Source organism: Carya illinoinensis, chromosome 1 (genome assembly GCF_018687715.1).
Source record: "Carya illinoinensis cultivar Pawnee chromosome 1, C.illinoinensisPawnee_v1, whole genome shotgun sequence".
Taxonomy (NCBI): domain Eukaryota; kingdom Viridiplantae; phylum Streptophyta; class Magnoliopsida; order Fagales; family Juglandaceae; genus Carya; species Carya illinoinensis.
The window spans coordinates 41182127-41254066 of NC_056752.1; the positions used below are offsets into that span (position 1 = coordinate 41182127).

The window sequence follows — 71940 nt, forward strand, 5'->3', positions numbered from 1 at the left end:
GTGTTTGATTACCGAACTAAAGGCTTTTGAAAAATCAATACCTTCCTGTTGGTGAAAACTTTTGGCAACTAGTCGAGCTTTGTGACGCTCTATAGTCCCATCAGCTTTTCTTTTGATTCGGTAAACCCAGCGACAACCAACAATATTTGCATTTGGAGATTTTGGAACCAAGGACCAAGTTCCATGTTGAAGCAATGCATTGAATTATTTATTCATGGCTTCTCTCCAATAATTTGATTTGGATGCTTCTGTAAAGCAGGTTGGTTCTTTGGCTGTGGAGCTTTCGGCCAGCAGTGCTCTAGGTACATGATGTCGAATATAGTCATCAGAGTGCTTGCAAAGTTTGTGAATATTGTTCTTGGATATTGTTGTCATCCGATGGTGATTGAGATAGTAGACACATCAGATGGTGAAAATGTTCTATTTTGGGCCAGATCCGAGAGCAAGTATGTATGTTGTGGTGAAACCGTGGCATCATGATTGGTGATTGCTTCAGCTGAACCTGTAGGAAGAGACAAACAAGGTACAGAGACATTTCTAATTGGACAATGGTTAGATTGCAAATCAGTAGAATTGAGAGAATGGGAGATATTGATGTTATGAGGCATTGGAATAGAATAGTGTTGAGAAGGTGGAGAAACATTTTCTTTGGTGTAAGGGAAGAGATTCTCATAAAAAATTACATGCCTTGAGACATACATTTTACCAGTAGATAAATCATAGCATTTGTAACCTTGATGACCAAGACTATAGCCAATGAAGAGACATGTTTTGGAGTGAAAGTTTGGATTATTTGAATTGTAATAGCGTAGATTAGGCTAACATGCACAACCAAAAACACGCATAAAGGAAAAATCTGATATGCGATTATAAATGCTGAATTAAAATTACACACAGGTGCATTTTTTTATTGTTGATTATTCTGGATTAAACATTGCTGAATATTTATTTAGTTAATAAATTTATATACAATAGTCAATTGTTAGAAATAAATTTAAAAAAAAAATTCTTACTATAAATTTGTTTGGGATTAATGGATGAAAAAAACTCGAAAGGAAAGAACAACAATAAAAAGTAACATGAATATTTAGATTTAGAAAACTAAATTTAGTTGAGAAAGAGGACTGAATCTGATCAGGTTTTCCATTTCTGATTGTAGTGCTGTTTTTGGTTTCTTTATCTTCCATTTTGTATTTGCTTTGGCATGGGTGTAAACGGTTTTTGCTAAGCTGACATCTGAATGAGAAAAATAGTAGTTATTTATTCCAATATTTGAAGAATTTTTAAACTATGAATAAAAGATACATAACAATCATACATGTAACTAAAAAAATCCTAGACAGAATAAAACAATCATATCGAGTAATATAAAGCATAAGAGCAGATGTACATGTAACTAAAAAAATAATAAAATCTAATATATATATATAGAAAATTAATTACAATAAATAAGAACTTAACATTTCATTCGTCTACACGACAAAAAATAATTTAAAAAACCAAATGATAATATATAGATCCATTAAAAAAAGGATATCAAAGGACAACAAAATTATTTAAAAAATAAAAAATAAAGCACAGTGAAAAAACAAAAAACAAAATTGTTCACGTCTAGAGATTACCTGTTCAGATCTATGAATATCTGTTAAGTTCTCTTAAGAAAAATAAATAAATGAAGAAGAGCTATACGACAAATAACAAAAAAAAAAATATTCACATCTATGAAAAATAAAGAACGTGGTAGGAAAACGCAACAAAAATAATGAAAGGAAGATAAAAATAAAAATCAACCGAAAAACTAAAAAAAAAAAAAAAAAAATCTACAAGAAAATAATAAGATTTATTGTTTACTGCACACGAAAAAAAATATCTATTAGAAGAGTTATATACCCAATAACAAAATTAGTAAAAGAAAAAAAAATAAACATGAATCGAAAAGATTAAAAAGACTAAGAAGGCAGATTTGAACATGGTCTGTTTAGGTGTATGCAGACCTGTTCGCATTTATAGGGAAATAAAAACAATAGAAATAAAAAATGTACATCAACTCAGACGTGTAACAAATAAATAAATGGCAGTAGAAACAGATGTTAATTTGAATACTACAGAGAGTTTAATACCAATCATGAAATTTCTATTCTAATTAGATGATTAAATAATTTAATTCTTTAAAAAGTATTTTATAATTTTTAAATTAATGCATTATTTATTTATTTTGGTGATAATAAATATATGACATATTAATAACGTGTTTCGTACACATTTAGGTCGGGCTCTCAGTGGTTTGAGTTTTCTACTTACAGAAACTATAACAAAGAAAAGGGAATCGGGAAGAGTTGGGGTGGCCTATATAGCCTCTGATACCTAAGTCAATAATGACATAGTAGAAAGTAAAAGGAGCCAAAGTGAATGTAGAACTTTGCGGGGAGATTCAATAAGAGAGAAAGGTGATTCCTTTACTTGAAAATTGAGGGACATTATATACCTAGCCTAGGGGGTCAGATGACCATATATCCTATGGCCTGGGGGGAAGGGAAATCTTCTTGGAGCTCCCTCCGCCATACTATCTTTAATGTGACGTGATTGTTTGGTTAACCCATTTAATGCATCGTGATCTTCTGGTGCTGTTTTGAGTCCCGTCACTTCCTCTTGGCGTGTTTTCTTTCCCTTCCTCTGACTTGGCTTCCTGTGCTTCTTCTAGGACATCCCATATTGACTCGGACACTTATACCTGATTTATATGGGTTGTGGGTCTGCTCGACCCTTTGGGAGGAGATGGGATTATGTGGGTTTGGGCCAATCTCTCTCGGGTTAGCTAGCATAGGGGGGACTTGCCTGATGTTGGGCTTGAGTGGGTCTCATGGGCCGCAGGCCCTGATAAAAATACCCCCAACACGGCATATATAATTAACTATAATTTTTAGAATTAGTAATGATAGTTTTATTAATATGAACATAATTCTTTTAAAAGAATGAAATATATTTTATTAATAATTTCAAGATATCTACATCTTTATTGAATTGATTAATATATTTAATATATCGCTATTTGGTAGAACATATTAATACTATTAATACTATTATCAATAATATCAATAGAATCTTTTTCCCCGTGTGCATAAAATTGTAGACAAAATTGAAATAATATTTCCGTACGAAAATGCAGAGATGAAATTTGTTTTTTATTCTTACCTTTTGAAGTTTCAAATGTGGAAAATAAAAAATTTTAAAAATGACTTCAAATTCAACTACTATGTTATAGTTTTTAAAGACCTAGCGTAATTAATATGTTAATCGTTCATAAATTCATAGTAAAGAAGTAAAATATTAAAAAAAACACTTCAAATTTATTTGAAGGTTCTATTTTTTAAAATTTAAACTATAATAAGATGTACGAAATTAATTGTTTGTTGAGTTGAATTGATGTGCTAATATTAAATCTTGTTTGATGTATTTAATTGTTCCGTTTTAACCAGCTATTGATATTTTTTATTAGAAGAAGATTTAGAATGGTTGATTTATATCAATCATTCTATTACATGTCATGCGGAAGTTGCAATAAAGCAACTGGATACAACCGAGACGAGAACTTTGTATATATATTATAGTTGCAAAAAGATGACAACTGCACAACCAAGGTAAACATTTTTTTTCATATTTTGAAGTTAAAAGTTTTAACATTATAATTAGAACATTTTAACTGCTAACATTAACGGATAATAATTTATTCACTATTGTTAAGTGTCAAGTTTATTTAGATGCATATGATGACATTGCATCAACACCTGTAGTCGTTTTTGGATCCATAGTAGAACAAATTTTAGAATGTGCAATGATAAATCTCATAGAACATAAAATCTATACATGTAAATACGTTTAAAAAATTTAATACATTACATCTTTATATGTTTTCATCATTATAAGAACATCTACCATATCTTGAGGATGTTGCAAATAAAATCTAAGATAACGAATGGTGATAGTTTTGGACGTACACATGAATGAATCTAGAAGATGGCACCAAAATAAGCTTAATATATTGTTTGTCAATAACATGCCGGAAAGAGTAGGATGACTTTTCAGATTTTTTTTTTTTTTTTAACTTTCAATTATTGTAATGTATAAGTATAAAGTATTTATATGTAGTTGTAAATATATTTGTGAAAATTCTATGACGTTATAGTTATGAATATTTTACAGATAACATGTATAATGTTTATTGTGAGCAGAAAAAAAGTGTTAAATATAGATAAAATTCTGTCCATTTAAAGTTAAACTTGGAAATTTTGGAGTTATGTAACATAGAAATATTAACTAGGCACATGTGCTGCTGTACTAATATATATAGATATGAATGAGTATGATCTAAATACCCAGATTGTTCAATCCCGATTGGAATGTGGTCTACTTGCCAACAGGTAACAAACAATAATAGCTTAGCCTTTGATTTTCTAATGATCTGCAGGCATGTTTGTTCGGTTGAGGTGTCGATCTATATGATGTTTGGATCAATGAATCCAAAGTCCAGTTTTTAGTTAAAAATCATGGAATCTCGAAAGCTTTTCATTGACATGATACAAATTTTGATTCTTCAATGGCAGTAAGTGGTTCGCAAGTCTCATCCATATCATTACGGGATATGATTTAGGTTGCGTTTATGTAGTAAAATGATATCAGATAATTTATAAATAGTAATAAATAGTAAAAAATAATAAATATTTTGCATTAAAATATCATCTATGGTTTTAAATACAAGAACATGTTAAAGCTGACGTCACTGAGGGGTACGGTCCACGCCACCATAATCAAATCTGAAAAAAGGAGGCGGGAGAATAAACGTGTGCAGCCCAGATAGAAGAGCGCAGAAGGCTTCACACGTGGACATTGTACACAATAGTTGTCTGGCTTTGAAGGGTCACTTTCCTCGAGATTGGATTCTAAACTCACGAGGTAATTTTTCTTGATTGTGTTACCTCTTTGTCGGTCTTCATGTTAACAACCGAAACCGGGTACTGTACTTTAACCCTTTGTTTTGTTTTGTTTTACACGTGTATTCTCCGTGTGAGTATCCCATTTCCAACTTTCTTGATTCACACTTTAATCATATCTAAATATAAACATTTTTACGAACTACTAGATTTGCTAAATCTTCATCATTACTAGGATTTACTAAACATGAGTTATTTTACCACCTATATACATATATATTTATGTTGTGTGTTGGTATTTTTTAATAAATAGTATTTATTAATAACGTTTTGTTTAAGAGATCATTACCTCTCTTCCTTCGGTTTTATTTTCTCTTGAATTTGGATGCATGTATGTATTTTTAAAATATTTTCAAATAAAAAAGATGTATTTTTTGAGTGGACCTTTAGACTCAACTATTTGTACAAAGTGTATTTGAGTTATATGACGACCAATTTAATTGTTATATCTTGGAGGAGATAAGTCAAGTAAAGATTTACTATATTAGTTCATTTGAAACTTTGTATACTGTAGAGGGCTGGAATTTCTTTAAAAAGAACGAGAGTTCCGTGCCTCAATCCAAATTAGTTTCATTTGAAATTAATTTCATTGTAATTGTTATTGTATTATATATTGTGCATTTCACTAAAAAACTATGTTAAAGGGTTTATATATATAAAAAATACAGATCACCAGCTTTTTTTTCTTAAATAAAATATATACATAGTGAAATATTTTAAGAATTATATGGATCTTGTAATTAGTAATTATTTTAATATCTATTGTTGCCCAGATGACTAACACAAGAGGGGAGGTGAATTGAGTTGTATTAAAAAAATAACAATTATAAATCAAATATAAAATATAAAATATAAACAAAATATGAAATAATAATAAATATAAAGAGTAAGGGTAAGAGAGAAGCAAACTCAGTATGTTAACGAGGTTCGGCCCCACTGCCTACGTCCTTGCCTCAAGCTACCCCTTGAGGATTCCCAAATTCACTATTCAACATCCTTCAGGTGGAGATAAAAACCTATTACACCTTTGAACAACACCGCTACAAAGGATCCGTGTAGAACACCCTCTACACTTGCAATCACCTTACACGTGGTGATTCAACTATTCTCCGTGTAGAATACTTTCTACATGCACAAGGGTTATACACACCATTTTTCTGATACAAGAGCTGATAGTGGGTAGGTTATAAAAAAAAACTCCTCAATGAGTGAAATAAGAACAATACAGCGCAAACTATATCTCTCAAAATGAACAAGGATTAAGGCCCAATGCTTAGAGAAGAGAGAATGAAAGCTTTGAATGAATGTTATATGCTCTTGGTGTTGTGAATGTGAAGCTCTCAAATGATCTATTTATAGGCATATGAGACTTAATATTCAAATTAAAAAAGATTCACATGTCAAAAACAACATCATTTACTTTTTCAAAAAATTCAAATAAAAGGTTCTTCTTTTTCAATTGTCAAAGACAACATCATTCACTTTTTCAAAAAAATCAAACCTAATATTTTACTTTTGGCATATGACAAAAGGAGCACACTTTCATTTTCAAAAAATTCAAACCTAATCTTTTACTTTTTGCATATGACAAAAAGAGCACACTTTCATTTTCAAAAAATTCAAACTTAATCTTTTACTTTTTGTATATGACAAAAGGAGCATACTTTACTTTTCAAATTTTTCAAACAAAATCATCTACTTTTTGTATAAGTATAAAAAAACATCAATCACTTTTGAAAATATTTAAATAAAGCATGCACATGTGAAAGATGACAATCAATCATCTTTAATATTTTCAAAATTCAACCCTTTAATCAAGGCATGCACATGTAAAAGATGACAATCAATCATCTTTAATATTTTCAAAGTTCAATCCTTTAATCAAGGCATGCACATGTAAAAGATGACAATCAATCATCTCTCAAAATTTTCAAATTTAATTTTCAAAAATATTCATGCACATGTGGAAAATGTATTTTAATGCTTTATGATAAAATATTAATTTTGAGCATTAATCCTAATTTCAAATTTTAAGAGATTTACAACATTACTCTATAACTTTAATATGAACTTGTTTCCTTCTTGCTTATGCTTGGTTCTTTGATGTGCTTGATTCCATTGTGTGGACAGTGGACAACTTGAGTTTGAAACTCCTTTATTCTTTGAATTCATTTGTTATCATCAAAATCAATGTGTAGATTTATAATTACATGAAACTTGAAACCTTGGGTTTAACACCTATTTTGGAAAAATAACTTATAAAAAGGGAAAAAAAATGTGCAGGGCACTTTTATTATATATGTTGTTGTAGAAGGCCAATGTTTTTTGGGAGTGATTGTGCGGATCATGGCCATTATTCCATGAATTAAATGTTCAAACTGTATGAAGACCCTAGCTGTTATCACAAGAACCAGGCCAGAAGATGTTGATCTCAAATCAGTTGTTTAGCAAATATACTAGTATATATAATCAAATGGGAAATACTTTAGACATAAATAAATTATACAAAAATAAATTTATAATCTGATATAGTACGTTAGGTTAATGTAAAGTTATTTTTATTGTAAAAATTCTATTTCTAAAAAAGAGTAACAATCACCAGAAAGAGTAATATTACCTTTGGAATATTGTTAGAGCTACAGTAATTGATATAGAGTTCATTGGGATTTCAGTCGCTGACTGATCGCTGTCAATACCAACTTCCTCGATCTCTCTCAATATCTCAATTAAACACGAATAAAATGCAATAATGATGAGGAGTTGGATAAATTCATGCATTTGTATGATATCTCATTCATGCATTTTATGTATGAGCCTATGAGGTCTCTGTACAGATGATCATTTCTTAAGTACGGCTACACGTTTATGGAAAAATCAGTCCTTCCTGACCATTTCCTTTCCCTTTGTAATGGAGAGTTTGAGTAGGATTCGTAGGATTACGTTGTATACATATCTTTTAACCTGATCATACTGGTTTGGTTGCTTACAACCTCGTGTGTATACTTGTTTGAGCCGTTTACATTTAATTTTCATTACAAGGTCGCATATATTGCTGTTTATGCATTCAAATCAATAAAAGCTGGTGAAAGTTCACAAAAATATTGTTAGCAGTGATATAAATAAGGAGAAGAAAAAAAAAAAGGAAAGACAAATCATATATAAAGGATTAGTGATTACTCTCTCTCTCTCTCTCTCTCTCTCTACCATATATATATATATATATGCTCTCTCAAAAGACGAAAGTCAAAGAATCTTTCTGGTACTGGTGATGAACACGTAAACTTCGGCATCGCTTTTGTCTTCTCACCCCTAACCGGCGGTTCTTGCCCTTCGTCACGTGCTGTTGATGTGGTTGTCCTCGCCATCTCAACCTGTCCTTACACACTTCTAGCTCTTCGTCTCCCTGTCCAACCACCTCTGTAACTTCCCACACCTTTTCTACTTTTTCATGCTTTCGTGTTTGGTGATATGTTGTATGTTTTTTGTTACTCTTTGCTTTGTGTTTGTGATCGAGGAGTGAGGAGCAGCATTTGATACTCTTGCAATTTAGAGGAATCAGGATTAATCATGGCTGTGATTATTGAAACCAGGAGAATGTTGCCGCAGAGGAATTTGTGGGTTGCAGTATTATTGATTACGGGACTTATTGGAGCTAATCTCTACACTTTGGAGGGTCGCCCGCGACGAGTTCTCTTGGATACAGATGTTGATACCGATGATATCTTCGCTCTCTTGTACCTCTTGAAGCAAAACAGGTCAGAGTTAGAGGTGGAGGTGAGTTCATAACGTGTCCTATTTTTATGTCTATCATCACTTGGCTGACTTTTTGCTACTTCAAATGGTGCTCCAAAACGATTTTAATATTAAAACTTTGGCATTTTAGTAGTTTATTCTTCACCTGAGCAATACAAGCGATTTCATAGCAAAATGATAACATGTACAATAGACAAGAATCTTGCGTGTATCAGTTGTTGAAGACGCAGGATTTTCTTGTTATAGATGGCTTTGGTGGAAGTTGCAGCTCATACTTCCCTTTACTTGTTGATCAGCGATGACTCGTTCGAATTATTAACGTAATATCGATCTGACTTGTCATGTCACTGAAGCATTTCTAAGGCAAGGCGCAAAATGCCTTGATGGTTTAGAGTTTAAATAATAGCTGCAGGAGATTAGATGTCTATCGTAAAATGACTAAAGTAAAGATAGTGAATCTGATCAGTAAAACTTGATGCAGGCAGTCACTATCAACGCAAATGCATGGACTGATGCGGGACATTCTGTGAATCAAATCTACGACATTCTTTACATGATGGGCCGTGGTGACATTGCTGTTGGAGTAGGAGGTGATGGCGGGATACTAGAAGATGGTACAATTCTCCCAAATGTTGGAGGGTTTCTTCCTATTATTGAACAGGTGTGAAAAAGAATCTGTGATCATTGTGAATGTATGATTTATTAGAAAGATCATAATGTGTAACTTAACCTTACCACTTATATATGTTACCGTTGTTATTGTGTCTTATGGTTCTAATATTACTATCAATATATCAGGGGATTTCAACTGTAGGATATTGTAGATATAGACAAGCTATTCCTATAGGTTCAAGAGGGCGATTGGATCTTGATGCCAACTATGGAATCAGAAAAGCTTTCCTCCCGCAGGTATGGATCTGTACAGTAATCTTGTTCTAGGATGAGATCTTCTTTTTGCTAGTACTTATAGTTGGTCTGAATACCCATGAGTTACAGCACATTGATGCACTTTTATAATGATACTCTTTATGGACTTCTTGCATCTATAAGTTGAGAATGGTATATAGAAAAGAGGTACATTTGACCATTATTTTCTGAATTTTATAACAGCTAGAGTTGATTGTCCTCGCAAATCTTTACTAATAACTTATTTTTCCTTGTTTATTTATTTGAAACATGTTGGCTGATAGCCCTTCATTTTGCAGACAAGGCTTTATTTATTTATTTATTTATTTCCTTTTTTGGGTCTTGGCTGGGGAAGTTTGTATCGGGTCGTGCCTTACCTTTTAATGTTCACCCTCTCAATTGCTATGCTAGAATTCATTCTGTATATACGTCCTACTTCGGCTGGTTCTGTTAGGATTCAGGAGTCTTTTCAGCTTGCACTCGAGCTATGCTGTTGGCCAGGCCATTCCATTTTAGTTAAAAACTAGTTTATATATGCAAAGTCAGCCAGAGCTGGATGCTTTGAGCTTAAAAAATTATCAAGTTCATAAGGTTTGATTCTTTGTTTTCCTATCGTTTAGCTCACATAATTTGTGACGTAATTAGGGGAGAAGGAAGTATACTCCTCTTCGTCAACCAACGGCTCAGCAAGTTATGATTGAAGAAATATCAGCGGGTCCCATAACTGTATTTCTTATAGGAGCACATACCAATTTTGCAATTTTCTTAATGAACAATCCACATCTAAAGAAAAATATCAAGCACATTTATGTCATGGGTGGTGGTGTGAGATCAAAGAACCCAACCGGTTGTTGTCCAAAAAATGCTGGCTCATCTTGCGTGCCTCAGCAATGTGGTGACCATGGTAATTTGTACACGGCCCATGCAAGTAATCCTAATGCAGAGTTCAATATGTTTGGAGATCCTTTTGCTGCATACCAGGTAATGCAGTTCCTTGGGTTCCTTGTGACAGATCATCATATCTCTTTTGTTCTTTTGCTAGAAAAAGTAGAAAAAATGATTTTGTTGATAGAATAACATAAATAGGTTATACTTAAAAAACAAAAGCACTGCATCCTTCTTTGTTGGTGTATGTCTTCAAGCTAAAAGTGGTTGCATTTGACAATGATTCCTTTTCTTTTAGGTTTTTCATTCTGGCATACCCATCACCCTTGTTCCGCTGGATGCGACGGACACTATCCCAATTAGTGAGAAGTTCTTTGACACATTTGAGCAGAATCAGAATACATACGAGGCACAATACTGCTTCCAGTCATTGAAAATAAGTCGTGATACATGGTTTGGCAACCAATTCTATAAGGTAATTTCTTCTTGAAGGTGTTTAATGTTGAGTTGGAGTCATTGTTTATATAACCCTACTTTTTTCTTTGACCACCTATCATGAATTCAAATACATACACACCTACAAAGTCACAAAGGTCTAATTTTGATCTCTTTCAGGAGTTAAAGTTAATATGATACAATTTAATTATTTGCAGAGCTATTTTATGTGGGACTCCTTCGCAGCTGGTGTGGCCACTTCAATCATGCTTAACTCTCACAACCATAATGGGGAAAATGAATTTGCTGAAATGGAGTATATGAATATTACTGTAGTTACTTCAAACAAACCTTATAGGATTCATGATGGCTCTAATCCATTCTTTGATGACTGCGGAGCTCCGAAGTTTAACTTAAAAGAAGGTGGAGTACATAGTGGTCATGTTCAGACTGGACTTCGAGATCCTTTCTGCATTGTGAAGAATGGGAAGGGAAAATGCCAGGTAGTAGATTGCTTAATCTTGTAACATTCTAGAGACAACTTTTTCACCAATTAGTCCTTTTCTACCACATATCACTCACCAAAGCTTTTGCTTCTTTACCTTCATAAATCTGCTTTGCTAAGAGAATGCACACACATATACATGTTACTGAAACTCGGGCTGAACTGCGGTTTTCTTCATGTGTACAGAACTAATAAGATTGTAAGATTGATTGGACGTGTGTTTTGTGTTGTTCGAATGTTCACGTGCTATCTATTGCAGGATGGTTATACAGCAGAAGTAACTGGTCTGGAGGCAGTACGTGTGCTAGTTGCTACAAGAGCCAAACCTAGCCAGGAGACAAACAGTTCATTAGACAGAGAATTTTATAAGAGCTTCTTGTGTGTAAGTTTATCTATATGCCTCTTGTCTCCATAGTTTTTTAAATATCCGTCACTGAACGCTGGTTTAATGCTTTACACTAGAAAATGCATGCACACAAGCAAAACACAGTTTCATGTATAGTTGATGTCTACCTGGAATACTTCGATGCTTTTGTTGTGGTTATCTTACATCTTTATAATGAAGTGTATTCTTTCTTGCAGACTCTAAACCGACCTCAACATACTGGGAGATTTAGTTTTAGGTCTCAATTTCCTTACTACAAAGAAGTACTTTACAAACCAGATTTTGGATCTAAAACACTTGGCAAAACTGTTGTTTTTGACATGGATATGAGTGCAGGAGATTTTCTAGCTCTGTTTTACCTACTAAAAGTGCCTGTGGAAGTGATCAACCTCAAGGTAAAGTTATCTTTTATTTTGACGGTTAGCTTTTGGTTGTCACACCATTCCAAAAATTTGTAACTTGAGAACTCAGTACAGTTTACTTTCTATACCACGAATCATTCAAAACATATTGCATTTTGTGCAATATGTTCGATCCAAGTAGAAATGGAAACTAGTTTTGTGGCAAATTTTCAACTATATCAACAAACATTAATTTTAATGTGCATTGTCTTATCCAGGCTATAATTGTAAGCCCAACTGGTTGGGCTAATGCTGCTACAATAGATGTCATTTATGATTTACTTCATATGATGGGGCGTGATGATATTCAAGTTGGTCTTGGAGACTTATTTGCAATGAATCAGTCTGATCCGAGCTTTTCAGCTGTTGGAGACTGCAAATACATTAAGGCCATCCCACATGGCAGTGGTGGATTTCTTGACTCTGACACTCTCTATGGCCTTGCTCGTACTTTGCCAAGAAGTCCTAGAAGGTACTAAATTGAGAATTTCCTATAAATCAATACGTACAAGGGCTATGCTTTGTTTGTGGTGTATTAATTTGATACATTTTCTTCTCTTAATCATGTCTCAGATTCTCAAGTGGAATGCTAAATGCTATCTTTTTGCTCCAAAAAAAAAAAAAACTGAAAGTCAATTAAATTGTCTGCGGTTATTTTAAAGAGGAAGACAAACCGATTGAATGATGATCTCTTGGGCTGACCAATCTTATACACTCCCATGAAGTTGTATTCTTCATCATATTAAGCATCTTATATTTTTGTGCAGCATTAAGATATTCCACATAAATGAATAACAGACTCTAGCATCTTAATAATTGACAAACTGCAAAGACTTAAAATTGATGTACTTTATTAGACGAAGAAGGATGAGACTTCAGAAGATTGAATAGTCTGGGACTAAAATCTCGAGTTCTGTAACAGGTATACGGCTGAGAATTCTGTAAAATATGGAGCTCCTCGGGACACTGATCACCCTGAGCGCAGACAGCCACTAGCATTGGAAGTTTGGAAGTCTGTAGTGAAATCACTTGACCCAGGATCTAAGGTCACCATACTGACCAATGGACCCCTGACTAATCTTGCCAAAATTATTTTATCAGAGAAAAATACCACCTCTCTTATTCAGGTAAGTGAGGGATTTTTTATTTATTTATTTATTTTTGGGGTTATTGGGTATTTAATTGTTAATCGCTTATGCAAATTGGGTGGGAAAAGGAACTGCAAGTAGACGAGCAAGCCAAAGATTATGAATTACATGCTACTTGAACCTGTTCAGTTACAAATAAAAAGATATGATGCAATCATTATGATGTAAATTTACTTTCTTTGTGAGTTACACGCCAGTTTCCACCCAAAATCTTTACCAAAACATGATTTAGATCTCAAGATCAAGCATGCTGCTCTGACCAAATCATGCAAGTGCTGTACTGCTGAACTCGATAAAAATCAAAACTTCTTTGTTTATGTTATAAATTTGAAAAATTCGATAATGTGCATATGACATTGACATCAAATGATTATAAATCTAACTGCAGGATGTTTATATAGTTGGAGGACACATCTACCATGGTGACACGGACAAAGGAAATGTCTTTACTGTTCGTTCCAATGAATACGCAGAATTCAATATGTTTCTTGACCCTGTGGCTGCAAAGACAATCTTTGATTCGGAACTCAATATCACGCTCATTCCACTTGGCATCCAGCGTAGAGTTGCTTCATTTCCGAGGCTCTTAGAAAAGTTTCAGGACATAAAAAGGACTGATGAAGCTAAGTTCGCCCGCTGTTTGCTGACAAGGCTATACCGCTTGCAACAAATCGACATTAGATATCAACATATGGTAAAGTCATGAATCTAAGAACTTAATTAGTTTTCCAAGGTTTCAAGGTAAAGTTAGTATATTCTGTGAACATAATGGCATTCTCATGCATGTACAATGTTCCACATGGTATAGTTCTGCCCCCCTGCAGGGATGATCTGCAGCATGTGGTCTAGGTGATTTTGATGAGAGGCTTTTGGTTTCTTCAATTTTGTGGACACATTAGTCTTTGTTTTTGAACTTCATGCAAAGGATTTAAAATATTGTATGAATAGGATGATTTCGTTTCCATTGTTTTAGCTGCTAATAATGAATGCTATTCTGGTACAGGATACATTCTTCGGGGAAATCCTTGGTGCAGTAGCCCTGGCTGGTGATCATACCACTTTGAAGCCAACTTCGCGAGTGAAGCCCATCAAAGTCTTTGCTGAAGGTGTTGAATCCAAAGATGGACAGACCGTGATTGATAAAGAACATGGAAAATTGGTTAGAATATTGAAAAAAGTTAACCACACCGCGTATTACGATCTATTTGCAAATCAGCTTGGAAATTCGAAGCAGTCTGCTGTGATAGGAAGTTTTGATGACCAGAGAAGAATGTGGAGTACCAACATAACCTGAGTTTTCTTCAAGGCAATGGGTTAATTATTCTTTGACAACAGGAATTCTTTTTTTCGTCTTCTTGATATACAGCTGCTTCGCAGTTTCACGTATACAAAAAAATAAAATAAACAGCATTTCCATTTATTGCTGATATTCTTCACAGAAAATTTTTACGATACCATGTTTCATTTAGGAACTGGCCATTATGCTTTGTAGCCAGTTCCGTGAAAGCAACATTCACACAGTTGTTCTTTTTCTTAATCCTTGTTGAAGCAAATTAATTGTTCATTGTCTATAGTTTCTATAGTTCATTATCCATCCCCAAAGTTTGTAAATGAACAAATAATCAGCAATAAATCTCACAATATTAGTTGGGGACGCCAACTCTGTTTAGAAGAATGACCACCTTCTCTTCTATCATTTCAGTAGAAAAGAATGCGAAGGCAGACAAACTGTTGGGTCTGTGAAGCCTAGTTTATTCTTGTGTTGGCCTGACTCGATAATCCACCTCAACAAAGATTGGTTACGGTTTTTTTGGTGGCGTTCCAATGAAGCTTAGGTCATGGAGGGAGGCTTGTGCCGGGGTGGACAAACTTTTTGATCCAATTTGTGACTAGAGAAACACTAGATAGAAAGTTTACTCGATATTTGTGTGACACGTCGCTAGAGTGAAGTAGATAAAGAGTTCCCTCGACACTCGCTCAAACGAATTTCAGACAGAGAATTCACTTGAGGCTCGCTCGAGCAAATAACTCAAAAATTGTGAAATTAAGCATCCGTTTGGGAATATAACTGTTTATCAAGTATTCTTAAATATTTCATTTCCAATCGTTATTCAAACACAAAATTCCAAATCTTTAATTTTTTATCTAATCATTACAACTTTTACAAACTTACAAAAAAAAAAAAAAAAAAAAAAAGCATTACAACATTTTCAAATTTCAAAACAAAAAAAATATATATATATTAAAAAATAATATTCAAACAATTTTTTAATTTTATAATATTTTTATTCAACTTTTTCTCTTTTGTTTCCCAAAACCCAATAAATATTTTAACTCAAATTATTTCATTACTATTCACAAATTATTTTACTACTATTCATAGATATTCTTACGATATCTAGACGAGTCCTAAGGTTTCTACTATCCAACCCTATATATATGTTAATTATGAATAGTATGGTCGTTCTGAGCATTGTAATTTCGCCCTAAGGTTTATTTTGCCATCCATCAAGATAATAAAATCTTCTATAGCTCTATGAAGATTGCACAATGCTAAGAGTTTTTGGTTTTTAAAAGTTTGTGTTTGGATGTAGAAGTGACCAGTGAAATGAGATGATTTTAACTTTTTTTGAGATTTGATAGTGGTGGGAATTATTGCATATTATTTGTAATAAATGAAGATTATTTATAAATATATTTTATATTAAGTAATAGCGCACAATTAATAAATTACATACCCATAAAAATATTAAAATCACAAAATTAATACAATTATCTTTTCCAAAATTTAGATTATTAAAAAATTTCCAAAAAACTAAATTTTTATTATAATATACATCATTCTAATTATCCATTACATAATAATAAAAAATTCCGTACCTTATTTTTTCCAAAACCCATTATTTCATTGAAATATTATAAGTTTTTGGTGGGTCCGAAAAAAAATTCGAGCATCATCTTCTCATTATAGCAGCGAAAAGTTATCAATTGTTTATATTGGAAAAATTATATACATGTCCAAGCCCCATGCATTAAAAGTATTATCATTATGATTGAGAATACTAGATGTTGAGCTTCCTAATGTTAGCTTATTCCAATTTTATTTTATTATCCAAGATGTGAACAAAGTTTATGAAATTCCAATTATCCGTGAGAAATTTGTGGGTTAGGTTTTTGTTTTGAGTACTAATAGGTTGCTACCTAGCATGTACCATTGGGCGTGCCGCTTAGTGAATTTGATTTTTTTAAGTATTTTTTTACATCTTTAATCATTAAGAAAAAAAAAATACACAAACTCATTAATAATCATTTTTTTAATTATTAAGTAAAACAAAATGTGCGATCAACCCTAACGGTACTATTGGGGCCGCATACTAGTTTTATTATTTTGTGTTTTCCTTTTTGCTTAGAAAATATTAGTAGATGTCAGAACTTATGTGATGTTCACTTTATACAGAGTAGTGAAATTATGTGAAATAAAGTGAGATGGCTTTGATTTGGCCATTTGGATATGCAAAGACTCTTTCCTTAATCCTTAGAAACAATGTGAAATCAAGTGAGATGGTTTCAATCTCAATTGTTTGTTTGCTTTTACTTTTCTGTTATTGATTTCACAACACAAACAATATGCCTGTGCCTAGGTATGAGGATTTTGCTCCCCGCTGTCCAATTTTCTAGCCTGCATTTTGTGATCAACAGTTCGAAGATATTCCCCTATAATTGGTTGAAGTTTACCCTGGGATTTTGTGAAGCTTTTTGATTGCTTTGAGCATTACCATGTGCATAGCTTTTATTCCATTCAGATGAATTTTCTCAGGAACCAGAATGCGTTCTTAATTTCTAGCATTTCTTCTTATCTCTGTTTTCTCTTATTCCTTTGCATGTTCTGGTTTTTAAACCTACTTTAATATCGTTCCCTGTTGTGTTGTCAAAAAAGTTTTCCATTCCGTACTTTCTTCGCGGTCACCATACGAGAATGATTTGCATATCTGCCTATCACCCAGAGAGAGAGAGAGAATTCAATAAACGAAAAAAAGGCAAGATGATGAGATGATTGGTAGGCGTCCTGACTTTTGCTTATGCTTATTCTCAAACAAGCCACGGATGGAAAAATAGGGTATCATATTCTGCCACTAATTTCCACGTTTCAGTCCACAGTCTGTAGCCATAGAGAGCGACAGCCACAATATCACGATTGACTTTAAAGACTTATCTGTGCAAATGGACTCATCTTCCTGTGTCCCTATAATTTTAAAACGTATCTGGTTGTGCATTTGAATTCATCATTACCACCCATGGGTTTCCATCATTCTCTTTTTTATGCCAACTATAAGGACTGCAATGGGTCATAGACAAACAACATGGAGAACGACTGAAACAGCATGCAGTAAACCACCAAATTCATCTCCCACTCTCACAATGAAAAGTAACACTTAGATAGAAAGCTCTCTTTTCATTCATATTTCATTCAAGCACAGTTTTATTAGTTAAAGAGAAACATAAAGTAACAAGTATTATTGTTCACATGAACTGACATAAAAAGCTTCCATACAACAAACTTCCAGATTAGACAAGCTCTCCCACCAATTTGGTAACCTCAGAAACTCTATTCTGTCTTAGGAACTGACCCACCAGCGGCTACAATCTGTTTCTCCATCTGCAATCATCAATATTATTAGTTTTGCAGACCAAAAGTATAAAGACAATAGATATTCGTACCAAAAAAAAAAAAAAGTAATGCTAATAATAGTTTGCAACAATCGATAAATAATCTTAAAGCAATGTATATTCTACTTACCTTGAATAGGGTCTCAACCTTGTTCTTCACATCGTAGTACTCTTGCTTTACTAGTTGCAGAGATTTCAGGCACCTGAAAAACCCAACATCCTCTTTGTTACAAAAACATCTTCATCTTCCAAATTTCAGATTTCATTGTTGATAAAGGGAAAAAAAAGATATGTTTATGTGACATTGAGTAGAATGATAACTTACCCTTCCATGCTCTGTTCATCACAGAAGCTGCGGAAAGTAACGCAAGCATTTTTGAGTTTCTGTGCACCCATGCTGATAAGCAGCAAACCCATTTGTTAAAATAAAGGAAGATTGATATATATAATCTAATAGTCTGATACTATTCTATATTTCGTGGTTTCATAGAAATTTCTGTACCTGGAACTGCTTCCCTTCAATTGGTGAACATGTGCATCAACCATTTTGAAATCTACACTCTGCTGGTCTCTGAACAATGAAAAATAATTATAAAGGAAAAAAACCCAAGAACAAAGAAATAAACTTTCCCACCAAACTCGAGGAATCCAAAACAAGAAATCCCAGAAAATAAAAAATAAAAAACTCAAGGACTATGAAAGAGAAGTTGGATCCTCACAAAGCTCTGGTGATGTCATTAAGAAGCTTCTCAGAATCTTCAAAGAAAAGAGAGACAACTTCAACAAGGAAACCTGGGTTGCCCTCGTCTTGAAGTTTCTGAAGCTGCGTAAACTGATCATCTAGGATCCCCTTATCTCACAAATAAAACCCACATAATCAGAACTAACAGGTAGAGGGAAGGAAAAAAAAGAGAAAGCAAATACAGACCAACAGATCAGGTGGACCAGAGCAACAAAACAAAACATAAAACACACACCCGTAAAGATTTGCTCATAAATTTAGGATTTTTCTGCAGTTTACCTCCGTAAGCAAGGACTTTGTGTAGTCCACCAACCGTCTCTGCAGCTGACCCACCTCCATGCCTCTGCCTTGCTACTCTCTACACAGACAAACACAACACTCTGTGACCCAATTTATAATGTGGCTTAAGCTTATCAGACTGTGACCCAATTTATAATGTGGCTTAAGCTTAGCAGATCTTGCGGAGTTATTACACAATCAAAGAGTAAATAAAATTAAATGCTTGAAAGGGAGTTAAGGAATTTAGTGCCCAGAGCAGAATCCAAAGGTTTCTTGCTTTTGGGTACGTGTCTATTCGCAGGCACTGGCACAGTCTAACCCACCCTTTTTATCCCTCTCTGGAATTTTTCTCTGCTTTTCAGTGTTTTCTCCCAGAATCACAACCCTCTGACGTTAGCTTACTTCCCTTCCATCCTTCATGTGCATGTATTTATAAAGAGGCAGAAACTCTATGTTATTTTCGCGTATTTTTTGCAATTGTATCAATTTTTTTAATATAAAATAATTATTTTAACTGATCATCATTCGTTTATTTCTTATTTCTTTTCTGATTCGCCTAATTATTCGTTCCTATTGAAATGTTACACCTTTTGTCTTCAATGAATTATATTCTCAAAAAAAAAAACAAAAATTGAAAAGTATTTTCACCCTTCCCTTATTTGTTGTAAATGAAAACAATTCCAAATTAAATATTGGCATATTAAAGAGTATTACATGTTGTCTATTTGTTTCATTATTAAGTAGTTAATAATACACCTATCAAAAAAAAAAAAAGTAGTTAATAATACTGTCATCTTACTTTACTTCATTATGATGCTATATCATTCAAAATTAATATTTTTGAGTTAATTTTCATGTGACACAAACTCATTAGGTAAAAAGATGGGACTCCTGTCGAGTTTGAGGATCCCACTATCTTAAATAATATTATATTTTATGATAGAATGAGATTACTATTCAACTTATTCAATAATACCTAATGATTTTCTGTCAAAAATTTAATGTCCTCAACAAATTGGATATGTTTAGCTAACTTATGACCTCTAGTTTACCTTCTGTATTCATTTAAAACTAGCCATACCTTTGGAAAACATTTCAACAATTCTCTTATCTCATCAAATAAAGGATCGTCTTTTGAAAAGATTTGAAGAGTAAGAAATGAGAATCCAGCCCTTCTACCATCCATAATGATAAATACTTAAAAAGAAAAATGAGAACGATACGCATTTGAATGACTGGATTTCAATATTTAAAGTCCGAATCCTCCGTTTAGATTATATATTAAAATTTAGATTCGGACGAGATTTTTTTTGGAATTATGCCATAAATTTCAAAATCCAAATCTAAACGCATCCGCCTCTCACGCATTCTCCCCCCCCCCCTTCCCCATATTTGGGCCCCACCTGGGACTACTAGGACCACCTGCTCGCACACGATTGGCTTACGGGTGGGTGAATGCACATACGACTTTTGGTGCAAAGGGACGAGGCCCGAGTTGGGCACAAGCTTGCCCTAGGAGCGGCCCAAAATATATATATATATTAAAAAAAAATTAATTATTTTACCTTATGTTTTGTTTAAAAACTCCCACATTCTCTCTTTCCCTATGTTTTGCCCCACAGTTGATGTCGCCTCTGGTCCCATTTGTCACAGTATCTCTCTCACTCTTACTCTTTTTGTTAACCCGACCCCCAACCCTAGGTATATCTCTTTCTTTAGTAGCTCTCTTTGATCTCATTGTAATGCTGTGGGTAGCAGGCAAACATCCATGGGAGCCAATCCACCTTCAGCATCCTAATGGGGGCACCCTCTGTCACGAGGGTGGGGCCAGTGGCCACCCATTCAAAGCATGCGGTTTTGTTCATATTGTTAAAATAATCTTGGATTCTCCTCTTTGTTTTATTCACTTAAAAATGAAGTCAATTTTACAAATTGTGATAAAAATGTATATTAATCTTGACATTGCTCAACATATTCAAGAAATAGTACATAATCCTCCATTTTTTTCTTTTAAGAAAAAGTGAGATGAATTCAATATTTAACCATCTCTTTATTCTGTATATAGTTCATGCATCACCGTAACAAACTAACATGTCTCATGCAATTACGAAGTCAACAGCATTGGTCAAAACAAGTCGGTAAACTTCTCTTCATTCTTCGATCGATGATTTTCATGCAACATTTTCTTGCCCCCAGCGGGCTGTCCAATGGGATGTCTTTATTTCATGAGAAATGTTATTTATCATCCTATACCATATATTTTATATAAAATAATATTAAATTAAGTAAATTATTCTAGTTATTATTTATATACGATATATTTATTATAAAAAAAAAAGAAGAAAAAAAATTAAATGAGTGTGGTGCCTACATATTTATTATGAAAGAAAGGAAAAAAATATGATAGGTAATGTAAGAGATTCGAAATAGAAATACACTTTTTCATTTACTTGGTCTGGGCTATTTTGAAGGAATCTTGACTTGGTACACCACGTCCAATCCTAAAGTAGAGCTGTTTCTTGTCAGATGAGACGAGTATGTCTAGTCGCTACAATAATAGAAATGACTTTTTGCTATTAACTACTGGGAAAAGTCTATATGCAACCGGCTTATATCCCCGTTGCGGCCCCGGGGCCTACGTGGCATTAAATGATAAACGACGCCGTTTTATTGCTGCTAAAATCCCTCTCTTTTCCCTCATTCAATTTTCCTCTTCCCCGCATCCCTCTGCTTTCTCTTATCTCTATCTTCTCTCATCCCTCTATTCTCCACGTAACCCTAAGCCCAGATCTAGATTTCCTCTTCCCCTGCATCCCTTTGTTTTCTCTCATCTCTGTCTTCTCCCATCCCTCTCTTCTCCACGACCCCGTGAACCCACACGAACCCATGAACTGGCAAACCGTTCTTAGTTTAGCTTTTTATGGGGGATCCACTGCAAGAAAAGAACACTGCTGGTAATGACAGAGTGCTTAGCTTCTTATAACTTTTTTGTTTTTTTTTTTTTTTTTTTGTGAAAGATCATGCTTCTAGTCTGATCAATTTTTTATTCTTGAAAAGAATGCTGCTTGAAATTGTTGTAATGAAGTTTTTTTTATTTGTCTCTATGTCTTAGGTAGGATGTTTCACTGTTATTTTTTTTATGAAATCTGAGATTTAAAACTTTTATTCCTTCGTGCTAGTTTTTGCTGTCGTCTTTAAGGACTTATCTCAACTTGAATGGATACTTCTTATGCAAACCAGGGGTCATTGACGCAAGAATTCTTCATCACAAGTTTACTGTGTTGGGCCATATTTGTTGCTCTTCCCAACATTTTTTGCTTTTCCAGTTGCCAAGTCTTTCCTTTTGAGCATGTAGTTAAATAACCTAAATCATACCTTTTCCCTAATTTGATGTAAGTCATCTATATCATGCTGCCTCTTGTAAGTTTGTCTGTATTCCACATGGTTGATGTGGCAGTTCACTTTCCACTAGCTCTAGGATGCTTGGCATGACCAGGTTTAGTTTGTTTGAAATGTTGTTGGTTAAGTACTAAAACAGTCCTTGGGTCTTACATGTTTATTTTTTTCACTCTTTGATTCAATTTTATTAAATTGCTCCTTGGGTTTGTCCATTTTCTCAAATTATGACCTCCATCATATTATTTTTTTCATTTTGTTTCATTCAAAAAATGAACAAAACAGAATTTGTTGTTACAAGTGAACTTGTTGTTAGTAGTTTGGTTAGAGTAACTAATGCCCCTTGGTGCATATCATTAACTAAGGGTTTTGAAGCTTCAAACTTAAGTTTTAGAGGCAGTCTTTCGCTTTCATCTTATATTATGCTGATCTGCATTTGTATCTTTTTTAATATGCACAAACTAGTACTAGAAGAAATTACCTTAGCCTAACATGCATATGTTTGCAGAGACTCTGCCAGATGTGACACCTTTAAGGACCACAGAAGAAAAGGAAGAAAGTAAGTTAACCGAGTTTCAAAGTGAGATACTTCAACTAGCAGCTGTTCTTAATGGCGACCACTTCTTGAGTAGTTTCCCAGATGAAATGAGCAGCAAAATGAATGTGAAAGAAGCACATGAGTATGTGGAGGGTGTTGTTGCAAGGTTTAAAAGAGCTAGCAAAGAAGCCATCATGTTAGGGGTGGATGAATCTACCATTGTAGATATGAGATCATCTCTCACCAACAGATCCTCCATTCATAATTAATAAATAAAAAAAATCCTCCAAAGTCATCTTCCCTTTTTACTCAATTATATATGTTAGTGTCCTTTCTTTGGTTATAAATATATCTCAGAAAGTGACCACCATTTTTTTTGGTTTTTGTCAGAAGTGGAATAAATTCCGCCTTGAAAAATCAAGGGGAAGTAGTACTTTCTATTGTGATTTTGGCTATAATCGTTGTCTCATTTGCTTCAAGTGGTTATAGATGCTATCAAAACCCCCTGTAAAGGAAATTGATTGCTAATCTAAAGAGATTAGCCAATCACAGCCCTGGAAAATGATGATAATAAAACAGATTCATCAACTCTTGCGTGTATTTAGTTAATATAGACATCCACATTAAAAAAATAAATTGAAAATAAAAATAGATGTAGCAATTTCTGTTGGAATGTTTATGGTGCCAAAAACTGGATGGGACTTGAATGCAAGGGGAAGGAATGCAGAGGGGTTCTAAGTTTCTAACAAGCTAAAGCAAGTTAAAAGCTGAAATACTCAAACTTTTTATGCATAATGATTAAGCCATGGGATTTTTGCATGGAATGAAAGGCACGGTAAAATTACCCAGGATTCTGCAGTGCATCACAGGCACGGTAAAGTATAAAGTCAGCTGTGAAATATTGCATTTTTCAACAATTGCTTCCTGATGATATGCATATGAAATTAGTAATGCCTGATTCACTTCCTGAGCTGAAACAAACAAGTCACTTCCAAAGGCACAAAATTATGATGTCATGTCATTAGCTTGCAGATGAAAATCCATTAAATCCACAAATCCACCAAAAATCCATTAAATCCACAAATAAATTCCTTAAATCCATAAAAAAATCTCTGGATTACATACAAGCAACATAAATAACATTAAATTCCAAAAAAATACATTAAAGTCTTAAAAAATACATTAAAAGTAGACAAAAACCCATTCAAGCCACAAAAATCATTCATGCAGTTGTGATCCATCCATCCCATTCTTGTGGATTTGGTCTATGCTCATTAATTTCTTCAACTGCAGAGGATGTACATGGCACTTCAATTGGAGTTTCCGTGTTATGTGGAAATGGGTAACCAGCATTTGGCATAAATCCCGGTGACCACGCAGGCACTTCTCCATAGTAAGGGTGCATGTAATTTGGGCTTTCTGGACAGGTTGATGGTATGTCCTACATCATATTGGATAAAGTTATTGAATAATTTTGGAAATATATATCAACTCAACACATCTTAATGTTAATGATAAATTAAACTATAGAACATACCGCGGATAGGGGATTTGAGTTACATGGTGTTAATGTAGATGCGTGTTCTTTCCCGTTTCCCATGCTGAGAGGGAGCCAAATGCAAATACTGGATCTAAAGAGTAAAAATGCAAATAAGGGAGCAAAGAAATACAGCAGATATAGATATTCCTTCAAATAAATATAGGAGTATTATAACCACAATAATAAATTAGAAGCAATGTGAGAAGCAATGTTGATTGATAATTTTTAATTAACTCGTAAAATTTCTCAAATTTGAACAGTACATAGGTTTAATGCAAATTTTCATTCAAGTTAATTTTTTTGAGTGTTGAATTTTTGGAATCTAATATCTACCCCATCCCATAAATTCCTAATCACCACTTACAACTTACAAATGTGCTTTAAGTAACTTTTAGGCTACAATCAGTTGGAGTGTCACTTCCAAGCAAAACAGGATATTTAGAAATGCCACACGAAATGAAATGTTTTAATGAACCAAGCTCTCTAATTTTGGGTTTGCCTTCAGATATTATGTAAAACCAAATAAATCATTTCAAGCAACCCTATTCTTTTATAAAAATTTGATTTTAATGCCCAAGGGTGTGTACCCTGCATACATAAAATTGTATGTGAAATTATCAATCCCTATCAACTTTGGTCCAAACAATCATGGAGTTCAAAGCTGCAGTCTGCAGACACTCAACATGAGACAAATAAATTCAACAAATGTTAGTCCAGATCTAGAATGTAAAAAGCACTCTTGTTGATATTTTAGACATTGACAAACTTGGGTTAGTTGGTAATATATTTGATGTGAACATGAGCCCCCGTGGTGCACTAGATGCAGAAAGAGATCCATAAACAGAAAGTACTTCAATATGCAAAGGATTTTCGAAAGGGTCAGTACGTACGGGGCTCAGTAGCACTTCTCTACTAGCAAGACATACGGTACACCAAAATTACCATATCTAAAAGACAAAGACCTTACAAAGGAGTTCTATTGCACAAATGTCTCGGAGCGCCAAAGTTTCAAAGTGCAGACAGTGAGGTACCTCGTGAAGAATAAGGACATAACATATGGACAAAGTAATTTTGTGCAAGCTAACACATAAATATATCAAAAATTCCTGTTCAGGCACGAAAATGGAAACCCAAACAAAAATAATTAGCAGATCTAGCTACTGGATCTAAGGATAATATACCTTATCGCTCTCTCCCCTGCAACAACGACTCCACCCAGTAGCTCTCTCACCCACGACGACGACTGTGACTCAAAGATGTGGACTGTCCCACGACGGCGTGTTACGGACAAGGAGAAGAACAAACTCGGCAGTGGTTTAGGCACAAAAATGAAACCCACGCGAAATTGAAAATGGAAACCCATTTCATTTTAATTCCCGCTTCGTCCGTTGTTGTTGTTTTTTTTTTTTTTTTTTTTTAATATATAAATAAGTTAACTGACGTGGCAATAACCACGTCAGCCGAGGACGCACCGGGGGCGCAACCCCGGTGGTATATAGAAGAACTGTAACTACTGTTTGCAACAAAAATTCTTTTCCTTGCTAGTAATAATTTTTTTTTTGCAACGGCCCATAATTGCAATTATGACGAAATATTGCAACGGATTGAAATAATTTTTTTTTTTGCAACGGCCAATAATTACAATTATATAATTTTTTTGCAAAGAGAAAATATATTACTAACGAGTCATTTTTCGTTAAAGAAACTATTAGCAACAATTTTCAATCCGTTGCAAATAATAACTATATATTACCAACAAGTCATTTTTTCATTGAAAAAAAATATTTTCTCGATTAGTGACGATTTTGCAATCCGTTACAAATAATACAAAAAACGGTCTATGTTCGTTGTAAAAAATATTTCCTCAATTAGCAATAATTTGCAATCCCATGAAAATAACAAATACATATTATTGCCAAAAATAACAAATACATATTACCAACGATATATGTTCGTTGCAAAAAGCATTTCCTCAATTAGCCACGATTTTCAATCCGTTGCAAATAACAAATGCATATAAAAAAAAAAATAACAAATTATCACCAATTAATGATAGTTATTTCGTTGTAAATGGAAAATCTATGATTACCAACGAAAGTAACCTCGTTGCAAAAATTTGTCACAAATTTGTAATGTGATACTTCCATCGCAAAAATGAAACAAAAAATATGAAATGTCTAATTGTAATAAGATAGGATGATTGAATTTTTCTTTCGTTTTTTGGTTGTCTATATGAGGTGTAATTGGAGGCAGTAATCACTTTACTATTTCTCTGTTTTTCTAAAGAATGTATCTTGAAATAAGATTGCATTAATAATGTTGGATGTAAGTTTCAGTTCTTATTTTATGTGTAGATATCAGTTGCACGCACTCTTGCTAGCTCCACCTATACAGATCGAGGTAATTGGTTCCCTTTGAATTCCAAATATTAAGTTTCATCAATAATAAAATAAAGAGATTTACTTCACCACAGAGTGCTTTTGGACTGCTGGCTGGCTAGCTCTTTTAGATTCAGAAATTTTCAGTTGCTGTTGGGGATTCATATGATCAGAGGATGATGACAATAACTGATGTGAAGTGCTTCACCTTTGACATCATCTGTGTAAACTAAGCATCTAAATTATGGGGCTCTACACAACCACTTTTGGTCTGCACTGTTTATATCAAAAGGAAATGAGAGGGCCACTTTACAGGCCCTACAGGGTCCCTTTTTCCTTTTTACCTCATGCCTCTGATATATATATATATTATTTATATATGATGCTCTTTTGATGGTTCGTAAAATAGGGTTAAGTAGTTAGGGCAGTTTAGATGGCTGCACTAGACAGTATACCTAATATTCACGCATGAATATGATGAGACATCAAAAGCATGTGGAATGGCATGAGGGTAATGTTAGATATAGATATAGGGTAAGCAAGTCCCTCATACTTATTTAGACTATGCACTCCTTTAAAAAAAATAAGATTCATCATTAAAAAATAATTTTTTTTTTATAGATCATAGATTTATCCAATTTTTTTAGAGGGAGTATTATACGAAACTTGCACATCCAACTAAGATTGCAAATATCATTTACTAAATATGAAACTTTTAAGATTATAACCTTTGTATTTTTAAAAAAATATTTAAACCAAAGTCCCAAACTTTTAAGAATTTTGTTTTATTAGTTCGATCCTATTATATGAGGGATTAGTAATTAGTTCGATAAGTAATAAGTAATTAATAATCATTTGATTATCTTCTAATTAATACAAGTGCAATTTTAAGATCTACAATTAATTAGTTGAGTTGGTCAGAAACTTTCAAGGAATCACGATCATCCATTTACTGTTGCATGCCGTTTCAAATACAATTGTTGTCAAATAAATTAATTAAGGAGTTGGCCGGAGGGAGAGATTGCCGAGAGAGGATCAGATCATAAAAATATACTGAAAATGAAAGACGTTATATATATATATATATATACATATGCTACTGCAGTAGTTTATGTACATCATATGACTCTAGTATGCATGCGCAAGACAACTAACCAACTTTACAACTAAACCAACATACTGACCGGAAGAGGCCCAACGTTTGACATGAGTCTTGCTTTGACGACGTTGGATCACAGTACGTAGAGAGAGAGAGAGAGAGATTATTTAATGGGAAAATAGAAATTTCCTGGGAAGAAAGTAAATATGTATGGAGAGTGTTGGGTGGCTCTCTGATCAGGGTGTGTCGACACTGATGATCTGAGTCCGATTCATCACGTATCCACCGACGGTGTGTAGGTTTTTGGGTAATTCTGGTGCCGACCTAGCTTTGGAGTTAAATGTTGCCAAAAAAACTTGATTGGTATTGGTATATAATGCATCATTATTGAATCCCGTTACGAAGGAGATAGCTTATATTATATTAATCAAGTCACTAATTAATGCTAAGCCTAGCCTTAATTAGCACGTTAAAGTGAGTTTTGATCAGATAGATATTAATCGATCGCCTCAAAATGAGAATATATATCGACAACTGCGAATATTGATCGATCTTTACTTTTTATAAGATACTTAATTTACTCCTCCTCAAACTTTTAATTTTGATTAAATAAATCCCTCATCTCTTAAACTACCGTTACAAATCGATCCCATCTAACCATCATTAATAATTAACCCTCGTTGATCCATGATATTTTTTACATGACATGTGGCAAACCTTCTTTGGTGAGGATGAGGCATTTAGACTGATTATCAAAGCTAAAAGCCTGGAAAGTATAAAGTTTAAAATTGAAGTATTTAACTATATTGTCGTTACCCTCGCCATACATTTGCAAGTTATTTAAAATATATAGAGCAATGTTACATACAGTCGTGGAATTGCAAACGCCGCCAATCGCTTTGAAAAAGAGTGAGGTCCACGATTAAAAAATTAGTTTTTTTTTTTCATGTGGGTCTTATATTAATTCATTTTTTTCAAAACGACTGCACGCCGCTTGCACAACCACGACTGCAAATATCATTTCTCAAATATATATATATATATATCAGATTCTGCTGGCCGGTTTTCTCTTTTCAGTCCATATTATTTTCCTTCTTCCAAACTGTTTTTGCGCTCTTTACATTGGATCAAATTCAACAAATGAGTTTTAACTGGATATTAGTTCCCCAAAACAATGTTCATATGAAGATCCAGATCAGTTAAACACTTGGTTGAGTTATACTCTTCTGCATCAAACAGCTCCCAGAGTATGCCCTTCGAAGTCTAGGCTGTTGGCATTGTTTTACGACCTTTAAAGCGCTGTCCTCGCCTTTCAGAATCTTTACAACCTGCATCGAACCAAGTAGTTCAATCAGTCAGCAGCTTATATATAATGTTTGATTCCGAGACTTTTAATTTGTCATCAACTTCACCATTCTTCGCTTGTTATGCATTGGCTAAATTAGATTCCTTGTAGGGACAAGAGCCTTGTGAAACACTTTGCAGCATGTTATGATCAGTTCTGGACAATGTTCTTTTGTTTTCATGTGTATAGGGAAAGTAGTGAGGGGTTAGGTATTTAGTTTCTGGTCTAGCTTGGAAAGATCACTGACATAAGGGTCTAGCTGACTAAGCAATTACTGGGGAAAAAATCAACTTAAAAAGATTACTTGCCTGGCTCATTTTGGGACGATGCGTTGAAGAATGATGTATACACAAAGAAGCTGTCAAGATCATACGACTCATCTGTTCTGAGTCATAGGAATCAGCAAGACATGGATCGACGAGATCCTTGATATTGTTCTTAGAGAGCAAAGGTTTGGCCTGCATCATAATGTTCAACACAGCTTGAATTGTCAGTAGTATTCCTCCACCATGTACTTTCGATAATAAATGGAAGTGTCTCAGAAGGAAACATACCCACATCACAAGGCTTTGCTGTGAGCCATCCAGAGCTTTCCGTCCTGTGATGAGCTCTAACAGCAGTACCCCATGAGCATAGACATCAGTCTTCTCATCTACAACGCCATGCATGAAGTACTCAGGAGGAAGGTAGCTGTCATTGGTTTTTTTTTTTGTTGGGGGGGGGTGGGGCGGGGGGGGTGGGGGGAGTTGGAGAAGGATGTCAGATAGTTGGAAAGCATGCTTTCAAAGAATGAGAAACCATGAAGAATTTGGGATTTACAAACCCGAATGTGCCTTCAAAATTTGATACAACATGGTGAGTCCATTGATCAGGTAGCCACTTTGCAAGCCCGAAATCAGAAATCTGGACCAAATAATTTGAAGTTGCAAATAAAACTATGAAGTCTCAAACAAGCAATATGAAGGTCCTGTTAGAGTTTTACAGCATTCAATTATCATATGGGGCACATGAGTACTCCATTCTATCCGCCTAACTGAAAATCAGACAATTTTTCAACACTCGTGCAAAAACCACTAATACTTTAGCCTAGTTTGCCAAAGTTGATGTATTCATTCAGAATGACAGAAACTGGATTCCTTTCAGGTAAGTGCATTAATGTAATTTTCTAATAGATAATGTTTAATCGTATAAAAAAAACTATAAAAGAACTTGTTATCATTCAGTTATCCTCAGATTATAAAATTACCTGAGGCTCAAAATCCTCTGCAAGCAATATGTTAGAAGCCTTGATATCTTTGTGGATAATTCTCCTTTGACATCCCTCATGAAGATACAGAATGCCTTCAGCAGTCCCTAAAGCAACCTTATATCTGATGCCCCAATCCAGTTTCTCCCTCGGGCCTGACAAAACGTCACAAAATGAAAGAAGCTGATGAATTTTAATGAGCTGATGAATTTTAATGTTTGGATACTTGAGAGGATTTGAAAATACATAGCTTCATAATTATAAACAAACCATAAAGCATAGACGCTAGGCTTCCATGGGGAGACAATTCAAGAACGATGTGCATCCCCCCGTCAACCACATATCCAATCAATTTGGCAACATTGGGGTGGTCAACATGGACCATAATCCCAAGCTCTGACAGGAAATCATCGGTCATATCTTCTTGGGTTCCTCTGTTCAGCCTTTTGACTGCAACAAGCTGCCCATCTTCCAATTCACCCCTGTAAACTTCAGCATAGCCTCCCTCACCAATCAAATTCTCTTCATCAAGCAGAAACATAAGATGTTTATCAGCCTAGCAACACACAGCTAAAATTACATTTAGAAATTTTTTTTTTCTTTTTTTTTTTCTTTTTTATTATTATCATCAGTTCAGTTAAAACGTTAGTTTCACAATTGAACCATAGATTATATTCTGAAGAAAGGAACCACAGACCATGGCTGAAGTTGTTGGTTGCGGCTTGGAGCTCTGAGAGAGTGAAGTTCTTCCAGGAAGACTTGAAGCAGCAAATTTCACCATCTATAGGAACTGGAGTATCCAGAGCCGGAACCATCCCTTCTACAATTCTTTTGCTTTTCCTCCTGGTAAGCTTTGCGACGCTTCTTAGCGAAGGGAAGGTCTGAAAGCGCACGTGGGGTCTTTTCTTCAACATAGAAAGGAAGCCACGCCAGTTTTTAGTGGCTCTTGAATCTTGTTGGCCTCCTGACTCTGAAGTACTGGCTTTGGAAGCTGTTTCAGATTCTAAGCTTGTTGAGCAGCCGTACTCAAGAGCTCCTCTTGGAGAGGACTCGTACATGGCCTCCTCCACATCTATTTAACTCAAGTCCATATGAAACAATACCGGCATTAAATTATACTTGATAGTTGAGATCATGGTGTCTAAAGGACAAAATAAAGATGGGCAATTTACCAAGACTTGAGAAGGAGTCAGAGAACCCAAGTCGCAAACGTCTGCCTCCAGAAGGATTGGCCTTCCCTTCCTCATTGTCCACGGAAATGTTGCGGGAACCATTGCTGTCCATATAGTCCTCAAGGATCAAGAAACAACACAGAATATGACAACACCCAAAAGAGCTACTTAAGAGTAAATTCAAACAAAGGGGACACACACATGAAAGGACCAAAAGTTCTCCAAAAAAGGAACACTCAAACTAATATCAACGTGTGATTAATGAGCATAGACAACTGAACTGAAACATCATTTATCGCAGAAGAGGAACGGACAGGACGCAAAAGCAACAATGTAGACATGTCCGTTCTGTTCGCAAGGCTTTGACTTATGTTAGCAAAACCCAGAATATAGAAAACTTCTTCAAGTTTTTTCATTGTCTTTTTCCGTTGTTTTCACGAGCAGATGAAGCATCATGGAATACCTTCTGCTTTCCATTGACGTTGCAAAGAAATTGACAATATCATTCCCCTCCCGCTGTTTATAAAATATTGCGTAACCGAATACGATAGATATGAGTAATAAGAGAAACTCAATGTAGTCACTAACCAAGAGGTTGGAAATAAAGACATCGTAGCATAAAAAAGAAATGAAGGGATCAATGCAGCGTAACCGTTACAACATTACCGCACGGAAAAGAAACAAACCCAGAGACTAAAAGCTAAATAGAAGGCTCAGAAAATACCTTGAAGAAGCCAAAGGTTCTCCGACATTTTCCATGAAGTACAAGAGGTGGCCAATCCAGAGAGAGGCCTCAGAAGCCAAAACACAAAGGCGAATGAAAGGAAAGAGACACAGAATGAAAGGAAAGAGACACAGACACAGCCACAGCCACAGATAGAGAGGGAGAGAGAGATTGAAAGTAGCGGCTGGCATGAACTGAGTTTTCTTTGCTTTTTCTGACATCCAATATTTATTTTGACTTCTCCCCGAATATTCATGCTGGAAAATAGGCTTTCTTTGTGATTGTTCCTTCTTAATCCAATCTCCATTTATTTCTTTTTAGTTTGTTTTTAAAATCAAACTGAAACGTGGAAAAGGGGATACATCATACATACACAAAACATATTCCGTGCGATATTCTTGGAGGCGGGTAAACCATGCACGTACTCTCGAGTAAAATATCAAACAAAAGACATCAAGTTAAAATCATAAATATTGTAACTTACAGCATTGATCTTGGTTTGATCAAAATCATCTCTAAAAAGTTAAAAAGTATACATTTTACATAAAACTAAAACCATTTAAAATATAATCTCACATTAAATTAGTCAAAATAATAATATAATATTATCTTTTAAAAAAATATATATTTTTTTCATATTTTACAATTACACTAACTATATGTTAATTAATAATTTAATAACTCAATATTTTATCTAGTATCCCAATGTGAAAGGCCCAACCAAATAGCAAGAAAATGCGCAATGTCCCAATGTGCAGTTGGTGTATATTTTTAGAATAAAATAATTCTTTTGAAAATGAACAATATATCTCCAAATTTGAAGAAAATTTTAGTGGTACTCTAACTCATATGTAGAGCTTGCTCATTTTGACTACTCTAATATAGACCATTTAATTGATACTTAGCCAAACTTTAGAGATGCAAGGGAATTGGCTTAGTGTTCTTATGATCTTCGATCTCTATAAATCTATAATAATTCATCCCAAGTCCTCCATACTAGATCAACGGTATGATCGCGTTTGAAATTTGATTTGCTTAATAATCAAGCTTTAAAGACGGCAAACTAAAACCTCTTTTGTTTTCACAGATGAGATGAAATGAGTTGAAATGAAAGTTAAATAAAATATTGTTATAATATATATTTTTAATATTATTTTTATTTTGAAATTTAAAATTTTTGAATTGTTTATTTTATTTTATGTGAAATTTTGAAAAAGTAGTAATGATTAGATGAAATTAGATGGATTGAAAAGAGTTGTGAATACAAACTAGTTACACTTGGTTTTATTCCCAAGTATGTATATGAATCTAAACAAGCTACCAATTTTGAAGTCAAGTCTGGATTATTTACGGACAGAGAAATTTATGGTCCGAAACATGTTTTTTTTCCCTTTGCTTTTTAATCATTTTAGCCAACACCTGAGCCATTGGTGTTTGATAAATAATCTTCACTTACAGTTTACACCAGCAATCCCAGATATCATATCTACGAAAATCGTTTCTTTCTCGACTGTGTCGGATTATGCACACCGAAACACCCATTATGGAGAAGCAAGTGCATTGCCAAAATGCCTGCCTTCCTTGAAGCCGTCAAAAAGCCTAACTTGAAGGTCAGACTTCACTATGTTTAACTTGCTACAGCTGGGGTTTCAGTTCTGTCTAGCCCACGTGGTTTCATGGAAAAATTTAGTGCTATCTAATAATCAGGATCCAATTTGAGTTATTTACTCCCCAACTTCCAAGCAAGAGCTATCAAGCAAGCCATCTCAAGGATGCAGATTGTTTATTATTAGTACTTTAGTTCACTTGATGTGTGCTCTTCCTTGTAAATGACCAAAAGGACAACATCCTAGGCTACTCAAGTTTCAGAAGAGGTCATATTTCATCAATCAACATGCAAATTCAAAACCTGATATCAAATTGAACAGGAGTTTAAAGAATAGTTTCATTACACTTTGCACTAGAGTCTATCTAATGTATGGTGGGAACTGCTCAAGAAACTCTATAGAAATAAACACAATGCTAACAAATTGTTATCACAGTCCCGGCTATGCAATATCAGTGAACATTGCGAGTGATCAGTCCCTCGAATATCGTATATAGGTCCCTGTTCTCTGGGCCAAAAATCTCATCGGCCTTCCGTAGAGTCTCCTGAAACATTTCAGATGCATAATTGGATGCTGAAAACTACAAGAACTGTTAAAAGCAGGGGATTTGGGGGGTGGGGGGTGGGGTTGTTGGTTATACCTCTTTTGTTTGCTTGTGGGAATTCAACTCCTTAACATTTGCTAGAAAGGCACCAAACTGCTCATAAGACAGACGGCTCCTGATGACAAAAGAGATGGGATCAGATGAAAAGCTGCTTCATCTGAGAAGCCAATAACCAAATTATGATCACGTGCAAAAATTAAAAAATATGGTTCCAGAGCTGTTAAAATTGCTCAGATTAACTATATAAAAAAATAATGCATGATGGGAAAGGAGGAACAATTATTTGGACTTAAATTCGGCAGTGGCATGAATGATTCGAGATAGCAAATAAAATAATAGCTTTGGGTTACAAAAGGACTGGGCGTATGGAGTATACAAGCTTTATTTTTGCATAATTTAGTAGTACATAAATGTTTCAAAAATAGTTAGTTCTATCATTCTTGATCTCAAAACTCCATGTTTTACCTGACTTGGCGGAAGAATTCTTTCCCATCAACCCGTGTTCGTCCTGAAACATATCAAGACACAGACTAATGAAATGGGTTTTAGACCATATAATCAGTTTTCATGAGCAATCTACTTGTCCAAGTGCATAAATATGTAAGAGCTAACCACTTTGCAAACCTGTGTCAGAGCCTGACAAGGAGCCATGAGGGCTTGAGTGCATAGAAGAATACGCTGAAGACCTGTCATCAAACATTCCTCTTGATCCAGCAAATGAAATTGAATGTCGCCTCGGGGACACAGGTAAAGATGTTCTTGTCGGGGACACCGATGCAGATAGGCTCGGAGGAGAACCTGAAGGAGTAAGCCGGGGTGTGACAGTTTGGGATGCTAACAGGAAGCCATGTGATATGCGAGGTCTTGATGCTGCACAGATTGGCAAGAAACAGAACTAAGGTTATAAATGACATACTCAGTTACAGGATTTTGAGTCCATAAGCAATACAACATATGGCCTACAGGGATTAACTTGTGCAAGACACATATTCCAATTGCCTAAGGGAAGAAATGTGATCTAACGTAGTCCTAATTAATAATACGCTCATACCATCAGGCTCACTTTCCTCTGCTTGTGAATTTCCTATTTCAGACATCTGACTGCGGAATGAAGAGTATCTAGAATATGAAACTGCAGCATCATCATCTGAAACAAAATAGACAACCTCTTTCAGATTAGTGGTTGTATTGGTAAAATGATACAAAAAAAATTGGACCAAAGCTTCACTTTAAGAATGTTCGACAGGTCATTGTCAAATATTAGGATGGAAATAATTGGGGCAAGTTTTATGAGAAAAGCATTTTAACCAAGAGAAAAGTGTATAATGTTCAGAGCATATTCAAATGTTATACGGATCAATTAACAAGTAAATTCCAAATTTCTTTCCTACTGTCAAAAGAGATGAGGTAGATTTTTCCAAGGGAATCCCAGAAACATATGGCTGTTAAGGAGCTAATACATTCGTTTTTCAAATTTTCTTTAGAGAAGATGGCAATACTATTGTACAGGTAGCCCTTCCCACCCCCAAAACCCCCGCTCACTGATTGATCCCGGCCTCACACTACTGAAAAAGGCTCTTGCCACTTCACCATAGAAGGCCAAAAGTGAGATAATATGTTCTAATCGGGCCCAAAAATTTTCCTCAGCAGGGATTAAGAATAAATATCCATTAGTCAGCAGTTTCATTTCCATGCACAAGCGGATCCACTATTGGGATATTTATCAATTTTGAATGCAAATAGACACCCAGAATCCACCTAGGTAGAACAACATGAAAACAGAAGTAGAGGACCTCCAGTCTGCGATGCTGAAGAAATACTTGACTGGCTTTGTATCTTAGCAGCAACCTCTGGAGCCCCTGCCTGCGGTAAAACCAGATTCAGTAATGGCACAAGCCAGAATATACCAACACGTACAGCTAGTATTGTGCTCGCAATATATTTTTTTTCATGAGACTGCCACATTGGGCTAGACCCGAACTTTTGAGGAATGCTGACAGAAGATAACTCACAGAATTGTCATCATCCTCTTGAAGCGATTGCATGAGTGTCTTCTTGAAGACCTCCAACTGCACACACCCAATACAGTACGACCATGAGAGCTCCAACCATAAACCCGATTTTACACTCAATTCAGTTGTATAAACTCAGGAGCTCAAAGAGCTCTAAACACCTCGTTAGCTGATGCGTTCGTGTGCACATACATACATTAATGCATGCATAGAAAAAAAAAAAAAACACTTAACGCTCGCTCTCTCTCTCTCTCTCTGAGATCCTCACAAAAGATAAACCGATTAAGCTTTAAAATCTAATGAACAGAATAAGATTATTGCAATAGAAGATTGTTTCAAGTTTTCGTCAATTCGTATTTTTTTTTTCTCCCGCCGCCACTCTCAACAAAACGTTATTGAGCATTTAAATTACCAATCAATTTCACTCAGTGCATCACACTACGCGGCAAATTAATAATTCAACGGATTGAAAACAACCGATAACTCAGAAAAATGTAGCCGTTGGTGGAAAGAATTGGCAGTACCTTGGAGACATCTCGGTTAAGCCTCTTCACGGTGCTGGACAGCGAAGCGTTCTGTTTTAGCAAGCTCTCCTGCGTCAAATACGAACACCCGAAATATGAACGAACTTAAACGGGTTTTTTTAAACCAAACAAGAAATGAATTGAGCGGGATTCGAGGCTTTGGGTGGGGGGGGCGCTGTTCGGACCTTTTCCTTGTCAGCGAGAGCGAGTTTATCGGTGGAATCGGAGAGGGAGGCGTCGAGGGACTCAACCTGGGCCTGGAGTTGGGCGATGAGCTGGTCCTTGTCGGCGAGTTGGGAGCGGAGGGAGGAGGACTCAGATTCGAGAGCGGAGACGCGTGTGGAAAGGGCAATGGAGGTGATTTTGCGGGCCACATCGAGCTGCTCGAAAGGATCTGACGGCAGGATTTCCAACACCTCCTCGGGAAGGTCGAAGTTGGAGCCACTCGGTTCCTTCGCTAGCATCTCTCCCCTCTCCCTCTCTCTCTCTCTCTCTGCGGGGTTTTCGATTTTCTTATTATTTCCTCACATGGATTTCGTCATTTCCCCCAATAAAAAAGGACAAATGTAGAGGACTGATTGGATAGGTAACGACATAAAGATGAGACTGTGTGCTTTTAATGTCACGGGAAAATGTGTGGTTTCGAATAGGAAAGCTTGCGAACGGATAAAACGTTTGGAAGAGACAAACGGCACGCACTAGTTGTCCATTATGAGTGTTTCCTCACGCGTGTGCCTTTTCACTATTCTCCTTTAAATAAAATAATAAAAAATAAAAACATAGTCAAATGGGTTGAAGATGATGTTTTTAGGCATGGGATGGGTTAAGCCAGATGGACCTAGCTTTTATGGATGTCCAAGAATAAGGTTATAAGTTTGGGCCCAATAACAAAGTTTGGTTTTATACTTTTTTTTCATATGGTATTAGCATGCTTCATGCAGTTCTTCTACTTTCCGACTGCTTATGTTTGGCTAGATTTTGATGAGATTGAAAAGAGCAATGATTAATATAGTTTTAGAATGTTTAAGTCTCGTAAACTCTTTTTAAAAAATAGTATGACGCATTATTGCAAGTTTTTTTTTTTTTAATATAAGTTCGAGATTTACTTCTTTTTTTTAAATAAAGTGTAAAATTTATACACTTTGTACACATTATTTCTCTTATGCAATTGGAAATTCCAAGTTGTATGCTCAGATAACAAAGCGTGGGTTGCTTATCTGGGGAATCAATCTATAGTTAGCTAAACCTGAGTTATCACAGTCTTAATTTTGCATCTTACATTCTAATGTTGGGTTGTTTCATAGGATTCACCATCATCTTAGTTCATAGCATACTCCATATGGCGAGCAAGTTTTGTTAAAAAAACATGTCCCCTTATGGATTCAGCAGACTCATCGCAACAACAAAAACAAACAAAAAAACAAATATGGGTGTGAAGCCTGTAATGAAAGAATGAAGGGACTCAACTCATGACCACAGATACAGCAGCATCAGCACATGGATTGGGGCCTGGGGGCATAGTTATGAACTTGTAATAAGGCTCACAAAATGCATGCCACGTAGCAGGTCAGCATTGATGGGTGATTCTGCAACACAAACTGAGATTCCCCCCAGGGTGACCAAGGCATCTCCAAAGATATTAGCATAAAGAGGCTCAATGACACTTTGGCTTTTGTTTTCTTTTCATTTATGTAGGAAGATGTTTCCTCTACCCCTTCCCAAGGCACTATTTTTATAAAAGATGTCGACAGGAGACAGAGAGCATTATTGCTTCCTTGCAATTCACTTCTTGCATTTGACCCCACGTTTTTTTAAAAGCTTCTTGGATTTGTTCCCATTTCCCCTTTATTTTCTTCCTACTTGAAACAATATTATTGAGGAATCCAGTGAGGACAGAAAACAAGTTCCACTCACTATTTTTTTTTTAATATAATTATAATTATTTTTCTCATTAATTATTATTAGAAAGGAGTTGGGGGAATCATTGATTTGAATTGAGCAGCCTAATGGTATCAAGCTGGACTCCTCTCACTCAAGATTTCTCAAACGCCAAAGTTGCCCTTTTTTTCCCTTCAAAATGAAAAAACAAAAATACCAAAAAAACTTTTTATACTTATAAGCTACTAGGGCCAGGATAGTAATTTCAAAGAGTTATTATATTCTCAAGTAGTATTTAGAGTACAGCTTTCACATCACTATGTTCTATACACCAACTTGAGAATATAATTCTTCAATCCAAAATGAGCAGATGGTTCAAACTACTGAGTCTCACTTAGTTAAACTCATTTTAGATGGTTCAAATTAATATTAGGAGTCCAAGTTCGGGTTGCCCTTAGAAATTTAGAATGAACATTCGATTGTTTGGATAGTGAGATGCGATAAGATGATTTTATCTGAAAGTTATAAGTTAAATAAAATATTGTTATTTTTAATATTATTATTATTTTGAAATTTAAAAAAGTCGAATTGTTTATTATATTTTGGATACAAATTAAAAAATTTATAATGATAAAATGAGATGATTTCTCAATCTAAACTATCTCTAAAAAGGACTTTACTAGACGCAGTCGGCTGTACGGAATAAATAAAAAAAATTATAAAAATATTTTTTTTCATGATTGTACAGAATGAATAAAAAAAAGTTATAAAAATAATTTTTTTTTTCATATAAATCCCATATTAATTTATTTTTTTCAAAGCGACTGCACGCCAACTGCATTTGCCGACTGCACAAATTATTTCTCCTCTAAAAATCATAATCCTAAGGACAATAACATGTGAACAACAAATGATTTGCTTTGTTCAAACTTGAGATGATAAAGTCGTATATTTTATATATATATATGTTCTCATGATTCAGATCCGACCATAAGTTTAAATTATTGGTAATTAAATAGAATATTTTATAAATTAATTAGTTTTTGGTGCATGAATGATCTCTGGACTTCGGCAGCTTGATTCCAAGATTAAATTCCTTCGGTTGTCGTAAATGTTTGGTGGGACAATTCTGGATTATATAGTCGATGTAGGGTTGTTTTGGCCTGCATTATGTAAAACACGTACAGCTGACCAAGACTTTTCTCAATGCTAGTCTCCACACGGATACGTGATACTCTTGTGTTATTACAAGACATCTTGTTAATTAGAATCAATGTTTAAATAAATAAAAAAGTTTTTAATTAAATTATATATTAAAATAAGATTGAAGCGCCATATCATTCGTACTCGTAATTAAATTAAATACAGTTATAAATTTACACATTTTAAAATTATATATAATATTATATTATAAAAATATTTTAAAGTACTCAAAATCATTTAGGAGGTGTTAATTATGAAGTATGAAAGATTGGTGAATACCTAGCAGAAAGAGATTCGGTAGGTGTCGAAGGACTCGCGAACAAAGGCTGAATGCCTTGCTGAATACATTGCATTGATGCTTAGATCGGTCCTGTCTGGAACAGGCTGGTCGCTGATGGGACTGATTCAAATTAAATTAGAGAGGTAATTGGTAGGTGTGAGGTGCTCCATATAAAAGTTTTATTGCATTTATTATAGAATACGTGGAAAAATAATAAGAAAATCATAATAATTCCGAGCCCATCTTCCTTGATTGAGTCAAAGGGAGACATTATCACGATATATTTTTATTTATTTAATTTTTTTTTTTAAGTTGGTGTAAAACAATTTGATGAGAAGTTTTCAACGCTGTATGTGGGGGAGGAGGAAGAAGAAAATATCATCTCTCAATTTCCAAGTAATACTTTGAAGGGAATCTCTCAATTTCCAAGTAATACTTTGAAGGGAAGTTTGGACTCCAAATATAATCTAAAGTTCGTCATTTTGACTTTTAAGTTGTAAAGTAGGTTTCAATTTACTCATTCTTTTAAGATTTCAGTAAGTTATCGGTTAAAAGTATTTATCTGCCCAATATTTTGAATACAATATAATATATCGTACTGGTCAAAGTATTGAAATAAAATATTTCGATATTGATATCATTTTAAAGTAATCGATATATGAATAAATTATATATATAAATATATATTAATTATATTTTAAAATAATAATCTATATATGAATAAATTATACATAAATATATATAAATTATAAATAGTCTGGCCTGAATTGAGGGTTAAAAAATGAGTTTGTAGTTTAAATAAATAAATAAAAAATAAAGGTCGAAATATTAACTGGTACGTAGACTGGTACAGGCTGAAGTATCGGCTGATATTTGGACTAATACGAAACAAGTACAATTTTTATACTGAACCAATGACCGGTACGGTACGAAATTAAAAATAGTGATCTGGCTTGGCCGATTCGATCTTGTCTCATTTGTTTTGAGATAAAAATAAATTAAGATAAAGATTATAAATTGAATAAAATATTATTAAAATATTATTTTTACCTATCTATTTGAAAAAATTGAAAGGAAATTAAGAGTATCTTAAGTGCTGCTTGTCATCCTATTTTATATCATTTTTTCGAGTGATATTAAGTATTTAAAAAAAAAATAGCATCTATTAACTAGCATCTGATCATTTGATAATTTTACCATCGTGATTTGATTAGATATTTCGTCATGTTCATGTGTAATGCAATTTATAGTAACTAAACTCACATATATAAATAATTAAAATTTTGATAGTATATTTGAAAAGAATATTTCTATTTCGTGAAACTTACTACTTATATGGTTTTTTTGACGTGGCACCACCATGTAATACCACATGATTTATTAAAAAATATAAAAATATATATTCAACCAAAAGAGCACCCGAAGATACAAAAAAAAAAAATTAAGATTGAATTTCTAGATTTTTGAGTAGTGTTATTTGAAAGTTTTTACACTACAAACCTTTCACATGACATAATTTGATTCGTAACGATTTAAATTTTAAAATTTATCTTCTAAATCAAATTCTGGTATGTAAATTGTGTGCGATGTAAAAATTGTCAAATAAAATTATTTCTAGGTATCATCTATCTCTTTTGTGTCTAAGTTAAAATTTTATATGGAAACTTTACATCACACACCTATACATAATCAAGATTTGTTATTTTTATCCTTCTAACATTTCTCAAAAAGGTGTGTTGTGTATATTGACAACTCACAATAATGAGAATTGTGAAAATCAAATGAGACAAGGCATGTCTAAAATCTTGGAGTGATAATATGGCATATCCTCGCAATCGAATTAATAGGAAAATATTTTCACATGATCAGTTACTCATTGGTGTAGAGAATCTGAGTGACAACAGAGTTCAAATAAAACGAGAGTCCAAAGAGACGTGACAACTGCACATGAAATCACAGCAAAGTCAGAAGATTTCAGTTCTGAAAAAATTGCATCCAAGATAGATTTTCATAATAATACATTTTTCAATTTACCACATATTCATTTTTTCTTCTTTATAACATTTATCATTTTAGATCGTCAAATATTATTATTCATTTGAGAATATAAGATTCTCATATTTGATTAATTTATTGTCGTCGCATAAACAATTATACATGAATACAATAAATTAGATACAAACACGAAAATATGAAAAGTTAAAGAGCAAAGAAAATGAAAGAGGCTTCTAAAATTATAAATTATCAAATATTTATTATAATTAATTTTAAAATTTAAATAATTAAATTCATAACCAAACTCATCTTTTCGGCCGAGACTAAACAGTAAACTCGTCTTTTAAAAATTTATGTATCCAATTGGTGTTAATTTTTTATTTGAGTAGTGATAGGTTTACTATCCTATTACTATCCATCTACAATTCATGTGTATATTAAATTTTTTTATTATTTTTTTAACATTCTTAATTATTAAAAAAAATAAAAATATATGTAATTTTATTAATACTCACTTTCTTAATCATTAAATAAAATAAAAATTTATAAAAAAAATAGTAGATAAGTAATAATAATATTAATAATGCTATCATTTTTCTTTTTATTTTTACTTTTTGACCAAGAATAGAGAAGAAAACATCAATGACTTTTGGCTGGATAGGGACGAGATGTATAGCTGTCATATGGTACCACACGCCACGCGATGGTAGAGACAAGTTTAGGTAAACAGTAACCTTTTCGTTCCCACCCGGAAAAGCCACGAACGCTCTCTTGTAAACCACGTACGAGATAACATATCCTCGGTAACAACGGCTTTTCATAAATCATAAATAAAAAAACACACGTCACGAGAAAGCTATTTTTGGTAGTTTTTGGCATAGCCAACTTTCAAAAGTCTTCGACATTTCCACCGACATCGATGCAGTTAATGAATTGAACACAAGATTTTGCGAAAAAAATAAAAGAACAACAGAACATAACCATTTCAGTCAGACATTCGAAGATCTATCAACACGGAATTCAATTCATTACATTATCTTTACATGCCATAACATTACAACAAAGTATAGAACCAAAAGGTCCAGAATTAAACCTCCAACACAGAGAACTCACAAGAGAAATAGGAAATCTACATAAGTTAAAAGTCATCTCCCTAATGTTTATTGTATTTTACAGTGCAAAAGGGAAACGTAACTCCTCAGTCCTCACAAATTCACAACACACCAGATACATACATTCACAGCCTACTTTTAGCTTCTTAACCCATACTGTTTTCCCATACTACAAATCAACCCTTCTATATTTTTTCCAGTATTACGACACTACATTACCCATATTTCGATGATTACTACCCAAACAGAGGGTATTATCTAATTCGTCCCCGTAATGCTCCCGATTTTCAGATTAACCTTCCGTTTTTAAAAAATCACGGATGTTTTAAGATCCTAAAACTCGAGATTAACTTAACGGAGACGAAAGTCGCGGCACAAAGAGAGAGAATTCGTTCGGATCCAAATCTTATCCGGGTGTCCGTTTCCGGTTACCCGGTTCATCACCTGCTTGGAAATGGACCTTACAAACTGAGCTTGAGCAATCGCCTCAGATCTCGAGTGGCGGAGTCATCGACGAGTGTGGAGACAAGCTTTTTCTTAGAGAAGGACGGCAAAGGAAGCGAGCTCGGTGCCGGTGAGACCGCGAACGCCGACCCAGCGTACACGTCGCACTTTCTGTTCATCGGTGGCGACCCCGGATCCACGATCCGAAACTGCATCGGCACCATTCCAAGTTCTGAACCCAGCCTCTGGGTCCCCAGGAGGACCTGACCATCGTCTTCCTTCCGCAGGGCCTCGCTCTTGAGCTTTGAGTCCATCGATTCCCCTCTCCTCAAAATCGTCACATTTTCCATCGAGAGACTCCTTTTCTCCAGCTTCAAATCGTCGGAGGAGCTCGATATCTTCGAGACCGACGGCTCCGACTGTCTCGTAACGAACCGTTTTCTGTGATCCTGTTTCTCGGACCGGACAGCCGGTTTACGGCTAGATCTAGAGTTAGAGACATAACTAGTGTTAGCGTTTCCATAATTACTTTTCCGGCGATGAAAAACCACCGGATGAGGGTCTCTGATTCGTCCGATCAAGCAGTCCTGGGGTCGTAAAACCTCCGTCCCCATGGTTTAGAATCCTCAAAAGCGAACAAAGGAAGAAAGAAAGAGAAATCGAAAGATTGGGGGAGGAAGGGGGGAAGTTGTTTCTCCGGGCCACTGCTCTGCTGAACACAGAGTCCTGTTTGTGTTGCAGGGTCGGGAGAGTAGGGAAATGGGAATATATAAGGGTGGGGGATGAGAAAAAAGTGGGGCTAGTGGGTTGGTTTGAGCTGTGGTTGGGTTGGGTTGGGTTGGGTTGGGTTAACGAAGGTGGCTTTGTTTGATCAATCGAGTTTTCTAATTTAAATATATATATTAGTTTCACAAATTCGTTAATTCTTTTTAAATATTAGATTTATATAATTATTTAATATTATTAAAATTTTAAAGTAATTTAATAAAAATAAGTTCATAAATTTACTTACATTAATTCATATTAATTTATAAATTTATTTTTTAAATAATGTTTTAAATTAAAAATATTTATAAAAATCAAATTTGAATTTATAATTAAAATATTTTTTTGCTATTTATTAAATTTTGACGCGTGAAAGAAAGAGCTGCCTCAGCTGACACATTGGAGTGGGCTGACCTGACTGACTCACTGACTGGGTCTATGTCTCTTGTACGTATGTTTGTGTGTGGGCCTACCTCACCATCCGATGATTCCGATCTCATTCCCAGGCCGTTCTAACGGAGCACCGTTAATCTTTTGCTGAGCTTGTCTCCTGTCATTTTATAGAGTCACTAACGGTGTTTGTCTGTCAGGGGTGTTAGTTGTCCGTTTCCGTCTTTCAATGCAGATTATTCATTTTAGGTGGGGACCACGATGGGATAATAATTATTATTCTTTTCCTTTCTTGTGATTCGGGTCGGCATTGTACTAATATTTAATTATTAATACAGAAATGATATGTGTATTTGTGCGAGTCTTTTGAAAATAAATAAATATTATATTTATATAAAAAATTAATTTATTAATAATAAATTATTAATTTTTTTAATAATTATATACTTTACTACTTTAATAAATTATCATTTAGGCCGATCTGATTGTTCTTAATCAATTAACAATCCTCTCAACAACCATTCACGTAAGTTTTTTATTTTACATATTATGCATTTGTCTAAACCTGATCGAAAACTCATCACAATCCTCCCGTGTCCTCTTCATCTTCCACTCCATCTCAACCCAAACAGAAATCTCGACCCATTCTCATCCCCAACGGCAACTTGAACCCCCAAGTCAGGTATAGGATGAAGCTCGACCTCCCAACCATGTACTTGACATGTTTCTTAATCTATAATGTAATCCATCAAAGGTACTTTACATCATGAATAAAGAGTGATGTTGGACCAAGTTGGAGCTTTTGCAAATGGTGTAATTGTCAAAGAAGTTGATGAATAAACTTTCTGCATATGCAAAGAATTGATAGATGGCGTAGTTCTTGTAAGCCGTGATGCCATCTGTGCCTCAATAAAGGTGAGGCTAGTTTCTTGTTTTAAAGTTTGTTTACAAGCTTCTTTGTTTCTAGCTAAGTTTTACTTATTTATCTCTCTGTGAAACCAAGACCTATTTCAAGTGCATTTTTCTGGAGAGCTTTAATCCTCCAAATAATAGATGTAGGTGTTAGTTCTTGAGATTTATATATTGAATCTCGAAGCTTCAAACGATTTTGTGAATTGGTGGGCCAACATTTCTCACGGTTGTCGTCGTTCATGGAGCTTTGATATGGGGAAGGGGTTTTCGATGGGAAGGGCTAGGGGCAGTTCGCAGGGCTTCAGGTTTCAATTTCCCGAGTAGATTTCTCCCTATTTTTTATTTGTTATGGGTTTTAATCAGATGTTTGAATGTGTAGTGTAAATTTAGGCCACTATCTTATGTGTCTATTTATAATTGGAGGACTGTTATTATACTCTTAGCAGATAGGTTGTTCCGAAGAGGAACTCTTATTCAAGATATGTTTAACTTTTTTTTTTTTTTGTAATAAGTTAAGATGATTTAACTTTTTAAGTTGAAATATATAAAATAGATTGAAATAATTTTAATATTTTTTATAAAAAAAATTGAAAAAATAATAAGTCTTATCAATTATTAGTTAGGGATAAGTTGAGTTGGTTCCAACAATCAAACACATCTTACTTTCGTTTAAATGATAAGGTAATTTCAGAAGATTTGAATTGAAATGTAAATAATAGTATTTTGCAGTCCTATTAAGATATATTTAAATATAAATAAATTGAGATATGTGTTTAATTGTATAAAAAAAAATTATACTTTATCACTCAAAGAGTCACTTTGTTTCTTTTGACAAAGTGTTGTAATGCATAGAATGTGTTGTTATTTCTAGAACACCTTTAGCTTTTTATTTTTTATTTTTTTTGAAATAACATCTTTAGCTATTTATTCTTTTGACATTTGAGATAATAAAACAGATATGTCCAAGATAAAGTTATAAAAGTACACCACCTCATAGAGTGTTCAGTCAATTTCCAAAAATCTTTTTCTGGTTTTGGTTGCTTAGCCCTTTTACATGAAAATCATTATGGTTACCAACAAATAAAGTAGTCAGGGACAACTTTAAAGGGGGCGTGGGATATTGGTCCCTCAACACTTGTTAAGATAGAATGTATCACTTTATTTTGTAAGTGCACTTCCGTAACATCTCTGATCTTTTTCTTTTTCTTTTTTAAATTTTTTTAAAGCAAGCTTAATTTCATTATGGTAAAAAGATGATAAAGGGGTGGTGCAACATCTCTAATCTCTTAATAGATATGAGATTTTCTCAAAAGTTTGAGGAAAATAAAATCTTAGAAATTTTAAGATACCTAGTTAAAAGGAGAAGTTCGAATGATGAAGTCCAAACCTACTGGAAAGCACTTTACATGGTATGGATTAGGTTTGTAAGAAAAAAATTGAAAAACCGATCAAATCAAATCAAATCGAATTGACCAGTTATGATCAGTTTAATAAGAAGATGCCACAGTCACATAAGCTTTTTACAGAAGATTTCTACTAACTGACATGTCCCTCAACGTGGCATGCCACTTGAGTTAAGAAAAAAAAAAAAAAAAGATAAAAATAAAGCGAACAAGCCATCGTCACTTTCCCGAGCTCCGCTTATTGCTAATATTGTTATAGTGCCTATCCCGCCATCCTCCTCCAGTCTCACCGGCATGTCTCTATTTTCGGCACCATCCTCTAGTTCTAAACCACCTCCCGCTGGTCTTGCTTTTTTCCTCTTCCAAGCGGTAGTTTTTCTTCTATATTTTTCTCTATTTTTACTTAAATGTTAGGTTTTTTATCCATAAATATTAAGAAAAATTAAGTGCTCAAAGACATAAAATCTGTTTATAAACAGAAACTCACCAAAAAATAAATAAGAAGAAAGGATAATTTTCTCACTGTTGATAATCGTCTCTTTGGCTTCTTTTATCTTGTTTCATAGCATATCGTTCACATTGTCACTTGACTTAGAAAAGAAAAAGTCTGTGTGTTTAACTTGAACGCTTTCACCCGTCCCAAATATGCATTTTGTGAAGTAAACGAATGGAAATTTGACTATTTCACCCTCTTTTTATAAGAATAAAAAAATAAAATATTGACCATTTCATTCGTTTTTGGTCACTGTCGTTTTGGTCACTCGCCGGCATTGACCCATATACCATTGTTCACCTAATTTGTTTATAGTTTTATTATTGTATTGTTTTTAGGCTTGGAGACAAGGGAGATTGGAGAAAAAATTTTCATGCTTGGAGATGAGGGAGGTTGGAGAAAAAATTTTCTGGATTCGTGGGTGGAGATGAGAGAGATTGGGGAAAAAATTTTATGGATTCGTGAGTGGAGATGAGGGAGATTGGAGAAAAAAATTTTCAGGCTTGGAGATGAGGGAGATTGGAGAAAAAATTTTCTGGATTCGTGGATAGAGATGAGGGAGATTGGAAAAAAAAAAATTAGGTTTCATATGTAGAGATGAGGAAGACGAGGAGATTGGAACTTTTCAGTTGTTGTTTTATTTTATATTTTTATATCTACCTGGCAGCAGCCAAGTCAGTCGGTGGAGAGTTTCGGTAAAAAATTTATGTGGACATAGCATTTTCCCAGTTTAATATTGATTTAGCCAGTTTCAATTTTTGAAAATCGAAATCGATTAAAAATCAGTTTGGTCTCGATTTTCACGAATTTTAATCGAATTGAAATATATATTTTAATTTTTTTATATTATATATTATCAAATTAATATAATATAAAATTTTAATATTATTATTTATACTTCCTTGATATAAACTTACTCTTACGCATGAATATTAATATTAAGTAATCAACATGTTTCTATTTATCTTTACATATTAAGTACATTTTTTTAAAGCTATGCAGCTAGTAAGCAGTTATTATATAATCTTCTTTTATATACTTTGAAGTTGGACTTTTTTATCCGAAAAATTCTAAACATAAGCCTACACTCCACATATCATTTTTTTTTAAATTTTTTTCTTTTACCAAATATTTGGTATATGGATAATAAGTAAAAAAATTTAATTAGTTTAAGAAAAATAAACTCAAAAAAAATTTAAAAAATTTAAAAAAATATATGGTGTGTGGGCTTATATATAACAAAGCTCTTTTAACTCTAGTGGTTGTATTTGCAATTGTTTTTGTGTATTTTTTTTATATATATTTTTATGTTGGCTAGTTATTTTTTATATGCATGTTTTAGGCTTTTAGCCCTTATGAATATTGTTATGTACATTTTTAATAGGTTTTTTAAGGCATTATCAAATGCATGTTTTAATTAAACTAATTAGTGTATTTTGGCTAATTGTTTTTAGTATTTATTTGGTTAATTGGTTATATGCATGGTGTCTTCAATTGAATATAATGTTTTGGACTCTATCATATTTGGGCTACAAAAATATTCATTTGGATCAGATAAACCAACTAGCCTAACCAAAAAAACCCAAAACTAAATCATACATGTAAAAACGAACTGAATTGTACCAAATCGAAACCAAAAAACCGAAAGTCTCAAAACCTACTTAGATCGATTTGGTTTCAAAACATATCTAAAACCGGACCAAACTGAATACAACCGGATATGCTATTAATATAGATTAGAAAATTGAAGTCTCATCTTTGTAAATTACAATCATCTCGTTGGAGATCCTGATAATCTATAGCACAGAGTTAAAAGTGTGAAGGGTGATATACTACATATATAGAGCCAGTGGAATCAGGCCGAATTAAGGCCTGGGCAAACGACTGTAGTCTCTAACTAAAATTGTTGTAAAAGACAGAGTAGTGGCATATATAGGGTCCAAAAAAAGGATCCAATAAAACTTCACAAGTGGGCCCTGTGAACATGGGCTTCATGGCTCACGGTTAAAACAGAAAAGAAAGAACCCATTTTTTATGATCCTTTAGGCTTCGAACGAGCACCACCACAATTCATAATACAATTATATTTTATTAAAAAAAACCAAAAAACAATCGAAATATACAGAAAAAGGGAGGGAAATCAAATAACCCACAGCCGTGGACCGAACCGGTTGTTGCAGTCGCCATTCGTCACACAGTTCAGATCCGAGTTGCGATCTTCGACATGGGTTGGACTTGATTTCCAGATCTGAGTCGTAGTTCTTCATATGTGAGTTTTATTTTTCCTCTTCTTTTTTGTTGTTCTTATTCTTTCCTTTTACACAAACCTGTTGTTTTTGTTCTTATTCTTCAGGTGTGGGTTGGACTTGATTTTCTGTTGTTCGTCACACATTTTCTTCTTTTCTGTCGTTCTTATTCTTTCCTTATAACCTTCCTAGGTATTTATTTTCTGAATTGCTCTCTGAATGTAGCTAAAAAAGGCAACAGATGGATACACATTCTATTGCAGATTGCTTTGAAAGTTACACAGATAATTGAGCCATTTAAGTCAATAACCTTTTATGATGAGAAGCAGAGAAACCACAACATTCCCATCAAAGCATTACCAACCAATAGCTCAAAAACTTTCTCACTCACGTATCTGATACTATCACTACCAATATCGAAAGCCTACATCTGCAACCAAGAACGCCAACATTAATGGGTATAATTAACGTCTAACCCCTCCACAAACCAGTCTTCAACCCCCCAAAAAAATGAATGCTCAATCCCACCACCATTAATGTGTACATTGTATACGAGCAAGTGGTTCGAACCACTTGTATAAGCTCTGGTAAAATTACACTCCTACTGGCCAATAGAAACGCAGAAAAAGGAAACCATACTAAAAAAAGGTAGCTCAAACTTTGCTCATAATATAGGTTGAATTGAACTTCTGTATGCTTCAACAGTCAACTTATTACTTGTTCCTCGTTTTCCTTTTAAAAATTTGCATTCTTTAGACAACTTATTCAGATGTGTTTTTTATTCTTTTCTAATCAAACCTCCAACATTATTTCCAACAGCACGTGATGAGTTTTGTCAATATGTGTGTACACACACATATGATAAGTTCATAATATAGCTTTGTTTACTAGCCTGCCATTTTAAATATATACACATATTCTTTAGTTTACGTGTATAGATTCCTCTTGTTGCTTTTATATCATATGAAAATGCTCAATATATAATCAATTCATGTCCTGATCTTGTTCTCCATGCATGCATATACATTTTTCATATAATAATATATACAATTAATAAAATGATATTCCTTAGGGCCATTAATCGCCAATTCCTAATGATTGCTGTGCGCATCCATCTTTCTGAAGCCAAATTCCCTTTGTGACATCATGAGTTGAAACAAGTACTAGTACTACTACTGATCAATAGCATATATATTTCGATGGTACTATGTCTGGAATCAACCTACCTATATATGTATACATATATCATGTTTTTGCTAATCACTAGATAATATGTTGTTCCTTAATTAATTAATTGATTCATTCTATCAAATTAAGGAAAAACTCATACTAATGTCTGATCTACTGATCCAACTGCATGCAGAATATGCTGACCAAATCCTCATAAATTCAACAACTCTATACCTCCAGATTAACAAGTCCTTTGTTGCTATAAATCTGCACGATATGATTAATTTGTACACGCACGTACATTTATTTACTTCTCAACTGAATATTTCTATTTTAAGATTCCAATATCTCCATTTGAAAGGGCACCTCAATTAAATAGTTGAAATTGGAACTATTTCCCTTCTGAAAAACTTCCAAAATCTTTCATAAAGTGAAAGAAATGAATTCATTTTAAACTTTTCTATACATCCAGATCCACTTTAAACTTTTAAATATTAGCCACTTGAGAATTCATGGAATTCCCTAGCGTGGCTAAGGTCTATATTTAATTGCATTTAAGAGCATATCTGTTATGAGAAATGTCTTTGAGAAACTAACATATTAAACATTTATTTATGATTTGCTCAATTCTATTTATTCTCAATTGAAGATTTAACTTCCAGGTTTGAAAGGTCAAGAAATTCAAAAATCACTCATCATTGGCATCGTAGTCATTCGTTATATTGATATGTTGCTGACAGGGATTTTCATCATTAAATGTGCACATCAAATAGGTTTGGTGAAATCCGATCTATTGTACCAGTTCATAGATTTTAATGTGGTTTGAATTATACAATATTGCTATTGACAATGCATTTGTCTCCCTCTTAACATGGGAAACGGAAAATAATACCCATCTACATTAAGACTATCAAGCTTAAAACTCTCATCTACAGTATGTTATATTATTTAATATATCAATAACATTAGATTCGAGATTAGTTGATATTTATTTTCAAAATACATCAATAACTTATCCAATAACATTTTAGGACATACCATCAACTTGTCCAAACATCCCAAATTACATGTACGGTTACTATAGACCAGTGCCTGCATGGTCATCGGCTTTTCTATCATATCCCGTTGTCAACCAATATCTAAGTAACCTACAGGTGGTGATGTTATGTTTTTCGTTTAATTTTAATAAGTTGATTTTTTTCAAGAGTTTAATTGCTTTTTTTTTTTTTGCCAGAATGCCAGTTACCAATTTCAACATGGCATGGAAGGCTTGCTATCTATCATCAATGCAAGCTTCGTTACAAGAAGATTTATTGGTACACAAGATAATAGACCCACTGGTGGGGAAACTGAATCGCCATGTACATCCTATAGAGTTGAAGAAAGTAATGCGGATAGACTTGGACCCAGTTTAGTAGCAACTTACAGGGCATTATCGACTTGAACCCATTTTTACTTAAGGCAGATGGTACTTAAAGATCTATCTAGTAGAGGATGAAGTTCGTTTCGAAAAATTTACTAAGCTGGTTACACATTTTGTGGACTTTAGTGAGGAAGATGCAGCTACTAAGTGTTCTTGTGGTTCATTTGAAATGAGAGAGATAGTGTGCCAACACATCTTCGTCGTGTTCAAATGTAACGGGATTAAATTTTTGCTAAATAGGTACATTTTGGATCGATAGAGAAATGATATCAAAAGAAGATACATGTTAATCCACATCAGCTACAATGTAAGGGATCAACGTGTAGATGTTAACAGATATTCAAGTCTGTTGAATATCTATTATAAGATGATTACTCATGCAACGAGTTCGAAAGAGCATACTGAGGATGCAAAGACTAAGTTGGACGCAATGATTGACCTGTATTCTGCCAACCAAAAACCCCCATGGATGAACCAAAAGTGTTCCAATGTTGGTGGTGTGACAAAAGACAAAACTATAGTTGGTAGTTCAACACAAGTACCCAGTCCACTTGTTATGTGAGGGAAAGACAGATCCCATCTATGAGGAGAGCATCCAGGATGAAGAGAGACCTGCGGAAAGTTAAGGAGAAGATGAAGTAAGCGCAGGGAAAGGAAAAATGCAAACAGGTGCAGATTTGTAATATTACCTTGTTTATTTAAATTTTATAAATGCTACCTCACAAATTTGTTACTTGATTATTAGTGAGATGGAGAATATACACCAGTCGTGGACACTTGCAGTAATTTATTTGGCCATTTCAATATGGATATGTCCAATGTTGGACATGTGCAGGTAATATAATAAGTATATATTTATATTTGAGTTTTGGTTTATTGCTGTGTTTTTTACGAGTATGTATTATCAGGCTATTCTAGAAAGCATACCAGTTGTTGAAATTAGTGGAACCCAGTCCCGAGAAACAATAATTCAAAGTCAAGAAAGTGTAAGTGGATCCCAACTTTATTTATCGGTATTTTAATAGTAATATCTACATCACATTAATATATGAGTTATTATTTTTTACAGATGCAATTTAGGTTGGACGGATCACAATCGCTCACGTTGAGTTTAATGGATCACAATCACGACAATGATATGATCACAATCACGACAATGATATGATTATCGTGGATATGTTTTTTATAATACTAACATTTATATGGTTTTTAAAAAATTTAGGGTTGTTGTGGTTAACTTGTTTATTTGAAATGCTTTGCATGAGGATGGAGGGGCTTTGGATTGAGATTATTTCTGATGAAGTTATGCATGGGAGGATGTCATGGTTGGTTATAAATTAATTCAATATTGAATACATTAAGGGACTACTGGCATGAATGGCCAGTTAAATTTCTTGCAACATGTGTCAATATTCTTGTGATCATAAAGAATATATTCATGTTTGATGATGAAAACAAATCCCAAAATACTTTAGTTATTAAAATGTTTCATTACAAACACATGATGATGATAGTTTGAGATGTTTAGATCATCTTTATCTTGTTTTTACACGTTAACTGGGGTGGAAGGGGGGTGTTAACTGCAATTTTGTGAGTATAATATGTACTCATAGTTAACATTACTTATCCTGTTGAACCCAAGATTTCAAGTTTTGTGTAATTATATATTTACACATGAATTTTGATGATAACAAATGAATTCAAAGAATAAAGAAGTCTCAAGCTCAAGTTGTCTATACAATGAAGTCAAGCACATCAAGGAAACAAGCATGAGCAAGAAGGGAACAAGTTCACATTAAAATTAGAGAGTAATGTTGTAAATCTCTTCAAAATTCGAAATTAGGACTAATGCTCAAAATTAATATTTTATCATAAAACATTAAAATACATTTTCCACATGTGCATGAATATTTTTGAAAATTAAATTTGAAAATTTTGAAAGATAATTGATTGTCATCTTTTGCATGTGCATGCCTTGATTAAAGGGTTGAACTTTGAAAATATTAAAGATGATTGATTATCATCTTTCACATGTGCATGTTTTATTTGAATATTTTCAAAAGTGATTGATACTTTTTTAGACTTATACAAAAGGTAGATGATTTTGTTTGAAAAATTTGAAAAGTAAAGTTTGCTCATTTTGTCATATACAAAAAGTAAAAGATTAGGTTTGAATTGTTTGAAAAGGAAAGTGTGCTCATTTTGTCATATGCCAAAAGTAAAAGATTAGGTTTGATTTTTTTGAAAAAGTGAATGATGTTGTCTTTGACAATTGAAAAAGAAGAACCCTTTATTTGAATTTTTTGAAAAAGTGAATGATGTTGTCTTTGACATGTGAATCTTTTTAAATTTGAATATGAAGTCTCATATGCCTATAAATAGATCATTTGAGAGTTTCACATTCACAACATCCAGAGCATACAACATTCATTCAAATCTTTCATTCTCTCTTCTTTAAGCATTGAACCTTAATCCTTATTCATTTTGAGAGATATAGTTTGTGTTGTATTGTTCTTATTTCACTCATTGAGGAGTGTTTTCTGATAACCTACCCACTATCAGTTTTTGTATCAAAAAAAGGGTGTGTATAACCCTTGTACGTGTAGAAGTATTCTATACGGGGAATAGTTGAATCACCACTTGTAAGGTGATTGCAAGTGTAGAGGGTGTTCTACACGGATCCTTTGTAACGATGTTGTTCAAAAGTGTAATAGGTTTCTATCTCCACCTGAAGGAGGTTGAATAGTGAATTTGAGAATCCTCAAGGGGTAGCTTGAGGCGAGGACGTAGGCAGTGGGGCCGAACCTCGTTAACATACTGAGTTTGCTTCTCTCTTACCCTTACTCTTTATATTTATTGTTATTTCATATTTTGTTTATATTTTATATTATATATTTGATTTATAATTGTTATTTTTTTTAATACAACTCAATTCACCCCCCTCTTATGTTAGTCATCTGGGCAATAATTGGTATCAGAGCTAGTTGACCTGTTCTGTTCATACAGGCAGATTACTCATGGGAACTCTCGCTTGTGACTGTGTCACCGAAGCAAGACTCTCCGACCATGGGTGACGGTGCACCGGTAGAGACGGTGGCCGGCTAGTCTGGTAGGTACAATTGTTAGGTGACATAGGTGCGGCCTATGATCAGTAACAATTGGTATCAGAGCTAAGAGCTCTATTATAAGATTAACTATCTTTTGAGTTAAGATCTTATGGCTAATATTGCAGCTTCATTTGGTGAAGGTCAATCTAGCAGTCGACCTCCACTCTTTTGTGGAGATAATTACTCATTCTGGAAAGTTAGAATGAGAATATTTCTTCAAGCTCAAGGTAGAGAAATCTGGAAATGTATTGTAAATGGACCTTATATTTCAACAAAAGTGGTTGATGGAGTAAAGGTCAAAAAGGAAGAAGAAGAGTTTGATCGTGAAGACGATAGACTTTATACTTTAAATTTAACTGCTATGAATTTATTATATAATGCTCTTAATGGAAATGAGTTTAATAGAATAATGAATTGCGTTACGACAAAGGAAATTTGGGATAACTTGGAAGTAACTTATGAAGGAACTTCGCAAGTCAATGAATCAAAAATTTATATTCTTACTCACGAATATGAAATGTTTAAGATGAATGATGATGAATCAATTTCTAGTATGCACACTCGTTTTACTAACATCATAAACAACTTGACAGCTCTTGGCAAAGTTTATTCCAAGGTGGAGATATTAAGAAAATTCTCAACTCTTTACCAAAACGTTGGGAATCAAAAGTTACAACGATTCTTGAAGCTAGAGACCTTAAGAAGCTCGAAGTCAATGAACTCATCGGATTACTTATCACCCATGAGTACACATTGAAAAGAGGAGAAGAAGAAGGAAAGCCAAAGAAGAACTTAGCACTTAAACCTGTTCCTCATGAAAGTGAAAGTGATGAAGATGGGGAAAATGAAGATAAAGATGAAGAAGTTGCGATGATAACAAGAAGAATTCAGAGGTTCTTGAAGAAAAATAGAACTCCTCCGAGGAAATCTTTCAAAAAGTTTTCCAAGAAAGATTCAGGTAAAAATGATACTTTAATTTGTTATAAATGCAATAAACCTGGTCATATCAAACCAGATTGTCCTTTGCTAAAGAAAGATCAAAACAATGGCAAGAAAGCAATGAAAGCTACATGGGATGATGACCCAAGTAGCTCGGATAGTGAAGCAAGCAATGAAGAATCAGCAAATCTTTGTCTTATGACTAAAGATGACATTGAGGTAACAAATCTTGATAATATTGAAGATCTTTCATATGAAGAATTGCAAAATGTTTTAGAAGAGGTATATGAGGAATTTGAAAAATTGGGTATCAAGTATACTACTTTGAAAAAGAAAAATTCTTCTTTAATAAACGAAATTGAAATTTTAAAAAAAGAAAGTATCATTTTGAAAGATGAAAATCTTGAATTGAATAAGAAGAAAACCGATTTAGAAAATATTGTTGAAAACTTTACGAATGGAAAAAGAAATTTTGAAAAACTTATTGGTAGTCAAAGATGTGTTTTTGACAAGACAGGTTTGGGATATATGCCAAAACAAAAATACAAACCTTATAAAAATTTCTTTGATAATCATTCTACATCAAAGACTAATATTCAAAATTCTTTTCATAAAAATAATTTTGTCAAAAAAGGATATTATTATAATCATTCAAGTTTTTCATATATGTCACATGCTATTTGCAATTTTTGTAATAGAAATGGTCATAATTATCATACTTGTCCTATTAGAAAAAATCATACAATGATTATTAAGGCCATATGGGTACCTAAAAATCTTGTTTCTTCTAATACTAATAAATAAAGGACTCAAAGAACTTGGGTACCAAGAAAAATCATTTTAATTGTTTTTATAGGTATGCATGAAGTCTTCCACAAGTAAAAACAAATGGTTTTTAGATAGTGGATGTTCAAGACATATGACGGAAGACAAGACTAAGTTCTTTGATCTTAGATCTAAAGAAGAAGGACACGTGACATTTGGAGACAACTCGAAAGGGAAGATCGTGGGAATAGATAAAATTGGTAATGAATCTTCTCTCATAATTGAAGATGTTCTACTTGTTGAAGGTCTAAAATATAATCTTTTGAGTATAAGTCAATTATGTGATAAAGGATTTACAGTTACTTTCAAAATGGATAAGTGCATTATTTTGAATGATCATGATTGTAATATTTGTTTTATTGTTTTTAGAAACAATAATGTTTATACAATTGATTTTGAAGAAATTACCTCACAGGATGCTATTTGCTTTTCAGCTCAAAATGAAACTAATTGGTTATGGCATAGAAGATTAGGTCATACCAACATGGAACTTATTTCCAAACTTTCAAAAAATGATCTTGTGAGAGGTTTACCAAAAACATTTTTTCTTAAAGACAAAATTTGTGATGCATGTCAATTTGGTAAACAAACAAAAACTTCTTTTAAAACTAAGAAATATATTTCCACTACTAGACCATTGCAACTGATACACATGGATCTTTTGGACCAAATAGAGTTGCAAGTCTAGGAGGAAAATATTATGCATTTGTTATTGTTGATGATTTCTCTAGATATACTTGGGTCATCTTTCTTGCTCATAAAGATGAGGCATATAATGCCTTTACCAAGTTATATAAGAGAATTCAAAATGAAAAGGACTATACTATTTCAAGTATCCGAAGTGATAGGGGAAAAGAGTTTGTTAATAAAAATATTGAAACTTTTTGTGATGAAAATGGTTTTGTGCATAATTTTTCTGCTCCTCGAACTCCTCAACAAAATGGGGTAGTAGAGAGGAAAAATAGATTTCTTCAAGAGATGGCAAGAACAATGCTCAATGAGAACAACTTGCCTAGTTATTTTTGGGCCGAAGCGGTAAGTACTGCATGTTATGTTATAAATAGAGTTATGCTAAGGTCTAAGTTAGATAAAACCCCCTATAAGCTTTGGAATGAGAAAAAGTCCAACATTGGTTACTTTCATGTATTTGGATGCAAATGTTTTATTTTGAATGATAGGGATAATTTAGGGAAGTTTGATGCAAAATCTGATGAAGGTATCTTTCTCGGGTATTCTACTAATAGTAAAGCTTATAGAGTATTCAATAAAAAGACTTTGACTGTACAAGAATCTATGCATGTAGTATTTGATGAATCTAATTCTCCACTCTCCAAGAAATCTATTGATGAAGAAACAGGAGGTATAAATAACACGGAAAGTCTCAATCTCAACAAAGAGAAAACAATAGAGGAAGTTTAACATGGAGCCATCGGGAAAGATCATCAAAATTTAATACAAGATGCAACCAAACAGTGAAAATTTGTGAAAGATCATCCAGTAGAACAAATTTTGGGAGAACCTTCACAAGGTGTAAGTACTCGATCATCTCTTAGAAATATTTGCAATCATACTGCTTTTCTATCTCACATTGAACCCAAAAATATTGATGATGCACTTCTTGATGAATCTTGGATTCTAGCTATGCAAGAAGAGTTGAATCAATTTGAAAGAAATGATGTTTGGACACTTGTTCCTAGACCCAAAAATCATACTATTATTGGAACAAAATGGGTTTTTAGAAATAAGAAAGATGAGTCCGGAGTCATAACTAGAAATAAGGCTCGACTTGTAGCCCAAGGTTTTAATCAAGAAGAAGGAATCGATTATGATGAGACATATGCACCAGTCGCAAGATTAGAAGCTATTCGAATGCTACTTGCATATGCTTGTTATAAAGATTTCAAACTTTTTCAAATGGATGTTAAAAGTGCTTTCTTAAATGGTTTTATAAATGAAGAGGTATATGTTGAGCAACCTCCGGGTTTTGAAAATCATATTTCCCCAAATCATGTTTTCAAACTCACAAAAGCACTATATGGACTTAAACAAGCTCCTAGAGCTTGGTACGAGAGACTCAGTACTTTCTTGATTGAAAAATGTTTTTCAAGAGGAAAAATTGACACAACTCTTTTCATTAAATATGAAAATGATGATATTCTTTTGATTCAGATTTATGTTGATGATATAATTTCGGTGCTACTAATGAAAATATGTGTCAAGTTTTTGTTAAGACTATGCAGGAAGAATTTGAGATGAGCATGATGGGAGAACTTATATTCTTTCTCGGATTGCAAATTAAGCAAGCAAAAAGTGGGACATTCATCAATCAATCAAAATATATTAAGGAATTACTGAAGAAGTTTGGGATGGAAAATGTTAAGGAAATTGGAACACCAATGAGCCCATCAACTAAACTTGATAAAGATGAATCCAGTAAGCCAGTTGACTCGAAAATATATCGAGGTATGATTGGTAGCTTATTATATTTAACAGCTAGTAGACCAGATATTATGTTTAGTGTGTGCTTATGTGCACGCTTTCAATCATCTCCAAAAGAATCACATTTAATTGCAGTTAAGCGCATTCTTAGATATCTTAGTGGTACAATTAACTTAGGATTATGGTACCCTAAGCATACATCTTTCGATCTAATCAGCTACACAGATGCAGATTATGCTGGCTGTAAAATAGATCGAAAAAGCACTAGTGGAGCATGCCATTTCTTAGGTCATGCATTAATTTCCTGGTTTAGTAAAAAATAAAATTCTGTTGCACTATCTACTGCTGAGGCAGAATATGTTGCTGCGGGTAGTTATTGTGCTCAAGTTCTCTACATGAAACAACAACTTGAAGATTTTAAACTCAAGTATAATCACATTCCAATCAAATGTGATAATACAAGTGCTATAAATCTTTCAAAGAACCCAATACAACATTCTAGAACTAAGCATATTGAAATAAGATATCATTTTCCTCGAGATCATGTGCAGAAAGGCGATATAGTACTAGAATTCACAAACACACACGATCAGTTAGCAGATATTTTCACAAAACTTTTACCAGAAGATAGATTATGTATGATCAGAAGAGAAATATGTATGATGCATGCTATGAATATCTCTTAAAAGATAGACGAGAATCAATAAAAATAGAGATAGATTTTTTAAATACTTTTACATAAATTTGAGATTCTTAGCCTCATGTTTGAGACGCTAATTCTCTTCATACAATATCATGTCATTCTTATCCATGGGAACCGGCAAGCGGAATGAAGAATCTAATAAAGATTTCAACTGTTTATTCTTCTGCCGAATGATTCCTTCCCTTGTATGAGACTCTTGAACAATTCGTTGAAGTACAACAATTTGTTCTTTGAGCCTTTCAACTTCATGATTTTTGGCTTGTAGCCGCTGAAAAAAGGAAACAATAGAGGAAGAGTAGCGAGTCCCAAGACTCACCAAGTCATAAATAGCATCAGAATCTGACTTATTAGTCAGATTATTATTTTCCTGCTGCAACATGGCACCAATGGCAGCTATAGAAAGGACAGAAGGTTGAGATGCAGAATGCCTCATGAATGGATCTAGAGAAATGTTAGAAGAATGAGTCATTGAGAAAAGAATAGAAGGCTTAAAACGAGAATGTTGAAGGAATACAGATGAGTTATAGACATGATATGAAAACTTGATGCGGATTGGATGAACTTCAGGATTGATTTTATAGAGATAGCATAAAGAATAAGACAAGCTATCATCCAAGTCAAAGAGCAATGTATTTTTTCCCGATCGGTGAAAATGACATTTTTTAGAAACTCGGAGCCTTCAATCTCGTTTGTCAACAACATCAGACGGTTTTTTCAAATCTCTAGCCGCATTTGTCGGGTCACGGATGGATGAAATTTATTTATTTATCTACAGTGTCTACTAACGCACCGTTTTCTTCAGGTCCATTTACTTTTTGCGGATCCTTTTTAATGATGCCAAAAGGGGGAGAAGTGTTAGACTAGAACATTAACATTGTTTGAATTGCTAAACTTATTATATATATTTGGAATTATATTTATACTTTTGCTTGAAAAACTAACGCACATTCTCAGGGGGAGCTTAAGTATTAATACAGGTTTCAGGTTCTATCAAGTATTTGTCATCATAAAAAAGGGGGAGATTGTTGAACCCAAGATTTCAAGTTTTGTGTAATTATATATTTACACATGGATTTTGATGATAACAAATGAATTCAAAGAATAAAGAAATCTCAAACTCAAGTTGTTTACATAATGAAGTCAAGCACATCAAGGAAACAAGCATGAGCAAGAAGGGAACAAGTTCACATTAAAATTATAGAGTAATGTTGTAAATCTCTTCAAAATTCGAAATTAGGATTAATGCTCAAAATTAATATTTTATCATAAAGCATTAAAATACATTTACCACATGTGCATGAATATTTTTAAAAATTAAATTTGAAAATTTTGAAAGATGATTGATTGTCATCTTTTGCATGTGCATGCCTTGATTAAAGGGTTGAACTTTGAAAATATTAAAGATGATTGATTGTCATCTTTCACATGTGCATGTTTTATTTGAATATTTTCAAAAGTGATTGATGCTTTTTTAGACTTATACAAAAGGTAGATGATTTTGTTTGAAAAATTTGAAAAGTAAAGTGTGCTCATTTTGTCATATACAAAAAGTAAAAGATTAGGTTTGAATTGTTTGAAAAGGAAAGTGTGCTTATTTTGTCATATGCCAAAAGTAAAATATTAGGTTTGATTTTTTTGAAAAAATGAATGATGTTGTCTTTGACAATTGAAAAAGAAGAACATTTTATTTGAATTTTTTGAAAAAGTGAATGATGTTGTCTTTGACATGTGAATCTTTTTAAATTTGAATATGAAGTCTCATATGCCTATAAATAGATCATTTGAGCGCTTCACATTCACAACATCCAGAGCATACAACATTCATTCAAAACTTTCATTCTCTCTTCTCTAAGCATTGAGCCTTAATCCTTATTCATTTTGAGAGATATAGTTTGTACTGTATTGTTCTTATTTCACTCATTGAGGAGTGTTTTCTGATAACCTACCCACTATCAGTTTTTGTATCAAAAAAAGGATGTGTATAACCCTTGTACGTGTAAAAAGTATTCTATACGGGGAATAGTTGAATCACCACTTATAAGGTGATTGCAAGTGTAGAGGGTGTTCTACACGGATCCTTTGTAGCGGTGTTGTTCAAAGGTGTAATCGGTTTCTATCTCCACCTGAAGGAGGTTGAATAGTGAATTTGAGAATCCTCAAGGGGTAGCTTGAGGCGAGAACGTAGGCAGTGGGGCCGAACCTCGTTAACATACTGAGTTTGCTTCTCTCTTACCCTTACTCTTTATATTTATTGTTATTTCATATTTTGTTTATATTTTATATTATATATTTGATTTATAATTGTTATTTTTTTTAATACAACTCAATTCACCCCCCTCTTATGTTAGTCATCTGGGCAACATATCCATTACACATGCATTTTATAATTTTCCATTTCTAACTTGGTGCTCACGATTTTAAATCTTTGTTTGTTTTACTTATAAAAAGATGATTTCAAATCTTTTGTGGTGTTTTTTCTTGGTGGTGGTTTCTAGAGTTTTTAAAAGAATCATATACCAGCCAATTTAGCAAGACCAAAAACTTCCATGCTCTGCTTGGTTTCATTATTCTTGGTTTGGTAGTGTTGTCGTGGACCCCCATGGGATGATTTTGTTCTGTTTCTCTTAAGCATAGTTCAAGTATTAGTTATCATGAGCACACACATAGTTCAAGTATTAAGTATCATGAGCACACAAAATGACGCATGGCAATGTGCTTTTGAGTGCAAAAAAAAGCTGGAGGTAGTGACACAAGAAATAAAGAAAGAAACAAAGCAAATTTATGAAACAATTGATGTCAACGTGAAGCCTAGTTGTAGCCCTAGAATAATACAATTTGCTGTTGCTCCATCAAATACTTGTTTTTATAGGAAATGTAGTGGGACAAACAGTTTTATCTAGTGGGAACCGTGTCAGTAGGAATTGAGAGTGTTTTTGTAGCTAAAGATTAGCATGCTACAACCGAAAGCGTTTTGTATTGGTAAAAAGACATCCCACATATTATCACCAGTGAGAATGGTTCTTGTGGCCCTCTTAATATTTATTTTCTTCTCAAAGACATTTTTTTTCTTTTATGCTAAACAAAAACTGCATGTTTGTTTCTTTTTGTGTTTAGCATAATATAATTTAAAAGATCTAAACTCTATTTGACAAAAAATGGTTTTGGACACCACTAAGGTTAATTTAAGCTGCAAATTAATTCATTGATTATTTTGAGGGAGTCCTGCAGGCGAATCATGTTTAGGGGAGAAGTTGAGATTTTTAAATTATATTAATTTATAAATTTATTTTTATAAGATTTTTCTTTACCAAAACATTTTTCGTCTGTAAGTGAATGGTGCTTTTGGAGTCGGGTTTGTTGCGCAAAGTGACGTCGAATTTTTTGACGTAAGATTCAGAACGAGTCGAATGACGTACAAGATTGATATTTTCACCTTATTCCCAAAGGAATGCATATTTTAATTTAAAATAATTGTATCATGACGTGTAAAAGATGGTGCAACCATTTGGAAAGACGTAAGTGCGGTGGGTATAAGAAAGTAGGAAAGGTCTTTGAAAGAGGGTTTTATTATTTACAAGTAAAGTCATATAATGATATGTATATTAATATTAATTTTTTTATATTTAAAATTTAAATTAATATTATTTTTAATCAAATTTATTTTTTGATAAATTATATTAAATTAATACATAGTTATGTTTACCATTAAATTTTTTCTTAAAAGAAAATGTCTAAACTTGCAAAAAAAAGTGAGAATTTCATTTAGACCCGTCCTAATTATAATTCTTTTCAAAAGACTCGAAACTTGTACGTATATACAGTACCTGAACTTGTGCAAATCATTTTACTACACAAAATCGCTTATTCCTCAACCATTCAAAGCACCAAAACAATGTACCTATTATCTTCCGAGTTGAGTAATTAGTAGTTATACTAAGTAGTATCCCAAAGATTTGAACTTTTACGTCCATATGCGCGCATGTGACGACATCGATCGATTGCCCCAAATCTTTGACAAAACGTGCATATATGTTTGTTTTCACGTGGCTTGCGATATATATAATATTCATTCAGATTATGATGCTAATTAATTAATAAGGCATATTTATAAGCGAGTAATACTATACACCATACTATCATTTTATTTTCATCCTATTAAATAAGATGTGACACATTCATCACTATTGAATAGTAAAAAAACATGTAATAAATGATGATTCAATGATAAAAAATATATCATATCTTATTTATAAATAAGATGAAAGTGAGATAATAGTATATTGTATAAAATTTTTTTTACAAGCATAATACAAGTTAGAGATTAAATTAAGTTTCTTTTTAATTAGATCCATAGTCCATATAAAACCTATTGAGAGTTTCGTAAAGAAAGATGAATAAACCATAACTACTCAAATATGGCATGCACGTACGTACGTATATAATATTTTCGTAAAATAGTTACTAGCTAGCTAGCTACCTTACCAGCTAACGTCAAATGCTAGCTTATGCTGCGCCAACTGCCAAGTGTGCATTGCACCGGCCAATATTTCTTCTTATTCCGTTGATAAACTAGTGAAATCTTCGTTTGTCTTAATTAGTTATTTAACTTGATAAAAAAATGTAAATTTTATTATTTATTTTATATTTTAAATCTATCTTTAATTATGTGTGGGTTAGATCCTTCCTTAATGGATGATCCGACATATAAAATATTTAATTAAATGTAATAAATCAATATATAGTCAGGATTTGAACTCAAAATATATATCAACTATGATACTATATGTAATTGTTAGAGAATATTCAGATTCATTACCATCATCAAATGAAGGATTAAATGGAGATGATGGAGGCTTAATTAGTGGCTCAAGTGAAGGCCAACTACAGATATGGAAAGACAGACCAAGATGACAAAGTGTCAACTGTCCTGCTTTATTTCTTTCCTTGATACTAGCTTGTATACTTTCCCTTCAATGTAATGAGCTTCTGTACTTTCCTTTCCTGAATGTAATCCAATCCATTTAATTACTTTTGTAATCCCACCAATTGTGGGTTCACTTGTATATATATATATATATATATATATATAGTGCTGAATTGTAATGTATTAATTGAGAAATACAATATATTTTTCCTCAAGTTTATATCTTTTCATGGTATCAGAGCCCCTAGAGGGCTAACACCTTGTTTTTCTCAATCCATTTCTTCCTGTCACTATGTCCAACTCTGGTCAGTTTTCCTCCTCCACTCTATCCCTTCCAAGTATCACTCACTTCATTTTTATCAAACTTGATAGCAACAACTATCTTAATTGGGTTTCACAGTTTCTGCCTGTGCTACGCAGCCATGATCTCATGGGGATAGTTGATGGCACTGAGCCATGTCCACCTAAATTCCTCTCTGATGACTCAGGAAATTTAAAAACTGAGATCAATCCCAACTTTTTGTTGTGGCAAAAGAAGGATCAATATCTTCTTAGTTGGTTTAATACCACTTTATCTGACAGTGTATTATCATTTGTCTATGGCCTACACACTTCTAGGCAAGTGTGGAACTCATTGGCCACTAGGTTTGCCTCTCAATCTAGATCTAGAATTGCCTATCTAAAGAGGCAACTTCAATCTTTGAGTCAGGGTTCACAAACCTGCACTCAATACTTGAGTCAAGCTAAACTTCTAGCTGACCAACTCACTGCAGCAGGAAAGGCTGTAGATAATGATGATCTAATTTCTTATATTTTGGGAGGACTCAATCCCAACTATACAGCTTTTATAACCTCTTTCAATTTTGCTACCCTAGAGTCACTCATGTCCTTTGAAGACTTTCAAGCTGAACTGTTAAACTATGAAATTTTTCTTGGAAATCAACACACTCAACAGAGCAATGATTCTGGCAATTTTGCTCTTTACAATCACAAGTCCAAATCCTCGAATTACAAAGGAAGAAACTCAGGACCACCAAGGCAGAATTTTCAGTCAAGAAAACCAGAAGGGTTCAAACCCAAAAATGAAAATAATCAAAGAGTTCCTTGTCAAATCTGTGGAAAGATGGGACACCAAGCCCTGGACTGTTACAATAGGATGAACTACTCCTATCAAGAGAGGCATCCTCCTGCACAACTAGCAGCAATGGCTGCTCGAATGAATTTTGCTGAATTTGAAGAACAACCTTTGTTTGCTGACAGTGGAGCAAACAACCACATCACTGCAGACCTGAACAACCTTACCATTCAAGAACCTTTCAAGGGAGATGAAGAAGTGGCTGTGGGAAATGGTGCAGGTTTACCTATTCTAAACACAGGCTCCTCAACCTTATTTCACTCTCAAAATTCCTTTAAATTTAAAAATGTTCTTCACTGTCCCAATGCTGCTGCAAATTTGCTTTCCATTCAAAGATTTTGTGTTGATAACAGTTGTTGGTTTAAACTAACTGACACTCATTTCTTTGTGAAGGACAACCTAACAGGGAGGACACTTATGCAGGGACAAAGTAGAGATGGTCTTTATCCAATGAAACTTTCCAAGTCAAATCCTGTCAAAACCTTTACCAGCTTCCTTGGATTCTCTGCTAATGCAATTGTTTGGCATTGTAGATTAGGACATCCAGCACCTTCTACATTAGACAGAATCAGAAAATATGCTCATCTTCCTGTACTTAAAACTACTAAACATGCAGCAATATGTGAGGCATGTCAGTTAGCTAAGGCAAAAACTCTTCCTTTTTTAGCTTCTGTTAATGTAACCAATGAGCCTTTGGAAATAATACACTCTGATTTATGGACCTCTCCTATTTTTTCTATTGATGGCTTTAAGTACTATGTTGTCTTCATTGACAATTTCTCTAGGTTCACTTGGATTTATCCTCTTAAAACAAAATCTGAAACATTTGAGTGTTTTGTAAGATTCGAGTGTCTGGCAGAAAATCTTTTTAACAGGAAAATCAAGGCTTTTCAATCTGATGGTGGAGGTGAATTTCTCTCCACCAAGTTCAAAGAATTTCTTCTCACCAATGGAATAAACCATCGTATTTCTTGTCCATATACTGCTCAGCAAAATGGACTTGCTGAAATAAAACATAGGTTCATAGTTGAAATGGGCCTTGCTCTCCTAGCACAGTCCAAACTCCCAAATACTTATTGGGTGGATGCCTTTAATACCTCTGTCTATCTTATAAACAAACTCCCTACTCCTGTGCTCAACAATGCTTGTCCTTACAGCAAGCTCCTTAATAAAGCCCCTGACTACTCTTTTCTCAAAGTCTTTGGGTGCACTTGTTATCCACTCCTCAAACCATACAGCACTCACAAACTCATGTACAGGTCCAAAAAGTGCATCTTCATTGGTTACTGCTCAAACTATAGAGGATACATATGTCTTGATCCTATGACTGGCAGAATTTTCATAAGCAAGAATGTTGTCTTTGATGAGCATTCCTTCCCTACTCTAGACTGGAAGCCATCTCTATCAAAGTCCACTACACAAGAGCCTTCTCTACAAGTAAGTCCATTACCTTTAAATGATGTCATGTTGTCCTTAAATCACACTGCATCCACACAAGGCTCTGAAAATACACTCATTGATTTACCACAAACCGAGCCACTCCTTGAAGAAGATGGAATATCTCCACCTCAACACCACACTCAAGTTGAAGAACCAGTCATTTCCACTATATCCTCTCTACCTAATTCACCTCAGGTAGAAGGATCAATAGCACCTGCAGCACCTATTTCAGAACCCATTGTTGTTCCTACTGTCCCTTCTCATTCTATGGTCACCAGATCAATGGATGGGTCCAGGAAGGCCAAAACATTTTCAGATTACAAAGTCTACAATGCCACAAAACATCCTCTTATGGCACTGCATGTCTCCAATTCCACCACTACACTGCCACCAACACCATACCTCTTCTCACAGGCCATCAAGTCACCTCATTGGACTCAAGCCATGGAAGAGGAGTTCAAGGCTCTTGTATCCAATCATACCTCACTACAAGAAATGAGGGTTTTATCCAAAAAGGATTATGGTGGCTAAATGTATAGTATCCATGGGAAATATTTTGTTCCCACGAACTCATGTCGTGGAACGTTCATGAAATAAAATTGGTGGGATAAGTTTTTTTCCCCACGACAGTTTAAACTTGTGGGTAAAAGTAAGCTTTTACCACAAGAACTTTCGCGGGCAAACATTTGGTACTCATGGCAAATAATCCTACATCTTTGTGCACACTTGTAGGATTTAGTACTATTTGCCATGAAATCGATTTGTGGGTGTTGGAATTTCCATGAAGATCGTAGGTGGGAATTTCCAGCAACCTATATTTTTCCTTCCATATATACATCTCGTGGGTAAAAGATGTTTCTCACAAAAGCTGTCATCAGATAAAGGCTTTGAACAATACATATTTGCATCTCATTTTTTCTCCATCCACCAATGAACATCCCATTGAGATTAACTTCAAATAATGCAAATCATACATATAACAAAATCCATATAACATAATGGACCATTAATTACTATGAATTTTTCAACTCTTTAACTTCATTCCAATATGTTCCAAGTCAACCATATACAAGGAAATACATCATGATAGAAATAGAAAGTACAATAGGGAATGTTACATGCATACTCACGTATTTTTTATAATATATGTTATGAAAAATATACTGCAATTCTCTACAACATATTTTGCCAATAACTACTTGTATACAAAGATACAACACTAGACACAGTTTTGAAGAAATCCAGCATGTTGAGACAAGGTCCAATGCATCTCCTCAAAGTTTGAAACCACATAGCCTCTTCATTCACATATATCTGGAAAAACAAAAGTCATACATTAATCTTGTCGGTTTGACCAGTTTGTATAGTACTAGGACATACACACAATTCATTCAATAATAAAGATTCCCATATTAAATCTGCCCAAAACACATGATGCTAGAATGAACAAAATCTGTGGTTAGTTCTTCAACTACTCTGGTCCTAGTTTTGTCGAAAAATTGGATCATTTTGATACACCTTATACTTACTAGCATCTTCATGCAAAGAGCCCCCAACATATACAAAATTTATACTAAACAGCCCACATAAATTGTATAGACTACAATGGAGGGTGGTTAAAAATCTGGAAGTAAACCATTGAACACTCATCCAGACTTGTCCAAGAATAATCCACTTAAGAATGTTTATATATATATACATTTTTTTTTCTTTGATAAGTAGGAGAATGTTTTTTCATATAATATATACACTAACTCCACTCCAGATTTGTTACATTCACTATACAAAATCCACATACTTCACAAATTATCTTCATACCCTTATCACACTAAAATTATTCTGCACTAGAATCTTTGCCAAATATCTAATATGCACATAACTATAGTAGACACAAAACCCTTTTTTTAATAATCTTAGTTTATGTATCCTAAAACTACATTGAAATCTAAAAGTAAAATTACCAGACTAGTCATCATTGATCCCACTAAAATTATACTGCTAAAATCAACCTAAAACCGAGTACAAAGAACCCACCTTGTGAGTGAGCAATAAAAGGGCCATGTTTAAGTTCAAACGCCACTGGATTAATAACAAAAGGGAACCCAACAACATGAAGGAAAAATCTGGCTTCAAAATAACAATAAGAGATTCCCCAATATTACAAAGCAAGCAAGTCAGAATTCATAATTCAAAAGGCATGACAAATACCAAAATCATGAATCTGACCACCAAAAGGTCCTTTAATTATAAGCTGAAAATTTCAAACACATAATAGGATCAATGGAGGTTTTCAAACCAAAAAACAGGGCTTGAAAAAAGTGGACTCACATGCTTCCAACACTTAGCACAACTTCACAACTATAACACAAGACCCAAAACTTCACAATCCAACAACAATATCACAACCAAATCTGTTTCTCCTCTGACTTTCACAACAACACAATCAAAATACTACATATCCACGAATATAAATCTATCTAAGCAATCAACACCACGCTATACACGTCCATTTACTCAAAAATAAAGCACTAAAGATATAAATGTAGGATTTTACCATGCTTAAGGGCTTCAACAGTGAATGAAAGTGTGCGGGAGGTGCTGCTGTGTCGGTGGGTTGCTCGTGGTGGTGAGGCGTTGTGGCTAGAGGCGGCGATTGTGGCTCACGGAGGCAGATCTGGTGGCTTTGCACAGGGGATCCGTGAAAGAGAGAGAGAATGCGAGGGAGGAAGAGGGGCTAAGACAGTCGAGGTGGCTCACGGTGGGCCTAGCGGCGGATGTGGGCCGTGATGAGGAGAATACTAGGAGGGAGATGAAGCGTGAGAGGGAGAGGGAAACCTGGGTGGCTTTGGCTGCGGGAAAGAGAGGAAGGGGGTCGTCGGCGAGGTGGGGGGCTGGTGGTGGTGGTGCGGCTCAACCGCTGGCGACAGAGTTGGCTCGCGACGGCAAGGGACCGAGTGAGGGAGAGGGGGTTCGGTTTGGGGTTGCCTCGGGGAGAGATAAAAGGAAGAGAGGGAGAGGGAGGTGTGGGGGTGGCTGGGTCCGATGAGGTGGTTGTGCGAATGGGGATGGGGTGCTACGGCGTGGGGGAGCTGATGGGAGGAGAGAGAGAAAGAATAAAGGGCTGCACGGGTTTTGGGTTGTTTGGGGGGGGGGGGGGGAATTATGTTTTAAGTTTTAATTTCAACCGTTCGATCTTTAAGATGAAGATGGAAATGGAATTTTGCTTATTTGCGGCGACAAGAAATCACTGCAAAAGATGTTTTTTTTTTTTTTTTTTTTTTTGCCGTCTCCCCTGTTTGGTGACAAAATGTTAATTTTTTTTCCACTACACGAAGTTATCGCAACAAGCAATTTTACCCACGATTTTTAAACCGTGGGATATGAATTAGTGGCAAAAGAACATATTTTTCTCCACGAATACAATTTGTAACAAG

General features: G+C 34.1%; 5 protein-coding genes, 2 long non-coding RNA genes and 1 pseudogene across 8 annotated transcripts; 4 read left to right on the forward strand and 4 right to left on the reverse strand.

The window, feature by feature from the left end:
- The first annotated feature begins 8250 nt into the window (after positions 1–8250).
- LOC122274274 lies at positions 8251–15037 on the forward strand. Its single transcript, XM_043083318.1, has 13 exons — positions 8251–8407; positions 8579–8762; positions 9223–9402; positions 9540–9650; positions 10293–10628; positions 10831–11007; positions 11186–11470; positions 11732–11854; positions 12055–12252; positions 12477–12730; positions 13181–13385; positions 13795–14100; positions 14410–15037. The coding sequence occupies exons 2-13, from the start codon at positions 8583–8585 to the stop codon at positions 14698–14700; spliced, it is 2646 nt and encodes an 881-aa protein (XP_042939252.1). The 5' UTR covers positions 8251–8407; positions 8579–8582; the 3' UTR covers positions 14701–15037.
- A 2802-nt stretch (positions 15038–17839) lies between these two features.
- On the reverse strand, positions 17840–19496 carry LOC122302826 (histidine-containing phosphotransfer protein 1-like). Its single transcript, XM_043114262.1, has 7 exons — positions 19419–19496; positions 19096–19174; positions 18794–18924; positions 18577–18645; positions 18400–18471; positions 18205–18277; positions 17840–18063 (listed from the first exon to the last, which is right to left on the reverse strand). The coding sequence occupies exons 2-7, from the start codon at positions 19153–19155 to the stop codon at positions 18013–18015; spliced, it is 456 nt and encodes a 151-aa protein (XP_042970196.1). The 5' UTR covers positions 19156–19174; positions 19419–19496; the 3' UTR covers positions 17840–18012.
- Positions 19497–21788: 2292 nt separating this feature from the next.
- Positions 21789–23508, forward strand: LOC122302833 (non-specific phospholipase C6-like). The gene is made up of 2 exons (XM_043114274.1): positions 21789–22049; positions 23000–23508. The coding sequence occupies exons 1-2, from the start codon at positions 22016–22018 to the stop codon at positions 23296–23298; spliced, it is 333 nt and encodes a 110-aa protein (XP_042970208.1). The 5' UTR covers positions 21789–22015; the 3' UTR covers positions 23299–23508.
- Positions 23509–24050: 542 nt separating this feature from the next.
- On the reverse strand, positions 24051–25958 carry LOC122302844. The gene is made up of 3 exons (XM_043114283.1): positions 25751–25958; positions 24567–24660; positions 24051–24470 (listed from the first exon to the last, which is right to left on the reverse strand). Exons 1-3 carry the CDS (start codon positions 25930–25932, stop codon positions 24252–24254), a joined length of 495 nt encoding a protein of 164 aa, XP_042970217.1. The 5' UTR covers positions 25933–25958; the 3' UTR covers positions 24051–24251.
- A 3082-nt stretch (positions 25959–29040) lies between these two features.
- Positions 29041–32710, reverse strand: LOC122274283 (annotated as a pseudogene).
- Positions 32711–34434: 1724 nt separating this feature from the next.
- LOC122274294 (uncharacterized protein At4g15545) lies at positions 34435–37839 on the reverse strand. Of its 2 annotated transcripts, none has more exons than XM_043083335.1 (9): positions 37466–37839; positions 37281–37349; positions 36757–36813; positions 36538–36607; positions 35796–35891; positions 35357–35614; positions 35210–35252; positions 34781–34859; positions 34435–34684 (listed from the first exon to the last, which is right to left on the reverse strand). In XM_043083335.1, exons 1-9 carry the CDS (start codon positions 37742–37744, stop codon positions 34592–34594), a joined length of 1044 nt encoding a protein of 347 aa, XP_042939269.1. In that variant the 5' UTR covers positions 37745–37839; the 3' UTR covers positions 34435–34591. The 2 variants fall into 2 exon arrangements, with proteins under 2 accessions (XP_042939269.1, XP_042939278.1); XM_043083344.1 differs by having other exon boundaries at positions 35369–35614; positions 37466–37835.
- Positions 37840–45893: 8054 nt separating this feature from the next.
- LOC122302850 lies at positions 45894–46701 on the forward strand. Its single transcript, XR_006240535.1, has 2 exons — positions 45894–46262; positions 46401–46701. It is a non-coding gene; the product is annotated as an uncharacterized LOC122302850 (long non-coding RNA).
- A 3584-nt stretch (positions 46702–50285) lies between these two features.
- LOC122302857 lies at positions 50286–54394 on the forward strand. The gene is made up of 5 exons (XR_006240537.1): positions 50286–50424; positions 52806–53663; positions 53740–53829; positions 53903–53980; positions 54064–54394. It is a non-coding gene; the product is annotated as an uncharacterized LOC122302857 (long non-coding RNA).
- Positions 54395–71940: the final 17546 nt, after the last annotated feature.

What these genes read in the sequence shown, in the direction of transcription:
- LOC122274294 (XM_043083335.1), bottom strand. Translation starts at nt 37,744, where the DNA reads ATGCTAGCGAAGGAACCGAGTGGCTCCAACTTCGACCTTCCCGAGGAG. An exon ending in TTCAGCATCGCAGACTGGAG is followed by an intron (nt 35,892 to 36,537) that starts GTCCTCTACTTC and finishes ATTTTGTTTCAG; the next exon opens with ATGATGATGCTGCAGTTTCA. An exon ending in GAATTCTTCCGCCAAGTCAG is followed by an intron (nt 34,860 to 35,209) that starts GTAAAACATGGA and finishes TTTTGTCATCAG; the next exon opens with GAGCCGTCTGTCTTATGAGC.
- LOC122302826 (XM_043114262.1), bottom strand. Translation starts at nt 19,155, where the DNA reads ATGGAGGTGGGTCAGCTGCAGAGACGGTTGGTGGACTACACAAAGTCC. An exon ending in AATGACATCACCAGAGCTTT is followed by an intron (nt 18,646 to 18,793) that starts GTGAGGATCCAA and finishes TTCATTGTTCAG; the next exon opens with AGACCAGCAGAGTGTAGATT. An exon ending in TTGAAGGGAAGCAGTTCCAG is followed by an intron (nt 18,472 to 18,576) that starts GTACAGAAATTT and finishes GCTGCTTATCAG; the next exon opens with CATGGGTGCACAGAAACTCA.
- LOC122274274 (XM_043083318.1), top strand. Translation starts at nt 8,583, where the DNA reads ATGTTGCCGCAGAGGAATTTGTGGGTTGCAGTATTATTGATTACGGGA. An exon ending in ATCCTTTTGCTGCATACCAG is followed by an intron (nt 10,629 to 10,830) that starts GTAATGCAGTTC and finishes CTTTTCTTTTAG; the next exon opens with GTTTTTCATTCTGGCATACC. An exon ending in TTGCCAAGAAGTCCTAGAAG is followed by an intron (nt 12,731 to 13,180) that starts GTACTAAATTGA and finishes GTTCTGTAACAG; the next exon opens with GTATACGGCTGAGAATTCTG.
- LOC122302833 (XM_043114274.1), top strand. Translation starts at nt 22,016, where the DNA reads ATGGGGGATCCACTGCAAGAAAAGAACACTGCTG. An exon ending in GCAAGAAAAGAACACTGCTG is followed by an intron (nt 22,050 to 22,999) that starts GTAATGACAGAG and finishes ATATGTTTGCAG; the next exon opens with AGACTCTGCCAGATGTGACA.
- LOC122302844 (XM_043114283.1), bottom strand. Translation starts at nt 25,932, where the DNA reads ATGGGTTTCCATTTTCAATTTCGCGTGGGTTTCATTTTTGTGCCTAAA. An exon ending in GCAGGGGAGAGAGCGATAAG is followed by an intron (nt 24,661 to 25,750) that starts GTATATTATCCT and finishes TTTACTCTTTAG; the next exon opens with ATCCAGTATTTGCATTTGGC. An exon ending in ACTCAAATCCCCTATCCGCG is followed by an intron (nt 24,471 to 24,566) that starts GTATGTTCTATA and finishes AATATGATGTAG; the next exon opens with GACATACCATCAACCTGTCC.